Source organism: Pinus tabuliformis, chromosome 9, assembly GCF_031772625.1.
Source record: "Pinus tabuliformis cultivar Carrire ecotype Pingquan chromosome 9, CPIR1, whole genome shotgun sequence".
In the NCBI taxonomy this organism is placed as follows: Eukaryota; Viridiplantae; Streptophyta; class Pinopsida; order Pinales; family Pinaceae; genus Pinus; species Pinus tabuliformis.
Genome location: NC_142307.1, coordinates 318,626,599 through 318,698,687, shown reverse-complemented (window position 1 = coordinate 318,698,687; position 72,089 = coordinate 318,626,599). Strand labels below are relative to the sequence as shown.

General features: G+C 36.9%; 1 protein-coding gene across 1 annotated transcript; it reads left to right on the top strand.

The window, feature by feature from the left end:
- Positions 1-47,044: 47,044 nt before the first annotated feature.
- On the top strand, positions 47,045-48,177 carry LOC149148503 (early light-induced protein 2, chloroplastic-like). The gene is made up of 3 exons (XM_089437870.1): positions 47,045-47,365; positions 47,516-47,593; positions 47,683-48,177. Exons 1-3 carry the CDS (start codon positions 47,225-47,227, stop codon positions 48,028-48,030), a joined length of 567 nt encoding a protein of 188 aa, XP_089293996.1. The 5' UTR covers positions 47,045-47,224; the 3' UTR covers positions 48,031-48,177.
- The last annotated feature ends 23,912 nt before the right edge of the window (positions 48,178-72,089 follow it).

Sequence of the window (72,089 nt, the reverse complement as noted above, 5' to 3'; positions counted from 1 at the left end):
CCCATTTCTGGGTCTCGTCAGCCTTCTTCACCAAAAACGGAATGTCACTAAAGGTGGCATCGCCAAAAGTATAAGTGTTATAGTGAGATTCAAATTCCATCACCAATAATGATTTATAATGATAAATAGTGACCATCACAATGTCATATGAGCAATGGTGACAGACCATAGCCTCCGTCACAAAAAACTGAACATCACCAAAGGTGGTGTCACCAAAAGTATAGGTGTTATGGTGACATTAAAGGTCCGTCATGAATATTTATTATAATGATGGATTGTGACTGTCACCTTGTCATATGAACAACAACAATTTGTTGTGATGGATCTTTCATGGCCATCACTATTGGTGCATATATATGGTGACGCTCGTTGACCCTCACCAAAAGCCACATTGCCATAAGTATAGGTGTTGTGGTGACATTCAAGGTTTATCATGAATAATGACTATAATGAAGGACATCGACTGTCACCATTTCATATCAACAACAACGATTTATGCTTACAGACCTCTGAAGTTCGTCACTATTGATTCATATATATGGTGGCATTTGTTAACCGTCGCCATTTCATATTTTAGTGATAGTTGAAAGATGTCACCACAGCTCATTAGTGATGGTTAAAATCTCATTCCAGATGGATCATGTTAGGGCATGATGGACTCAAACCACCAACCTCCTACTTGTAAAGTAGGTGCTCTTCCATTGAGCTAGCACCCTTTAATGAATTAGACTTTTAAAATTAAACCTTAAAACTTCATAAATTGTAAATTCTACAACTTTCAATAAATAAAGTCCCGACAATATTTTACTAAACAAGCAAAGCAACATCGAAGCTGCAGGTCCTTACCTAATGGTTATGGAATTTATGAAAAGTGGGTGGAGAGAAAAATAATTATGTATAAGAGAATCAATATGTTTAGTTGAATACTCAATAAGAAGTGAAAGTCTCAAGACATTTATAATCTATAAATGACCTATAACTAGAAAATGCACCAAATATTGCAAAGGAAATGTCATAAGTCGATAACATATGGAAGAAGAACATTGATGAAGACAGATGCAATATGTTATAGGTTGAGTGAAAGAAAAATCTCAATGTTGTTGTTGTTTGGTGTTTAGATATCTGAATGGTATCTAAACTTCTGCACAAATGTAACATGGATCTCCGGAAACCATGAATGACATATGACAAAAAAAATAAATTGAATATATATATATATATATATATATATATATATATATATATATATCCCCTTTACATAAACCAACATGCAATTTGGAATTTCACAAGTCCACACTCAAAACATGACAAAAACCAACAAATAAAAGAAATTGACTTGGAAAGAAAGAAATAGCTTCACCCTCATTCTAAAGCTGCTTCTGTTTATTTGAATTTGACTCATGACATTCTTTATGTGACAAGGAATCAAAATCATCACTAGTATTAAATTCATCCAACACAGACTTTGGATATCGCACTAACATCTGCGTTTTTGTTTCCATGCCTGAAAACCATGGAGTTTCCAGTTGATAGTAGAATAAGATGTGTGCCTACTGCTCAAGAACACATTCCTTATTAACCATTGTTACCTAAAAAAAACTAAAGAGACAACATAATATCAGCATACACAAAATCCCCTACTGAAATATAATCATAACTTAGCAAACAAGTCCAAAAGATGTTCTTAATTAATAAACTTTGTATTTAGAAATATTGTTTCTTTAGATTTAAAAAAGACTATGTTGTACAACACTTCTGTCTATTTATCCAGGCAATTATATCATAGCATATGTCACATAGTAGCAATCTACAGTGCCTAAAGTAAAAACACAAATTTTCTCAAGAAAATAGATTTAGAAAAGAGATTTGAAAACTATAATTTTGTGATCAAAGCATTACTTAATTTAACATCAAACTAGTTGGAGTTTGCAAATCAAAATCATTCATAGGAAATGAATAAGGCAATGGCCAAATTCATTATTCATACAAATAAAGCTAGAGTCACTATTTCCATTGCAGATAACTAAAATTTGGGCAGTGTTCTAACAATTGGAGCTTATTTTCTGGGTAGAATTATCAATACCATCATTTTCTTCCATAGTCTGTTGTGTCTCTAGATCCAAATCAGATAGCTTGCCATTCTCAAGTTCTACCTTTGAATTACTTTTCTAGCTCACCCTTTAAGACGCAATTCTACCACTCCATTTTATTTTGTTTTGTCAAGATAATTGGCACGATCTTCCCATCCTCTATTTTACACAATCCATAACCATCCATCAATGATATAAGGAATAACAGATACACAACAAAGGCCAACATCCATGTGGAATTTAGAAAAAAAAATAACATCCATGTGGAATTTAGAAAAAAAAATCAAGCTCCAAGTAAACCAATCAAAATATGAACATCCTTTTAATCAATAAAATCAATGACTTAAAATAAAACTGGCCTAGAATTGAATGTTATATCAACCATGTTAAGTAACTAACATCGGGTGAGAAATACAATGCATGCATATTGGATTAGTGACATAATTGATCTGGTAAAGCTCAAAAACAAATGACTTAGAGCTAAGAAATGAAAATAAATCACTTAGAACTAAGACATGAGGTTTCCCTTTCAACCCTGTCGTTAATTAAATATTCTTTATGTCATTTACCATTAAAAAATATTTGATACCAGGTGGAAGTGGTATTGTAACATTAACCTATGATCGTCTATTTCCATGACTACTTCTCAAGATCTACTCCATTACCAGCGTTTGGGGCTAGATAAGATACATGCAAAAACCATCAACATGAAAATAAAATCTACATCCTTGTAAAAAAGTGGGAGGAAAAAAAATATCCACAAATTGAAACAGACTGTAGGATACTCCATTCCTACAATATGATTATCTTGTCATGAACAATAAAAAAAATAAATCAGGAGAAATGTTATTTTTTCCACATTTTGACAATGAAACCTTTTGCATATTCTATGAACAATTGATGAAAAAAGTCAGCTAAAGCTTGTCAGCATCAGGATTATAGTAGAACATAAAGGAACCGCTCCAACACATATATAATCCTAAACATAAGCATCTATACATATAAGTATCTATTGAAGACATTGTATTTTGTGAAAATATGAATTCAAATCTTTGAAATAACACAATTTATGGTACCGCTACCTAATGAAGTCCATTCATTCGAGTATTTACAAAGTCCATTCAGGAATTTATTCAAAGTTCAAACATCAAACAATTAACATGTAGCCTAAAAAAACTCAGATTTGAAAAGGAGATAACCAAAAGATGTAGAGTATATATCTCACATTTATATATCCTAATTTCTAGACATTGAAATGACACTTTTTAGCATACTATTGTGAATTCAGCCCAAAATGCTAGAAAAAAATATTGATGGTTATTTTGCTAATATAGAAATTCTATACATGCATTTATTTAAACAGTTAGCTTGGAATGTCAAACATATATAAGGATGCACACAATACGTTCCATCTTTAGCATTGGTGTGTGAACTTGAGACAATGAAGTCCAACATTAATAGTTTGCCTATAATATGCACTAGCAGAATAGGGGAACAATAGTATTGTAGGTACGCGTTATGAATATATGTATTGTGGGCCAATACGAGTATGGTTGGAATATTCATGTCCATCCCTTCCAATGTTTCCTAGAATTTTCAATGGTCTAATAGGTGAATAATAGAACTGTAGGTGTGCATTCTGTATCACTTACCTAAATCCAACACCTTTAGCATAGAAATTTCAAAGAATATGTCTGAAACTAGTAGGTAATTCGCAAAATGAAAGAGTTGGCTTAATTGTTTCTGGAGAAGACTAGATTCTTACATTGTTCAATGTAAATTCATCACACTTTCCAAGCTTAGATGGAACAAAAAGGAACCAAGATAGAAGGTTATTTAAAGAATCCTTACTTAGCTAGGGTAAACTGTTAGCCCTTTTTTGTTAAAAATCATAAATGTAAAAACTTTAAGAAATTCAGTGAAGAGACTGTAGAAATGTTCCTATCAAACCACTAATGTAAAAAAAGATAAGAAATATTGCTTTGTAGAAGAGATATTCATGGTCAAATTAACAAGAGAGTGACCTTTTAGCATAGTTAATGCACTAGTTCTCATGTCGTAGTGTCCCAGGGCATGCTAGGGACTACAGGGAGTGCTCATGTACATCTAGAGAAGAGGTGGGGAGACATCGAACTATAGTCAAGAGGACTACAAGCGATGAGGGGAAGGTACTTGAGGTACCCAACCTCTTGGATTATACCTTGCTAAGGGAGCCCTGAAGAGAGAGTAGCAGCACTGGCGGATGTGGGTAGAGACAGATGCGGATGAAGCAACAGAGAGTGCTACAGTGCAGGATTCCTCAGGAAACGTGAGGCTAGCAGGTTGCAATAGTGCGAGCCCTAGTTGTGGTCACAAAGGAGCCCTAGCTACAGTCATGAAGGGAGACCTAGATGCAATCTTGAAGGATCTCTAGCCACAGTTGAAAAGGAAGCCCTAGCTGCAGTAAAAGGTAACACTAACTACAGTCAAAAGGAGGCTTAACCACAACAAAAGAGAGGCCTAAGACACAGTCTAGAGAGAGGCCTAAGATGCAGTCAAGAGAGGCATAAAGATGCATTCAAGAGAGGCTAGATACGCAAAAAAATGAAGGCTCTTATCCATAGCAAAGGAGGCCTTAATCTGTAGCAATAGGGAGGCCCTTATTAGCCATCAAGAAGAAACATATAGCTGCAGTCAAGGAAGGTCTAAAGTAGCACTCAAAGAGGCCCTAGACACATTCAGAGGGAGGCCCTAGCCACTGCAAGAAGGATCCTTAAGACAACAAGAGAGAATCCTTAGAAGCAATGTGGAAGTCTTATGTTTTGTTATAGGTACAACGCGTGAAAGAGAGGTTTTTTTGAGTAGTGTTCTTGGGTGCTCTTGTAGGGAGAAGGGGTGAAGTTTGAAGTTTAAGATGACAACAAGAAGAGGCATTCAACGTGGGCTAAATAAGGTTCTTCTGTAGCTATTATAGGAATACTAAAGGGTTGAAAAGAGGCCAAGTATCTTGCTTGAAGCTTCAACTAAAGTATGAAACTCAACTAAAGGATGACTTGGCTTAATAAAGTTCATGATGACATTTTACAATCATATACTTATGAGTGAAACCAATGATTATTATTGGGACTTATCCTAGTGTCTGGATAGGTGGGATATAGAGGACAAATACGATCTCCCTTTATCCATTGCATTCCTCCAACCTTGAAAATCAAAAGGGGACATAATGAATTTCATATACACATACTTAATCGATCTATATTCCCAATCTCTTGCAATCTACTAGTTGCACCTGCTTGAGCTAGACTCAAGCAATTAGTCAATCTAGAGCATGCATATCCCTAATTATTCTCCACACGCTTCTGGGTGGATCTCTTTATCCCTGTAGTGCCAGTAAAAGGGTTTGGGTATGGTAAGGGCTCTAGCTAGTTTTTTGAACCTTTGTATTTACATCTATTTTCGCCTCGCCTTACCCTACTCTCATCTCTATGTATTCTCAAATTAAACCAACTACACAATCGGAAACTTTGTTCTTGTGCGGTATCTCAAAGTACTTTTCAAACATAAAATTACAACATAATGTCACAAGGAGACTAACCATGGTTTAACAGATCAAACTTGACATCTTACATTAACAATTTCCTTTTATGTGATGCTAGTCTTCTACCCAAGCCTCAGAACCTTGCCTAAAGGGGTGTACTACATGACCGGGGGTTTGCACTGCCAATAAAGTTAATTATAACTAATTATGAGAACAAGATAGCATTGTTTATATACAAAGTTGCTTAAATCAAATATTAGCTTCTTGTATGAATTATAGTGCACTGATAGAAATAGAATAGTTTCGAACAAAAATCACCCAAAAAAGCAGCAAAAGTCATAGGAGACACTTATTTTGCTTCTTCGATGCTAGTCTTTGAAGACCTCCACCACCATCATCACTTCCACATTCATCCTCCTGCATCTTAAGAGTTCCAGCTACCACTCTGCCCCTATTTCTTGAAATCTATATGATAGGAGTCTCTGCAGCCTTCTCAGAACAAGGAATCATAAGTAGATTGGTTTTGTGACATCAACTCCTCACCACTTTCAACAGCTTCCATCATCAACTTCTACTCTTTAAAATCAAACTGAAAAAAAAAAAAAATAATAAATAAATAAATAAAAAAATTGGCTATAAGAAGCTTCTCTAGATGCCATTTCTGTAGCTCTGGGAGCATTTTTGGGGACAGTAAAATGTTTTCCATTTTCATCAACATTTATTTCAACTCTACCACCCTTTACTAGAAATCATAACACAAATATGTTTTCTACTATCTGGGAAAATGATATTCTATTTAGAACCAAATTCTCTAATCTGGCTTGATTTTTTTTCGCAAAATGTTAAATATGCTTTCCATATTCTTGTATGTTTCTGAATTTTCATCTTCCAAGGACTCTTTCACTGCTTCAGGTTGAGTGCTTTCTTTCGGCTTAGTCTGTTTTCTCTGTACTATAGCTTTCCTTTGCTTGGGTTCATTATCCATTGGTCCAAGCATAGTGAAAATTCCTGCCACATGCCGGAAAACAGAAGTAGCTAAAAGCCCAATATTTCTCCATGATATTTGGGTTTAATCATCATTTCCCTCCAAAGACCTGCTTCCATATGCCTGGTCACTATAGTTTCTTAGAATATCACTACTAATAAAATAAATTGGAGTATCACCATCATTGTTTTGTGATCTATTAACAGTAGCGAGGAGTGTGGATGTGAGATCAAAGAGTGTATCAACATCTGTAACTTGCTCACAAGGTCTCTAAACAAAATTGTGCAAGCTTTCAACTTTGCTAATTATAGCCTCAAATTTGCCAGATTCTTCTTTTAAAATATTTTCTCTCTCCTCAGAAATCAAAGTCTTGAGGGGATGATAATTGTAGCTTAATAGACAATGTTGCAAAATACTCTAATTATTACCACTGCATGCAGTAGCATCTTCTTTCTCTCTCGAGGGCTTACTATGGCCTTGTTGTGATCCTTTTACCCCACGAGACGAATATTCTAGTGTCTAAATCAATGTTTCTTCCTCTTTAACTCTAGCTTTGGTATCAAGCCTTCTACCCATCCTTTCTATAACCTACTTTTGTAGTTGATAGAAATGAAAATATTCAACCAAAGTTGGAAGGAAGGGCTTAAAATTGAGATTTCTGATTGAAGAACTGTCATGAAATGGAAAGACAGCAAGAAAAGATTTTCGGGTTCATTGAAATTAGGGAGGGCATGGAGTTGTGATTTCCCCTACCCTGAGAAGTCTTCTTTGTAAAAGAAGAGGGATGAATTCCCACTACAGTGGATATAAAGTCCCAAGACATACGCATTTTTGAATGAAATGTGTAGGTGCAGTGTGCCAATTAAGCGTGAGGATTGGGAGAAGTGGCACATGTGGGAGAGTGGCGATATTATTGAAGAATTGTTTACATTGAGGAAGAAAACCACTTGAATATGGTAAGAATGTCAATTCTAACGTGGAGAGTTTCCAACACCACTTTCTCATCTACATGAGGGATTTTACAATTTGTATATATTTGTCTCAGTCCCATGGTGAATATATTAGTGTGAGGATCCACTATTTCATGATCCATATGTTGGATACTTTGCTAAACTTGAGCTTGATAAGGAAATCTCTTTAGATATCCAGAATGTCTCAGAAATTTATTTCAACAATTATTTTGTTGCAACAATGTTTATTGATGATAAATTTCTTGGTAATGTACACATGCATAGAAGAGTGTGACTGATGGCATGGATACTCGGCCTTTCGGGTCGAAATGGCCACCTCTAAAGATAATATTTGGAATATCCTTTGAACCTTTGTTTGAGATGGCATCCAAGAAGTTGGAGTGAAGACATCAGGGAACTCTATATTTTGACATATTCTAGTTGAAACACCAAACATGGAAGAGAAACTAAAACCAGGGGTTATATATGTAATAGCCCTAGTGTATGGGAAATCTAGGCTTTTAGAGGAATATTTCCACATTTAATAATTGAATGAGGATGAATATTTTTGTTACACTATGTGTTGTTATTGATATGTTTGGATGATTTGGGTGAACACTTGGCCCATCTTCAAGAACATCCAATAACGTTCAAGTCCAAGACAAATTTAAAGAGATAATTTATCAAATTAGTTGTCCAACTATGAAAGACAATCGACCTTTGGAAGAGATACATCATAGTACTATCAAAATATATTGTGGATCATGTTATAAAATGGATCAAAAAGGTTTTCATAATGTCTGCTAAAAGTTGACATTTACCATTGTCTTAGCATTTTCTTATCAACATTCGTGGAGGCAAAAAGTGACAGAAGAAACTTGCACAATAATGGTGGCCACTAGAATGAGAAACAAAATGAATTAGAAAAATGGAATCTATTGCTACGATGACACATGGGTGTTATAGACAATTTTGTGCCTTACAGCAACAAGCATGAATTGTCAATAATCCAAGGGATCCAAAGTTCCCTAAACATGATGTTCCTACCCCTAGAGGAACAAGGTCAGCAAACCAACAGCTCTCAGATCAGTTCTCCACCTGAAAACACTCAAAAACAAGAAATCCTGAAATCAAAGCAGGTGCTCCACTAGGCTTCTGCGCTGAAACACAACTGCTCCATGGTGTACCTGCGTTGCAAAGCAGGTAGAACAAAGCCCACCTGCGTTGGGCGAGTTTGGACATGTGGAACAGTGTGTCATTGCTTTGGAATCTTCCAAAAATGACACTTGGATCAGGTATTTCGCCTTGTGATGAGTCAGAGGCTTTGTTTCTCCAAGTGGAAGCAAGGTTCACCAAGTGGACTCAAGAACTGAAGATCAACTAAAGATTAACTGAAGAGAGAGAGGTACTTTTCCCTACAACAATGAGTGGGTTATAGCTAATCTGTTCAAAGTATCCGACTACTTTTAAGAACTAGAGCCGTTGTCTTTACTGGGTCTACTTCCCTGAACAGGGGGCATCTGTTATAGACAATTTTGTGCGTTACAGCAGCAAGCATGAATTGTCAATAATCCAAGGGATCCAAAGTTCCCTAAACATGATGTTCCTACCCCTAGAGGAACAAGGTCAGCAAACCAACAGCTCTCAGATCAGTTCTCCACCTGAAAACACTCAAAAACAAGAAATCCTGAAATCAAAGTAGGTGCTCCACTAGGCTTCTGCGCTGAAACACAACTGCTCCATGGTGTACCTGCGTTGCAAAGCAGGTAGAACAAAGCCCACCTGCGTTGAGCGAGTTTGGACATGTGGCACAGTGTGTCATTGCTTTGGAATCTTCCAAAAATGACACTTGGATCAGGTATTTCACCTTGTGATGAGTCAGAGGCTTTGTTTCTCCAAGTGGAAGTAAGGTTCACCAAGTGGACTCAAGAACTGAAGATCAACTAAAGATTAACTGAAGAGAGAGAGGACACAAGGCAGCTACACATCAGTTGCAAGCTGACTCATCCTTTCTCAATTCATCTATATATTGAGCTCTCTCCTATGAGCTCAGGAGGCTGGAATTTGGTGCAAAGTAATGATATGCTGTTGGTTTCATTCTTGAGCTATTGGGTGATTATTTGAGAGAGGTGAAGAAGAGCAATTCTTTCTGCTGGGAGGTGTTGCTGGGTTGGAGCCTGCAATGGTTGTAATCCTCTCAGAACCTTTATTTCTTCATTAATAAAAGCTATTGAGGTTCTTCTATGTGCTCTTGTTTCAATTATATATTGTGATGATTGCATGTTTGGTTTACACTAATCCATGAACCAGTTATGATTGCATGCCTCTTGTAGTTTCCTTCTTTGTTATTGTGCAGGATCTCATTGTAGCTGGGCGAGCAGAACAACAAAGAGCTAGGAGCAAGCGGTCAAAGAGAAGAGTTTGGATTCGACATTAAGCGCAAGGCAACGGTTAGTGCTTTCTCCATCCTCTTTTTCTTTCATAAAGAAGTAAACCTTCAGTAGTCTGTTTTACAGTTGTTGCTAAGGAACTGTCACCCTTAGAGTGGGTTAGGGTCATCCGAGTCGGATACTTTTCCCTACAACAAACTGGCGACTCCGCTGGGGAATCGTATCCAGTTGATTGTGTTTGTAGTATTTTTGCTATTCATTTCCTGAACAAAAGAGTACCAAATCGAAAAGCTTTTGACTATATCAAAAGCGAAGTAGAGGGCAGCTACTCTTGCTCATTTTCTGAGCAGATTCATGATTTGAAGAGCTGATCTACAAAGATCCTTGTAAGCTCTTAGTGATAGCTTTTCACCTTCTAAATCATCCCTTTCAGTGTGCTTGACTGAATGCTTCTGATTTGAGCAAAAACCGTGCATTTTTGAGAAAATTATGACCCGGAAACTGTGAAAACGCAATTCTCGTTTTCCAAAGCAGGTAGTACACAAGCTACCTGCTTTGCAACGCAGGTCCCGAACTAGCTACCTACGTTGAGAGCCAGTTTGACTGTGCAGAGCCTGCGTTGACCCAAATTTGCTTAGTGCATTTGGGGTTTCCTCCTTTCTCTTGCCTGTTTTCACTTAGTTTTGTTGCTAGGTGTCAGTCTTGTACCTGTTTTGAAGCCAATATTACTTGCCATCATTCCGCCTCTGTTATATAACGAAATTGTACTTGTTCTTTGTATTTCTTACTCATTTACAATTTCCCATAACGAAAAGTAAACTAGTCATGCTTTTGGCCTCTTAGATCTGAACCCATGTTAGGCATTTTGCTGGTCTAAAGAGTTAGCTTGTTTGCTGTCCATAGCTGATTAGTCATTTTACTTTCGTTAGTATGGTTTGATTTCATGTATTTCCAGTGATTAAGCAAGTGAATCTTAAGGTGTCTTTTGATTTTGGACAAGCTTGTTTACTTTCGCTTTAAATCGAAATCAAAGTTATATAACCACTTTCTTTTTGTATCCATCCACATTAAGAAAGGGAAAAGAAAATACATGCATTGTGCATTTTGCATTTGACTGTGTGCTTGACGATTTAGGAAAAATTTGCATTTTAGTGTGTGCTCTATGATCTGTGTGAAAAGATTTGCCTTTCTTTTCCCTCAGTAGTTAAGGTTTTCAAAGTTGAAAGATTGAAAAATTTGCTTCTCATCTTAGATTGCATTCAGGAATTTGTTACATACATCTCGTGGTGATCCTTAAAGGCAAACTGATAAGCAAGATCAACATTAAAATAAATCCAATTTACATAACAACGCTTTGTAACATAACGGAAACATATAGAGGTCTAGGTAGAGACGTGTTCCGGCGTCGTTAAACATAGTGACTGTCGATCTCTACGAAGGTGGGTGATTCCTCCTGAGAGTCGGTGGCACTAATACGGACTTGTTCTCCCACGTACCGTCACGTATATATTGGGAGACCCCTATAGGCAATTATCCTTTATCCATAGGAAGTCGTGTCGACCGCCCTACTGATCGCGATGCAGTGAACACAGCATTCACGAAGATCGACCACCCGTACCGTAAAACGTATTTTGTGGTTTCGTGAAACGTTTGGCACACCCTCTGCCTAGATCTCCAGAGCAGTTTCTTTTGGCCTTTTTCAAACTCTATAACTGAAAAAGTCCATCCGAGCATTTGTCACTTCGGGCTCGATAAAACATCGAAGGCGACTAGATTCATCTTTAGCTTTTTCTCGACTCTTAAAACATGAAAAAGCAAGTTTGTGTCTAAAAGCGTCGTTAATAAAATTTATTTTAAGCGGAACATAATCACCTGTTATTCCCACGTTGATCTTTCAGTTGAAAAGTATGGAGCCCACCAACCAAGGAAGCAACCTTGGCGGAAATCCAAATCCCTTCTCCTCTTGGGGAGATGTTGGTGCGCCTCATATGGCCACATTGTCACTTCCAGGATTGACAATTTGCCTACCTGTATGGCTCTTTTCAACTAATGTAGTCCAGATCGCCACTAATCCTGAGCAGTCGAATCAACAGTCAGACCAATCTAGAGCTACCCACCAGCCTTCCACTTCTTACAATTCTTCCTCTGATCCTTCATCTTCACAAGGTAGAGCCGGCAAAAGTCAGCCTCCCATGGAGAAGAAGGAAAAGAAGAAGAGAGAAAAGAAGCAGAAGGGGCCTATGGCGAAGGCAACTGGGGGCAAGCAAAAGACAGCTGACAAAAACCCACACACTGCACCGACCGGGCCTAAATCGCCATGTGTCATTTGCAAAGGGGCCCACTTCCATCGTGATTGTCCTTGTATTCCCCAGATACTAAGGGACTGGTCCCCAAGGTTGCACAATCCGGTAGCATCAACCTCTGGTTGTTATGTTGAATGCAGTCCGTCAACTAGCGAGAGTGAAGGACGAAGAGGGAGACCAAGATCACCCTGTGTATTGTGTGAAGGCGAGCACGCTATCCACAAATGTCCATTCTTAGATGAGGCAAAGAGAGTTTTGGAAGATCGTCCAGTTTCACCGTTACAACTTCCTCTTGGATACCAAAAACTCGCGCCTAATCCCTCGATAGTTGAGAATCCAGCTGACCCGCCCAAATGGTCAGCTGAAGTGTCGGTCATTGAGAATGAACCTGCTAAATCCAGACCAGACGAAAGTCTAAAAGTCGAAATGGCAGTTGACCCGGTTCTTCCTTCAGAGGTTTCATCGTCCAATGACTCCGTCATTGAAGACCCATCTTCGAATGACACCCTCACTGAGGAGGATAAGGATGACACCGTCCATATTCTTTTCATCAACACAGACTCTGATGAGCATCAGGGCAATGCGCCCATTCCTTTATCGCAGGAAGGAACATCGTGAGGGTCGTATCCGGCCTTATATTCGGTCCCATCACCAAGCAACCTAGTTGTATCCTTTGATTGGAATCAACTAGGCAGACCCCGGTTACCAGCCAGTATCCCATTCAGAATCATAGTCCAAATCTACCGAATGGTAATGGCTGGAACTATCATTGATGAAGGGGCATCTGTGAGTATCCTTTCCTCTGTTGCTTGGAAAGCACTGGGTTGCCCGGCGCTTTTACCTGAGATGAGAAATCTATCAGGTTTTGATAAAGGAATCAGTCACCCGTTAGGGATTCTCCCCAATGTTCCAGTTACATTGAAAGGGAAGACAGTTCGCATGAACATCATGGTCGTCTAGGGACCCTTGGCATATAACTTACTCCTTGGACGAGACTATATATATTGCATGGAGGCAATAGTGTCCTCGCTCTTTAGAGTCATGTGTTTTCCGCACGAAGGAAGAATGGTCCAGCTAGTAGACCAACTTTCATTTCCAGGATCATGCATTGCAAATAGTCAAATACCATCCCTTAATGGTTTATTCACTCAAGGAATGCCACCGCCCCCGGTTCTACTTCCCGATGAATGCGAGTAATTCGGAAAGAAAGAACTGGGACCCAGGGGGCATGCACCCTGGCCTGCCTCGGGCAGAGAAAACCTTAGGTATAAAGTTAATTTCCGCAGAAGGATGGACTAGTCCGTACCCCGTCCGGCAGAGGAAGAGAGGGTTGTTCTAGGATAAAATTCTTTTGTCAAAGTTATGTGAGCGAAGTAATCGCTCCCTTTGTCTAAAGAAGTGGGCTCTCCTAAGGAGGGGGTCTATTTGTGGCAGCAAGAAGCCACCATCTTTGAATGTCAAGCCTCACCCATTAAAACAAGCTGTTTTGAAGGATAAGTAGGGGCAGTCTCCAAAGAAAGAGATGAAATTGCTGCAACAAGTAGTCACCATCCTTAGCAACCTAATGATAGACATCGCCGAAAAAAGAGTTTAGTTTGTAGCAGCAAACAAAACCATTTTTCGGATAATAAGTAAGAGATGGCAGTATCTCGAAACTATACTTTATACTTGGGGGAATGCAAACCTTTTGGAGTGCAAGCGCGGGACGACTATTTATTTTTTTAAATTTTTAGGTCCTCTAACCCGTTAAACTCGTAGGATTAGCCGTTTCCAGCTTGCATAAAGAAAGGATGAAGGGAAAAAGTTAAAACCTGCCAAATTGGAGTAATTAGTGAGGTATCGCTCCTTAAATAAGATTACCTCACCTAAAAGCATTCCTTGTATTAAGACTGGTAAGATTCGAGCAGTTTTAGCAATGTTCATGCTCGTTAAAAAATAAACGCAAGAATCGAGCAGTTTTTGTGCAAAGTTCATGCTCGTTAAAAAATAAACATAAATTGTGAGCAATCTTTCCCTAGCAGTTCAAGCTCATCCAGAAAAAATGAACCGGTAAACAACCTCGAGAAATGTAACCTTTGAAAGCCATATTAAAAGCCCTTGGTCGTGTTTATATGCCATCACCTCCATCCGTTCATTTGGCCAATCGTTCACCTCCATATGTTTGTTTACCCATTTTGAGGAACAGCTACGAAGAGTGATTTCACTTAGCCATCTTTGTGACACTGCCGTGATTGGGGAATTCCAACCTGTACCTGGAATCTGCTGCTATCCCTGTTCATCACTCGTTCCTCAAAAGACGAGTCTTCTTTGAGCTCTTTTCACTGACTCGTAAAATATGAAAAGTTTGCCGAGTTTTGGCCTTCCAGCTCGTTAAAGCGACCGGAAAGCTATCCCTCCTCTAGATTTTAATCTTTTTGGACCTGAGGGATTATTGCACAAAAAGATCGAGCGCTTGTTTTGTTCGGCTCGTTAAAGCAACCGAAAATTCATCCCTTCTATATTGTTTTAAACTTTTTCAGACTTAAGGGATTAGATGACGAAAAAGGAATTTTGGAGTTAACTTTTCGTACCTTTTCAGACTCTCTAAAAATGAAAAGGACCGAGTTTTCTTTTTCGTTAGACTCGTTAAAATGATTAAATAGCGACAAACTTGTCTTTAGACGAGAACGAGTTTCCCTATCGCTAGGCTCGTTAAAACATAGCGATGGGCTTGCCCGAAGGGCAGGTTATAGAACAAGCATATGTTATCCTCCTCAAGCTTGACAAAAATAAAGAGGTATTGGTCAGCAATGACTGGGGAAAAATTGGGAGAACCTCACAGCATTAATGGTAGCAAGTCGCTCTTGAACATGACACTTTGTCCTCCGTACCGCTTCGGGTTGGGTTGTTTCATTCACCGGTCGCAAAATCATGGTCCTCGCCACACCATCCACAATTGGGGTAATGCTACCAATCCATCACATCAGTGTCGTTATATGTTCAAGAGATGTGGTTCTGTAAAGAGTCAACCGTGTTCCACCCACTGCCATACATTATCCTTCATCCACTTCATGACCGCCACCCTGAATCATACATCACAGTTGTTTTCACCTCATCATAATCACTAGCTCCGTTCCGTGTCACTGATGTGGGATTCATTAAGGCCCTCCTTTGATGGATCGCTCCTTGTCGACATCAGCTCATTATCCAAGGAGTTGATCTAGGAACACCCCCCTCAGTACTTTGAAGCTTGCATGCCTCAATGGCAAGTTTCTCACTTCCGGCGACAGGTATACATCAATGACCTTCGACCAGAAGATTTTGCATGGTGGTCGACGCCAAGTCCTTTATTCCCACCATGTGGATTGTACTGCCGTACCTTGAGGGTCATCATCCTTATCGGTGATTCCTCTCGCGCTTGTTAACGGTTTACATCATTGACCGGTAATCAAGCGATGTCTTTCCATGTTCGACTTCAAGAAATTCTCACATGGATCGACTTGTACATCGAGTGAAGATCGGAAGAGTTTGAAGACCCCGGATCTAGTTTCATCCATCCGGGCTGCGATATATATTCAGGACATAAAGACATTTGATATGTACATCATTACAGCAGATGATCATCCTTCTCAAAGGATGATAATTTCGGCAGAGGAATATCAGTCTATATCAGACGATCGTCTGTTCTATGTACCAAAATGTATTTATAAAGCTGGGCATGGGAATGCCCGCCTCAGCTAGATCATGAAAAATGTATGAAAAATAATTTATTGTATTGTATCTTATGACAGGACACTTCTCAGCAGATTGAACGAACTTCGGATCCTCTCAATAAAGCATTTCACCTGATAAACGACCTCATACTTTAGGGGGCACCTGTTATAGACAATTTTGTGCCTTACAGCAACAAGCATGAATTGTCAATAATCCAAGGGATCCAAAGTTCCCTAAACATGATGTTCCTACCCCTAGAGGAACAAGGTCAGCAAACCAACAGCTCTCAGATTAGTTCTCCACCTGAAAACACTCAAAAACAAGCTATCCTGAAATCAAAGCAGGTGCTCCACTAGGCTTCTACGCTGAAACACAACTGCTCCATGGTGTACCTGCGTTGCAAAGCAGGTAGAACAAAGCCCACCTGCGTTGGGCAAGTTTGGACATGTGGCACAGTGTGTCATTGCTTTGGAATCTTCCAAAAATGACACTTGGATCAGGTATTTCGCCTTGTGATGAGTTAGAGGCTTTGTTTCTCCAAGTGGAAGCAAGGTTCACCAAGTGGACTCAAGAACTGAAGATCAACTAAAGATTAACTGAAGAGAGAGAGGACACAAGGTAGCTACACATCAGTTGCAAGCTGACTCATCCTTTCTCAATTCATCTATATATTGAGCTCTCTCCTATGAGCTCGGGAGGCTGGAATTTGGTGCAAAGTAATGATATGCTGTTGGTTTCATTCTTGAGCTATTGGGTGATTGTTTGAGAGAGGTGAAGAATAGCAATTCTTTCTGCTGGGAGGTGTTGCTGGGTTGGAGCCTGCAATGGTTGTAATCCTCTCAGAACCTTTATTTCTTCATTAATAAAAGCTATTGAGGTTCTTCTATGTGCTCTTGTTTCAATTATATATTGTGATGATTGCATGTTTGGTTTACACTAATCCATGAACCAGTTATGATTGCATGCCTCTTGTAGTTTCCTTCTTTGTTATTGTGCAGGATCTCATTGTAGCTGGGCGAGCAGAACAACAAAGAGCTAGGAGCAAGCGGTCAAAGAGAAGAGTTTGGATTCGACATTAAGCGCAAGGCAACGGTTAGTGCTTTCTCCATCCTCTTTTGCTTTCATAAAGAAGTAAACCTTCAGTAGTCTGTTTTACAGTTGTTGCTAAGGAACTGTCACCCTTAGAGTGGGTTAGGGTCATCCGAGTCGGATACTTTTCCCTACAACAATGGGAATATACTTATTACTCTCAATGTGGTTGTACATGAAAAATAGTTTTTTCTTTTGAGTATAGTTGATGTATCGTAATGTAGCGGTTGTTTCCCTGCTACAATAAAACAAATAGATATCCATCTCAAGGTGAAAGAATAACACCAATATATCTTCGAATGATATGGGCTATGTTTTTTGCTCAACAGCTAAGAACGTTTCTATCCATCATAGTGGGATGAAGCGATGGGTTTGGGTTTTCATGCATGTGCTGTCAAAGTATATCGATACAAGTGATGAAAAAACATATGTTCAATTCCCTGGAACATATCTTATTTTCATTACTTGTCCAGGATATATCCATGGCCATAGTTGACAAATGTAATCAAAAGAAAATAAATATGTAGTTTATTTAAAAAAATGTGGCATGAGCGGAAAACATATGCACCAAATTACAAAATGTGAAAGTCAAAGTTCTGTATAAAAGTTTTAAATTAAAAAAAAATTCAAACAGTTTCCAGGAAGTTTAACGAATGGAACTGCCCAGCACTCATCCAATGGCCATTTGAGGAGGGTCCAAGCCATCCATCAATATGAAGAGATCTATAAAAGCAAACAAGGACTTTGAAGAAGGGATCCCTGATTTTTCAGACCCAAATGTTGCTCAATTATTGAGCAAGGGCCTAACAAGTTAGTGAGTGTTTCCCTTTTGTTTTTGTTTCAATCTATTTTCATGCTTAGTTTTTTGCTAATATGATGTCATTGGTGGACCTTAATAAATGGCACTGCACCATACTTTGATTGTTACCGCTGCATGCGGTAGCATCTTTGTTCTCTCTCGGGGGCTTACTATGGCCTCGTTGTGATCGTTTTACCCCACGAGAGGAATCTTGCATTGTCTGACTCAATGTTTCTTCCTCTTTAACTCTATCTTGGTGTTGAGGGCCCCGAAATTGGGTCGACAACAAGGGGGATACCCACCCAGACAGGAACCTGGTTGGCGGCTCCTTGCCCGTTTGGTGTAGCGGGTCCGACTGGGGATGATGGGACCAACTTCCCAATCTAAAAGATGTGTGTGTGTGTGTAGATTTTGAAGATACTAATCAAAAGGTAATTTTAAACTAATTTAATTATAGACTCTAAACTGACTCTATGCTACTGTAATCTAACAAAAACAGCACATCTAATCTATACTAACCCGGGGTAAAATTCTTTCATTATGCGATCTAAAAAGATTTCATACAACAACTGGTAATAAAGATCATTCAGCTATCATAAGAATATAAATCAATTTAAGATGAACCGTTCTGCATAAGAAGCTAGGCAAAACAATTGTGAAAAGCATATCGCATAATCAGTTATTCATATGTTAAGCACAAACAAATGATTCCACCGTACAAAAGTGCCAAATGGTAATCCAGACATTCATACATTAACATATAAACAAATCAGTTGTATATCACTCTAAGAATATGAGCAAAAATTAATCAAGAGATAAAAGTACCATTTATGACTGATTTCACTCACAAACTTCAAGCAATAACGATTTATCTCTACTTATTTCTAACATATACTAAGAGTACATAAGTGCAACATCAGTAGTAGACATTAAAATGCAAACATAAATAAATCTCGATCCATCCATTCATCAAAAACCCCCTCCGAGGGTGCAAAAGTGCATGTTTTGAGGACAAGTTTTTTGACAAATTTCCGGACCCTTCTCCAAATGCCATGAGAAGGGTTAAATACCACTAACTAACTAATCTTAATTACACAAATTTAGGGAACGGCTTCAAATGACCGCCCTTTTACTAAAGCAAATTTATTTCTAAAAATTGAATCTAATTTCTAACCGTTTCTGTATCTGCTCCTTAGTGTTATAAGCAATGTGAGGTTCGCCTGGAAAGAGTCGGCCAGTTGTCTTTTCCTTTTGCTCGGGCGATGAAAGTAGAAATAACAAAAGCTGGCACCTCTTTCTGACAACTTAGAAGATATTTTTGAAAATATCCCTCTGACTGGGTGTTTTTTGCTGTGTATACTTAGTATAACCCAGATTTCTTTCAAACTGAATGTGTTGTTGCTATTTCGGTTTCTGGCCGTGTGAATGACTCAATGAGTTAGGGATTTTGTTGCCTGAAAAATCTTACGTATTGAAAATTGCTTCCATTCTTTGTTCCAGGCTTTTCTGAAGCATCATCCCCTTTCAGTGTTTTTCTTTTTGCTTTACCCAATCTGAGCTTCAGGATCTTTTGCAAACATGCTGCTTTTGTGCGCCTTTGACTCTGAGTCTTGGATAGTCTATTTTCATCAGTGTCTATGGAGTTATACTCTGGACTCCGCGGCTCTGCTGCATGCGGCATTCATTTGCGAAGGCATCTCCTCTCTGTTCTTCAAGTATTGGCGCTTTCCCCTTTTCCTTGGATGTTTCCTGCATATAGATTTATATTAGTTGCTTCCTTATAGTTTACGCAAGGAAAAAGAGACATGACGAAAAGATTGACATGAAAGTTTTGAACTCTAATGAATGCATAATCATGACACTCATAAGGACTTGACTCTTCGAAAAACGCAACATGATCATCTTTGGATACTCAGGCGTGCAATCATTAATTTCCCTTAAGGTGAGCACTCGATTTTGGGTTTACAGATCATGCCGAAGAAACTTTGCGATGAGTGGTTTCTGCGATTCGTATTGCAGCAATTAATAGTTTCATTCGTCGCAGATCGCAAATCGCAAGATCGCAAATTGTAGGATCGCAGATCACAAATCGCAATATCGCAATTTTCATTTGCTCGTTGTGTGCTGCTTTTGTGACGTTTGCGATATGCGACATCGCATATCGGTCGTCGGCGATTCCTTCTCATTTTCTTTTAAGGGCGCTTTCAAAATATGCGATGCGATGAATTTCGCATCGCTTCTTTCCAGCTTATTTATGCGCATAGGAAAACTCTTCACTCTCTCTCTGCAATGTGATATAGCTTTTAGGGAGTTAAAATACAAAAATCTGGATAAAAATGTTATTGGGATTTTTTGTTAAGGGTCCCCCTTTGCTTGATATTATTGATAATACTAAACAAAGAGGGTGGTTGTTGTTTACCACAACACTTGGGTACCAAGCTTTCTACCCATCCCTTCAATCACCTACTTTGGAGTTGAGAGCAATGCAGAAATTCAACCAAAGCTAGAAGGAAGGGTTTGAAATCTATGTATCTAGAAAGCAGAAAGGGGAAATGAAACGAGAAATGAAAACAAGACGAGAAATGGAGTTTGGATATTTCACATTCAAGAAACGAGGAGAGAGAAAAACAAGACAAATATGAAACATACAACCAAGCATTTTTTTCACATTCAAGAAACGAGGAGAGAGAAAAAATAAGAAAAATATGAAACATAAAAACAAGCATTCATCATTAACATTCTCAAATAATATGGTTCATAGGTAGTTTCTCATAGGCTTTAGTTGCTCACATTGGCCATTCCTTGATACTTATAGTGATCAACAAAGCTTCCATTTCTCGCATAAGCCATTCTTGAATACCCATGTTTGATCCTCTAGGCTAGCAAATACAATAGTGAAGAAACACTTAGCACCAAATTCAAGTTTGATTTAGCCTTTGCATTTTCCGGATGAGTACATGATCCCACATATATTATATATATTCTTGGATGTGACATCAATGGACCTCAAATTTGGGATCTATTGTATCATTTTCCACATAGTTATTGGGTTACTGTTTTCATGGTTGGGTAACAAGTTGGTGGAAATTGAGTTGATCTCCATTGGATATAGAGCCATAAAAAGAGGGTTGTCTCAAACTATTGCCACTTGCAGAACCATAAATACTACAACATGTATTTGAAAACAAAATCTAAAGAGAAAACTTTCAAAAATTTATCTTTAATCCATTATAATAGAAAACTAATCTTTATAGTACTAAAAATAATATATTTTAAAAGTATAGTTGAACTAGATATTAAATTGCTAGTTTGTGAGAAAAATAATTAACTAAATTATTTAACTACTAATTTATAAAAATATATATAAAATATCTATACACATTACTAATTTATAAAAGAGATCTGATCCCTTTAGGGTGTTGGTATATCCCAAATTAAGATGGATCTAGGCTAGTATATATTATTTACCATAATTATTGTTAAAGTGTATAAATACTATCTCTTATTTGTATTTGCATTGATTAAATGATTATTATATGTAGTCATGTTTTATATTAATTATTTTCCTGCATCATATATATGGTTTTGTATAGTAAATTTATTTTTATGTTAAATTTTAATAGTTAAATTTAGATATTATTTCTTGATATTATATATTATTTATTAATTTTCATTTTATTCTCTTGGATCCATTGAAATTTGTTTTCTAGGTCAATGTTTCCAATTAACAAGTGTGGTTGATCAATATAAATAAGTGAAATAAATTATTAAAATGTGATTTTTTTAATTACGCCGTAAGGTGTTCCCTTTGAAATCAACTCCCTTTCTTGCCCTTTTTCCATTCTTAGGCACCGTCAGACTATATGTTAGATGATTGAGAGAAGCTAAACCATTCGATCACAAAAAATAGTTATGAATTCGTTGCAAGTAGCTAATTTCAACGTGGTTGTCGAAAAGGGAAACTGAAGGAAGCATACGTTTAGCCAGAGGTGATTACCAAGAATGGATATGATAGAGCCAAGGCTGACATCTGGTCCTGTAGAGTCATATTGTTCGTGCTCCTGGCGGGCTACTTGCCTTTCCACGATGCGAATAAGGGCATTTCAAATGCTCGCCCTGGTTTTCCTTTGGCTTTCCTCTGAAGTCCAGTGTCTGGTTGTCCTACTACTAGACTCTAACCCTCTGATGAGGATCATTGTTCCGTAGGTCATGGAGGTTTCTTGGTTTCGCCGGGGCTTCAAGCACCCATAGGCTGACAACGATGTCAATGTCAGATATCTCGAAGATTTTGGCTCGACCTTCCCCTCCCCCGAGCCGACCTACCGGAATGCCGACCTTCCCGAACACCTTCGACATAATTTCCCTCTTGCTAGGTTTCAGTCCCTCTCAGGGCTGTTCAAGGATGATATGGATCAACGACTTACTAGAAAAAGGGAGAACGATCCAGATACAAAAATCCAACTCTCAAGAAAATTTCGCATCAATCAAAGTAAGGTACTTTCGTAACTCTTCTCAAGATTAGATAAAATTGTGCTTTGGGGATAAATCTTGCTTCCTGCTTGTAGAGTCCAAGGTGATGTAAAACATGGGAAGCATATAAAAAAATTCATTCTTGCTTTGGTGCCACATGATGGACCAACATGTTTTCTACTTTAAAATGCATATGTTGTGGCTGTAAAATGGAATTATGCAACAAAAATAAGGAGAACAACGAAAAACACATCCCTGAAGAAGGAACCCACATGCAATTGGATCGAAGTTAAGGACCGGGAGGAGTGTTGCAAATCAATTATATTCAGTAAATTCACTGAAATCTAAATATTTATTATATTATTACATTGCAAATAAACATTTATTTCTTGCAAGGGAGTGTTGTTTTAAAAGTTGTTGAGATGGAAACTAATCACTGACTAGTAGGCATCAAACTTCTATTGAATATGCAGGCAACAGTATATTCTACAAAGAATTATGATGTATGTGTTTCCTTTCTCAGCAACGTTCACATGAGTGTTTGATTTCATCTATGAGGAGATTAGTGAATGTGGTTTTTGTTGATGCATCCAATTGGGCATGGATGATATAGTTTTCTATGAGAAGCCTGTGCTACTATCTGAAGCATAGCATATTTCAAATTCAAATAGTCATTCAAAGTATTGTAAATTTGATGAGAGATTCTTGCATAAACTTTCACTTAAAAAGGCTTGGATTTCTGCTCTGAAACTATGTGGGTGCTATTTTTTTTGGGGCGGGGGTAAGGAGGGGGATTATATGCACCATGATTGTATAGCACTGAAAAATTAGTCTGGTTCAATTATCCTTTCACAATGAGAAAAGCTAGGAACCATTGTGAGTCCATATTTGGAAATTTTGGTACTCTGTTCCATATTTGCTTAATTTTTTGTACTCTATGCCTACCGGATTGTGGTCTAGCCCAAGTAGTAAAGTGATTGATCTTCTATTAAGTTAGATGATGCTGAGTGTAAATTCTGAGTGACTTTTACTGTAGATGTGCCCCTCACAGCCTTGGAGGAGGCGCCTTCAAGGCATTCTTCTCCCTCAATCATGTAAATATTCCTTCTGCAAGAGAGTTCAGTGATGTCTGTGGCTTAGTGGATTTTGTTTGTTGTTAGGTTCCTTATTACCTACAACCTCGATTGATATTTTTTAGAAAATTATCTCAATAATAATTTCCATTTGAGAACTGAACTAGCGACATAATGCCTATTTTTAATGTTGTTATAGATGCATGATAATAGCTTTTGAGTTCTGATGTTTCTCATGAGCATTTGGATTCTTGAATTCTAAGTCTGGCAAGCCTTTTATGGGAGAAAATAAATTGACAACTATTTCATACCTTTGCTTGTGCATTACAATTCCTTGTGACTAATATTTTTTAAAAGGTTATAATATTTGTCAAACCATGTAATTCTCCATTCTGCACTTGATGCCGATTTCTGTTATTGAGTCCTTCCCAAAGGAAATATAAATTTAAGCTTCAAAGGGCATTTTCCAGAGGCCAATCATGATTCCGACTGCAAACTTAGTTACATTGCAAGGATCATAGGATGACGCATTTGTTATTTGTTTGTCTCAACTTGCTTAATTTTGAGAAGCTTGACAACATGTTATAGAAAGGATCAAGAGCATTTGCAGGCCTGCTAAAGTTTTTCTGTTACCAAGTCGCAACAAAAGGGAGCACATTTTTAGGTGGTAAGGCACCCATCAAATCATTGTATTGACGGGCCACGAAATGTCATTGACAGAGGCACGATTTCACTGGGGAAGCAGCAACCAAAACATAGTAAATTTTAGCACGAATTAGCCATGGAAATTGGTATGATTTCACTTGGTAAAAGGTTCATCGAATCTACTATTTGAGGGGCCATTAAATCGAAATCATTTTTTCAATGATTTGTAGAGAAAACTGGAGGAGACACAAATAAAAACTAAGTTCGAAAATAGACAAGAAAATGGCTAATCTAAGAGGATCAGAAATGTGCCAGAAATATGAAATTTTGTTCAAGTCAATTTGGCGTATGGTTTATTTGGGTTTCAAGTCTACTAGGTGTATATTGTGCATTGGTGAAGCTCACCGCCAGGGAACCACCCCCACACAATTCCACTTTTGGTCTTTGTCATTCCACTTTTCGAATCTCAACCAGCAGACCGAGAGAGCCAACAAGCAAATATCCAGGTGTTGAAAAATCCAAGCATGTCACCAAGAATCAAACATTAAGTGCGTGCCAAGAAAGAAGAAGTGTACCCATGAAGAGAACTCATGAATAGCAAATGCATAGCACATCTAATAAAGAGATGAACACGATTCCATATATACGTTTTAAGAAATATTTTAGTGTTGGAACTTGGCAGGTTCATGCTTCCTCATGAGACCAATATAAATGTATTGTTTCAATGTCGTTGGTGGCAGATTTATGCAACATATTTAATCATTTAAGTTTAACAGATTTGCCTTTTCTTTTCCTACAAAGAATTTTCTCTTTATATGTGCTCGAGTTATTGGGATATACTTTAGGAACTAGCAGGCATGAAAAATTATATTTTTAAATCCCTAATTCTCCTCGTCATATGCAAATTGTTCCTATGCATCTATGCTCAGAGAAGACAACTTAGGTTCAGAACATTTGTAATATAGAAAAAGAAAATTTTAGCAAATATGGAGGTAATAATAAACACCCTGTGGTGTCAGAACAATGTTTTCTTGGGTTTCTTTTGAGCAATAGCATTAGAGAGCCGTATATTGGTGATGGACCTTTAACCCAACACATTAGTGGCTTCATATAGGTGTGATTGGGGGTGCTCATGTTTGTAGGTAGAAGAAAAGAATGTCATTGATAGGTTTGTGTTTATTGCTTTCAACAAAGCTCTCTAGAGTGTTATTGATCCCAGGTCTCGCATTTGCAAAATGTGACTCATCTCTTAAAAATGAGGTAACATTCTCTGCATTTTTAGAAAATAAAGAAAAATTGAACACTTGTTTCTGCAATGGGAGAGTATGAATATGTTGTTTGCATGATATCAAGGGAAATATCTTATTCAGCTGATGCATTCCTTACCTTCCTATGTTATTTGTAATCGTGTTGTTAAGATACTTAATAGTTTTCTTATGCACAACACTCATGTGTGAAATTTTCTAATAGTGATTTCTGGTCAAGTTTCCCAGCAGATCTATTTGTACCCCGAATGGCAGTCACTATTTTATCATAGAAATTTATACCTGAAAAGAGTTGATCTTACATTCATAATAAGGCCTCATGCTAATTGGAAATTAGTCTTAAATCCCTACAAATTTCACAATTTAATTTATGTCATAATGGAACCATTTTTACACCCAGTTTGATGATTTAATGCACTTGTTCGAGATATTCAAATCTGTTTCTTCAGATTGAATGCGGTTGTGGGAAGTCATGAAGTCGTTGTCGATGATGGTCAGTGTAATAATTCTGTTGTATTTCGCAACAATGTAGAAGATCCAGTCGCTCCTCTTAATGTACAAGGCTGGAACAACTCTTGATTTCATTTTTGGGAGGTATCATCTTTTCTTCTCCCCATAAAGGTATAAGCTATGGAGGATGAGTGGATGGCTATAATGACTTTGAATGTGTAGTAATCCTCTGGATGGTATTTATTGTGAGAATGTCATGCACTTGAAAAGGTTTCCAAATCAAAAGACAACGCAACTTGGACGTACAAATTCTTAAGGAGAAGGCCATAATGAAGGGTTCATCTTCCTCATTATCTATACTAAAGATCCTCTGCATACATGCCAATGAAGAGTTTGTTGCTATTTTTTTGAACACATATCTAGCCTGTTCTTTGGTTGAAATTAGTGTTGGAACTTGGCAGGTTCATGCTTCTTCGCGAGACCAATACAAATGTATTGTTTCAATGTCGTTGGTGGCAGATTTATGAAACATATTTGATCATTTAAGTTTAACAGATTTGTCTTTTCTTTTACTACAAATAATTTTCTCTTTATATGTGCTGGAGTTATTAGGATATTCTTTAGGAACTAGCAGGCATGCAAATTTATATTTTTAAATCCCTAATTCTCCTCATCATTTGCAAATTGTTCATCTGCATCTATGCTCAGAGAAGACAAGTTAACTTTAGAACATTTGTAGGATGGAAAATGCAAATTTTAGGAAATATGGAGGTAATAATAAACACCCTGTGGTGTTAGACCAATGTTTTCTTACGTTTCATTGAGCAATAGCATTAGAGAGCCATATATTGGTGAGGGACCTTTAACCCAACGCATCAGTGGCTTCAGAGAGGTGTGATTGGTGGTGCTCATCTTTGTAGGCAGAAGAAAGGAATGACATTGATGTATTTGTGATTATTGCTTTCAATAGAGCTCTCTGGAGTGTTATCGATCCCAGGTCTGGTATTTACAAAATGTGACTCAGCTCTTAAAAATGAGGTAACATTCTCTGCATTTTTAGGAAAGAAAGAAAAATTGAACACTTGTTTCTGCAATGGCAGAGTATGGATATGTTGTTTGCATGATATCAAGGGAAATATCTTATTCAACTAATGTATTCCTTACCTTTCCGTGCTATTTGTAATCATGTTGTTAAGATACTTAATAGTTTTCTTATTCACAACACTCATGTGTGAAATTTTCTAATAGTGATTTCTGGTCAAGTTTCCCAGTAGATCTATTTCTACCCTGAATGGCAGTCACAATTTATCATAGAACTTTATACTTGAAAAGGGTTGATCTTACATTCATAATAAGGCCTCATGCTAATTGGAAATTAGTCTTGAATCCCTACAAACTACACAATTTAATTTATGTCATAATGGAACCATTTTTACACCCAGTTTGATGATTTAATGCACCTGTTCGAGATATTCAACTCTCTTTCTTCAGATTGAATGCGGTTGTGGGAAGTCATGAAGTCGTTGTCTATGATGGTTAGTGTAATAATTCTGTTGCATTTGGAAAAAATGTTGAAGATCCAATAGCTGCTCTTAAGGTACAAGGCTGGAACAAATCTTGATTCCATTTTTGGGAGGTATCATCTTTTCTTCTCCCCATAAAGATATAAGTTATGGAGGATGAGTGGATGGCTATAAAAACTTTGAATGTGCAGTAATCCTCTGGATGGTATTTATTATGAGAATGTCATGCACTTGAAAAGGTTTCCAAATCAAAAGACAACGCAGCTTGGACGTACACATTCTTAAGGAGAAGGCCATAATGAAGGGTTCGTCTTCCTCATTATCTGTACTAAAGATCCTTTGCATACATGCCAATGAAGAATTTGTTGCTATTTTATTGAACACATATCTAGCTTGTCCTTTGGTAGCAATTATGCATGCACCATTGAAAGAAGCTTCTGGATGTAGGGAATTGGTGATGCAACATATATTCATTATGTGAGTAATAAGGAGCATAACATAGAGTTTCCCCAAAGAAGTTGAGGAAGATGAAGCCCTAGAAGAAATGCTTATCAAGGCATTCATAGATTGGAGAAGCAGGTCAAAGATGGAAGATTCTAGCTACTTAGGGTGTTTAAACTCCCATGAATGATTTATTGGATTGGGGATGTTGTAACATTTTCTTGGCAAATTGATACAGTTAAAATTTTTGAGCATTTCCAAAATCCACCAGCTTTATTGGCTGTTCTTTTTCTCATAACAATTGGTACATGGCCCAAATTTTTTTTCACTATATTCTTTGCATCATAGTCGAGCTGTATTCAAGATATTATGGGGTTGTATTACTCAGTGATTATCAATGGCATACCTTAGTGTTAGTACCATGACAGGGGAATTATCACCTTTTGTTGCATCTATCACACAATGTTTTTAATTGCACCAACAAAAGTCATTGAATTGTAGTCATAACAATGCCAGGGTTCTGTAATGAATGTGAGGCATATATGTTCATAGAAATGAGACGAAACAATGAATGGATGGGCAAGCAATATTCTATTTGCACTTCGTTTTATGATTGTGATATTGTCAATGGAAACTAGATTAAACTTCCTCATTGGTCATATCAAAGATCTCCTCGGAATATTTTTTATTGCCAAATAGAAGTAGATATTATATACTTATAATTAATTAGTCATTCACCAGTGGAGAGAACTCAAGGATGGATCTTCTTAAAATCCTTAGTTTTGGTATTGAATTCACTGGTAGAAAGGGCATTCTCTAGAGGCCAATCATGATTCTGATTGCCAACTTAGTTACATTGCAACGATAAAACGATGACACATTTCTTCTTTGTTTATCTCAATTTTCTTAATTTTGAGAAGCTTGACAACATGTTATAGAAAGGATCAAGAGATCTGCAGACCCACGTACCTTAGTAACTATATATATGTTAATGCTGAATTGAGATATTGGGGCTGTGAAATTCAAGCTGGAGCTCATGTATATGGTACATTCTACCCAGCTTCCCCTTCCTATAGAATCTAGATCAATCAATATATCAAATGATGATACGTTTTTCCTATAGTGACTACAAGTGTCTCTTTTTTGTCAATGGATTCTACAATAAGCTAGGACATTGCCTTGAAATATTTGAACATAGATGCCAAAAATCTGCTTACAATGAACAATGACAATGGGAGAAACACATCACTGGTGATATTTGATCAAACCAATAATGAAAATATGGCTAAGTTGTGAGCAGAGGCAGATGTGTGGACAACCAGGGTCCGGTAAGACGAAATTAGTGAAGGTTGAAAAAAATGTAATATGCAAAGTCAGAGAGGTAATATCACAAATTTACAATTGCAAACACGGTTGACAGAGCCAAGAGGTTCATTTTTGATGGGTGTTTTGGTGACCAAAATGTAGTATAAAAAGAGGACGAATTCAATAGGATTAGATCCATGATTTTTCTGAGAATTTACCAACCAAGTCGCAACAAAAGGGAGCACATTTTTAGTTGGCAAGGCACACATCAAATTGTTGTATTGGAGGGCCACAAAATGCCATTGATAGAGGCACAATTTCGCTAGGGAAGCAGCAACCAAAACACAGTAAATTTTAGAACGAATTAGCCGTGGAAATTGGTATGATTTCGCTTTGTAAAAGGTTCATCAAATCTGATGTTTGAGGGGCATTAAATGGTAGTGGTTTGTGCAATGGTTTGCAGATAAAACTGGAAGAGACACAAGTAAAAACTAAGTTTGAAAATAGCCAAGAAAATGGCTAACCTAAGAGGATCATAAATGTGCCAGAAATATGAAATTTTGTTCAAGTCAATTTGGAGTATGGTTTATTTGGGTTTCAAGTCAATTCCACCCCCACACAATTCCACTTCTGGTTTTTGTCATTCCACTTTTCAAATCTCAGCAGCAGACTGAGAGTGCCAACAAGAAAATATCCATGTGTTGAAAAAAACAGGCATGTCACCAAGAATCAAACACAAGTGCACACCAAGAAAGAGTAAGTGTGCCCAGTAAGAGAACTTATGAATATCAAATGCATAACACATCCAATAAAGAGATGAACATTTCATATATATGTTTTAAAAAATATTTTATTGTTGGAACTTGACAAGTTCATCCTTCTTAATGAGACTAATATAAATGTACTATTTCAACGTCGTTGGTGGCATATTTATGCAACATATTTGATCATTTAAGTTTACAGATTTGCCTTTTCTTTTCCTACAAAGAATTTGGTCTTTATATGTGCTAGAGTTATTGGGATATTCTTTAGGAACTAGCAAACATGCAAATTTATTTTTTTAAATACCTAATTATCCTCATCATTTACAAATTGTTCATCTGCATCTATACAAGAAGACAACTTAGGATGCAGACAACTTAGCTTTAGAACGTTTGTAAGACAGAAAATGCAGGTTTTAGCAAATATGGGGCTAATAATAAACACCCTGTGGTGTCGGAACATTATTTTCTTGGTTTCCTTTGAGCAATATCATTAGAGAACCATATATTCTTCAAATTGGTGAGGGACCTTCAGCCCAACGCATCAGTGGCTTCATGGGATTAAATGTTCCTCTTCCAATGGTGGCAGATTTATTCAACATATTTGATCATTGAAGTTTAACATATTTACCTTAACATCACATTCATCTCCTCCAAATTCAACTGAATTTCTTAATGCTGTCTCATTTTCTTCCTGTAATCTTTCAGGAAAGCTTCCTATTTCCACCACAATCTAAGTGAAAATGGAATGGTAGCATTAAGAATTTCTGAAGTGAGTTTGCCCTTATTTTCTTATCATTTTGGGAAATAAATTGGGGTTTATTAACATATTCCTAATTATTCACTGGATATCTCTATACACAAAGCAAGTTCGTTTGGAAGGGCATCAGTCTGAATACAAAGAGCAGTTTGCCTTTATTTATTAACTCTTCGGTTAGTTTGGATAAAGAATTATCTAGAATATTGAAGCAGAATATTGAAGAAACTAGTTCTGTTTGTATATTTTGGGAAATCCTCTAAAGACCCAGGATTTGGCATGATATGGTTTATAAAAAAATATATGCTTCTGCTAGCGTGAGAAGAGCAAGTGGAGGAGCCATGCTTTGGCAGCTAATGGCAGAAGAAATGAGCTCATATAGAGATGGTATGATATCATCTTGGCTCAGATTCCTTCCACAACATCTAACACCAATATGATGCATGTTCACTCAGGAGGATGCACAAAGACTTTATTTGTACAAATTAGTCCTCATGAAAATGCCATGGGAGAAACTCTATGCTCACTGAACTTTTCCAATAGAGTTCAAGGATTAGAGCTTGGTCCTACTCGGAGGTAGCAAGATGTAAGTTTTCACTGTAGCATGGTCCTTGCCTTTTCTTGATATTTTTCTACCTTTTAAAAAATGTCAAAAAAACATTAATTAAGTTATATGCTATTGCCTTACAGCGTTTCCATTGCAACCTCTGGTGCAATTGCTAGTTTCTACTTAGTTAAATATTATATATAAATATCGCTTGTGGTTATAACATACCAAACCATTCATTTTTAGTTGTTAAATATGATTATGCTAAAATAACTTTAAAAAAAATGTTATCACACATGCTTAGAACTTACCAAACCATTCTTTTTTAGTCCCTAGATTCGTTTATGTTAAAATAAATTTTGAAAAAATGTTATGGTCAATAGTTTTGTTATATTCCATGATTTTGTACTTTATATTCATTTAATTGCTAGCTTTTGCACATGGTTTTGTTAGATTCCATGGTTATGTATTTAATATTTATTTAATTTATTAGTTTTTTCTCATCCCTGAAAAGAAATGTCATAATCTAGGTATTTTATTCTAGGCCCCTCTTAATATACTTTTGGTTGTTATATTTTTGTGCCAAGAGACCCTTTCCACCTGGGGAATATGTTACAATATTTGGCATTTTAACTCAGTCAAAATAAAACAAAATCAAATCAAATAAAAAAAACAAAAAACGTAAAATTCTCTAGTGCATAGTTTTTTCTTGCCCATGGTTTTTTCCCATGATACTCCTAACTCATGGTTTTTGTCCATGGTACTTTCTACAATGTAGTCTATTCAAAGGCTAATAACTAAAGCAACCTAGATCCATTTTAACTGTGGATCAAGCGTTGACAGGATCAAATATCTTCACTTAAAGAGGTTTGTAGCTTGAGAGAGAGAGAGAGAGAGAGAGAGAGATTTGATCTCTCTATGCTCGAGAGGTATAGATCTACGTTGGTTATTTATAAATGAAGAGGAGTATTTTCTTGTAGTAATACTCCTATTTGTTTTGTATTTAAAATTTATTAAATGACGGATTTCTATTTTGTATTTTGATTTTTGAGACTTGTTTATTTTTATAAATTTACAATTATTTCTATCACTATTTTTATGTAATTATGAAACTTTCCATGTTTATCATAGTTGAAATTATGTTTGTATTATAGACATATTAATCAATAGATTGTTGCTCTTAAGCTTTATTATTGCAAATTACCTAACATTATCACTCTCATCACTGATGAAAAGGTATTTATGGGATAAAACTATTAATGGGATGGATAATAGATAATTATTATTTTTTATATATTAAATTAATGTCTTTGGTTGATGATATTTAATATTATAGATAGTCTAATAGTTGATAAATGTTTCTATAGGATGGTTTTATCAAAATCCTTTTCCAATCATTTGAGAGGTTATAAACTACACCAAGGAGCAAAAAAAAAATAGTGTCCAAATTTTTATATAAAATAATTAATTAACTAGAAAAATGAACTAAATTATTTAACTACTAATTTATATATATATATATATATATATATATATATATATATATATATATATATATATATATATATATATATATATATATATATATATATATATATATATATATATATATATATAGATATAGATATAAATATAATATCTATATACATTACTAATTTAGAAACATATATATAAAAAACCCTATACATTTAAATTTGTAGTTTTATATAAAAATACACATTTTAAATATTAGATACAATTACTAAATCCACTTTTAAATAAAAGAAGCACAAAGATAACAAAAAAAAAATTGTAAAAACTTAACCATACACTCCTACACATCAATAGCTACAATTAAAAAAATAATATAACTTTAAATAATAAAATCCCTAAATAGTCAACCTTGTTAAAGATATATTAAGCACTATTGCAAGGTGTTGTCACTAGGGAGAACACTCAACCTTTTCGCAACAAACCTGTTCCGTTAGCACGTAAGCTATATATGGTTGACTTCTAACCATAGACTATGAAAATGCCTTCAAGAACTATCCAGAGAACCAATGATTTTTATGATTCATGACGACGTCCAATCAGAAAGAGATCCATATTGCAAATGAACTAGATTAAAGTTCTCCATAAAACAATTTTAAGAAACGAACTGTTTTTGGAAAACCCAGTTTCTTGCATTAAAAAAAGAAAACTACCATATAAAACAACATTTTCCATACCGTTCCATTTTTTATATGGTTTTTTTCAAAAATGAAGACTTCCGTTTCGTTTCTAGTAACAGATCTTGAAATTGTGATTTTTTATTAAGAACGGCCCTAAAATGGAAAGAGAGCAAGAATTTTTTTTCGTGTTGCATTGAAATGAGGGAGGGCAAGGAGATACCCTGAGAAGTCTATGTTGTTGTTTTTTCTACTGTTTCCTCATGTGGTATACTACCAAACTATTATTTTTGTAATTTTTGGTGTGATATACTACCAAACTACTATAAGAGTTCAGTGTAGGTTTAATATAAATTTCATTTCCAATATAGTAATTGTGGGGCCAGTTCATTTGATGCTAAAGTCTTAAAAAAAAATGCAAATAACCTAATTTCAAGTGAAAAAGTTGGTAGATTGTTTGAAGAAATTGAAATCAAGGAAGGAATTAAAGGAGAGAAAGGGTACCTATGCAAGTATTTTCTTGGGCTCTTGAAAGAAGACCAAGGCTTCTGATCCTTTCATTGTGGTCCAAATTTGCCTAGCGAAAATAGATCCATGTTTTGTGAGCAAGTCATTGAAGAGAACCTCCTCAATCTTATTTCTCAGCACATCCAAATTCAACCATGAAACAATAACTGTCAGTGAATTAATGCAACATTTCATGTGAAAATATAAAACAAATTTGCGAATCAATTCTAAGAATGGTCATCGATCTAGAAACCCTAAAAATTGATCCAACGACCTGTACCTGTTTCCATATAGCCACATATCAGATTGCACTGTGCCCATGGTCTTTCCTTTTTTTTCAACTACTCAAAATACATTTCATGTGAAAATATAAAACAAATTTGCAAATCAATTCTAAGAATGTCCATCGATCTAGAAACCCTAAATATTGATCCAGCGACCTGTACTTGTTTCCATATAGCCACATGGTCTTTCCTTTTTTTTTCAACTACTCAACATTCATTGGAATACAATAAGGCAGGGAAGAAAACTTGCTCTGGTCTTTCCTTTTTTCTTCAACTACTCAATATTCATTCGAATAGGGAGGAAAATGTGACATAATGGTCTTTCCTCTTTTCTCAACTACTCAACATTCATTCGAATACACTAAGGCTCGAGGAAGAAAACGCGGCAAAATGGTATTTCCTTTTTTCTTAACTACTCAACATTCATTAGAATACACTAAGGCGGGAAAGAAAAGGCTACAGAAATTAAATTTTTAATTTGGATGATTATTAAATTTTTTAATTATAATTATTTATTTTTTTATAAATTTTAAAAAAATTATATTTTATGAATATATCAAAATGTATGGAATGTATATTTTCTTATCTTATTGTATACTCATTTCAAAAAATTATATTTTTTTTTTATTTTTCAAAATTACAAAATAATTAACCATATTTTAAGTTGTAATTTTAAACAAATTCAAATATGGATTTTATATAATTAAACAAAAAAGCTATAAATATTTTTTATTAATGTTTAATTATCTAATACTAATATTATGGGTTTCCATGTTATTGAAACAAATGAGATTTGGTTTTATAGTTATTATGTCAAACTTTAAAACTAAAAATTAACTTTTAACAATGCAATCTTTTATAACCAATTTGGATGTAGTTCATTGTTATGGTAGTAGAAAATGAATCTCATGAGTCAATTTGGTTGTAGTTCATTGTGATGGTAGTAAAAAATGAATCTCATGAGCTTGGTCCCACCCACACATTGGTATAGTTCTACCCAAGGAACCATTGATCTTTCTCCCTGAAACTGTAATATTGTACCAAGAAGCACCATAATCTATGGCATTTTAGCCCCAAGGGATAGCTCAAATGGTCGAGTTCCCGTTGCTAAGTACTTTCCCAGTTGGGAGGTCACGGGGTCAAATCTCCTCGACGCCCTCGGGGTTAGGTCTGTAAAGGCCGACGGGCAGATCCCTTCGGGTGGAACTGCCCCACTTCTCTACTGTGGATGTAGCGGCCACTTAGTGCCCGTGAACCACAATTGAAAAAAAATAATGTATGGCATTTCTATTTCCCACAATTAAAAAAGCACAATAAATTCTTCTACATGAGCATTTTGCTTCTGTATTGTTGAACTAAACATGGCAAGACTTTCCTGTGGCAACAAGAATTTCTGAAACCCTCATCCCCCCTATCACAATATATCTTAGAATCTGTCATGTTGGAGTGTAATATCCCTAGTAAGCATATAGGAGTGTAGGGTAACAAAACCTCAAAGTCAATGGGAAGCCAAGGGGAAAATTTTGTGCATCTAAGAGGGATACCTCAATTACACAGATGTGGTTTTCTAAGCCTTTTCATTAATCAAATGTATATTTGAGGGGGAATTCAGCCATAAAAAAATGCTTGATTGAATTTTCATACACAAGGGTTGACTCTCCTTTGAATTTTGATACTTTTTGTTTACTCACTTTAATGTCATTACATATAACTAATAATTTGCAAGTCCTTGTCTCATTTGATCTCATTTTATTTCAATTGTAAAGTGACTAAGCCTTGAACCCCAAATCCTCATAGCTAAGATTTACAAAGTATGCATTGCCTCATTTCCTCTCATTTTACTTCAGTTAAATGGAGCAACTATGCCTTAGCCCTAAACCCACACAACTAAGTTTTACACACAACAGAATCCTCTCTCACCCTGGTATTGCACTTGGTTAGATATACTTTTCTTAGAAGAGAAGCAATGTCTCACTAAATACCTTACCTGTTAACTTATCATCTAATCCCATTACATTTTCCAAGCATTGAGGACATTAATAAAATTTCAAAATTAAATTTCACACTCATTTGATGTAATCACCATGTTCCATCAATTTCTGGTAAACTCTACAAATAAATGTAAGTAATTATTTTGATTTTTTTCATTGATTCTAAATTAGAAAGTGAGAAAACTACAGATGCATCTTTATTTTTAAAGTACAATCATCCAAAAAACTCATCAAAGACTAAAGATATGTTAAAACCTTAATGGAGTGAAAAGTATTGTTGGTATCCTCAAGAATAACACTACTTTCAGATGTTGGGCTCAGATTTTACCACAAATGCGAGAAACAAAGTGAGAAGCTTATTTTAAAGTTTTTATAACATGATATATTATAAAAAAAAATTGAATAAGCACACAATAAAAAAAAGATTTGTATCTAATGTCATTCTAGATAGAGAAAAGTACTCGTTAGGCTATCTATGACATGAGTAAGAATTGCTACCCACCTACTTTCAAAATCATCATGGACATTTAAATATTAAAAAAAGAAATTGATTAGGCTATGTACGACTAAATAAGAGTTATTCCCCACCTTTCCAAACTATCATGTACATTTAAGCTATCATATTTTATCAACATCCTTTCTATGATGTAACAAGTTACAACTTTCCATTATATTTATGCATTATATGAGTTGATGTACTTGTAAGGTGTATAAATTCCAAAATAATTGTCCAAATACCCATGTTTCCACTAAATTAATTGTTTAAGTAAGAGACACATTCTATTGTAGGATGCATGCATCAATCACACGCTGCTCTACTCATAGTTTACAAACCCAACAAATTTTTCATACACAAACACATTCAAGACTAATCCACAATAACAAACAACGCTCAAACTAATATTCTTCATCAAACATCTACCAATGCATAAACAATGAGGAGACAAGAGACTCATAGAATATTCGATCAACTAGGGCCAAAACCTCTCCAACGGGAGAGGAAAACCTAAATGAGATCTTCCTCCTATATAGACTTCGATTGATGAATACCAAGACCATGGCCTAGACCCTTAACTCAATGACCTCTCGAAGACCAAGTCACAAGCCTACTTGATTCAACTTCCTTATTTTTCCTTTTGTCAACAATGATTAGGCTTCTTCCTTCAATAAATCGACTATCCTTCAAATTCCAGTTCCATGGATCAGATCTGTAGTTCTTGGCCCTCTTGCATAAACCATAGAATGTGTGGTTGACAAACCTTTTGAACCTTGATATTATTCGCTTGGATGGTATGAACTCTTATTATAATTCGGTGTGTAACCTTTCTTATCTTCTTCCTTGTTTCGAATTCTTGGAAAACAACAAGATCTTTAACCTTTTCTGTAGTAGATAGTTCTTCCTTCCTTCACACGTGTCGATCTATTAGCCCTAAAACAGACCAATAAACAACACCAAAATCTTCTCTCTTTGTTTCCTTCTCTTGGTTGGTTATCTTTACACTTCTTATTATAGACGGTCCATAAAATGGAGAATGAGTTGCCATATATATAGTGTTTTTTCCATCAAAAACATGTGCTAGGAAGAATTAAGGAGCGTTAGGGGAACACAAGGGAGCAATGGATGAAAATAATGAATGCAAATGAACTATTAACATTTTGTGACATGAAGTGTTAGTGAGTTCCAGGTGTGTTAAGGAGGGAGTGATAAGGTATGCTAGGTAGTGTTAAGGCATATTAGAAGCCAGGGAAACATGCCAAGCTGTGTCAGGTGCTATGGTGTGCCAATGCATGCCACAGATTGTTATGGAGTGCTAGGGAAACATAAGGGAGCACTAGTTTCAAATGCATGGAAATCATTGACTAAGAGTGTGTGACAAGGAGTGTCAGCGAGTTCTAGGTGTGCTAAGGAGGGGACGAAAAGGTATGTTAGGTGGTGCCAAGAAATTCTAGAGAGTTAGGGTGACATGCCAGGGTATGCTAATGTGTGTCAGGGTGTGTCAATTCATCTCAGGGTATGCCAATGCGTGTCAGGGAGTGTTAGGGAGTGCGACATAAAAACAAAGGAAAACTAGTTCAAAATTCATGGAAATGAATGAATAAGAGTGTATGATAGGGAGTGTCAATGAATTCCAAGTGTGCTCAGGAGGTAGTGACAAAGTTATATTCTAGGTAGTTTGAAGGCATGCAAGAGTGCCATGACATGTCAAGGAGTGGTATGGTATAATAGGGAGTACTAAAGCATGTGATGGCATGTAGAGAATGCCAACATGTGCCACATAGTTCCAAGGGATTGTTAGACATTCCAGGTGCTATGCCATGTCAAGATGTAAACTATGTTGCTTAGTTGTTTTATGGCCATGGTTAGACATGAGGCTTGACTTGGTAACTTCATAAGTGATATGAGCTAAGATTGGGCATGAGTAGCCTAAGATGAGTTATAAGCCATTCTTAGGTGAACAAGGCATAGTATAGTTGTAGTAATTGTAACTTGGTCAAGATGTTGTAGTCGAGGTAGGACTTGGCTGGTTCCCAAGTCTTAAAACCGATAAGGGTAGTTATGAGGGAATGATAGCTAAGGAATGCCAAGGCATGCCAAGGAATGAAAAGGCGTGATAACACATGCCAGACAATGTCAATGCATGTCAAGGAGTGTTGAGGAGTGTGAGGGCATCACAAGGGAGAATTAGGTCAAAGTGCATGGAAACAAACGAATAAGAGTGTCTTACAGGTGTCCCAAGTACAAAGTATATTAGGATAATTTAATAATAGGACTTGCAATAAGTAAGCCTACGATTACAATAAGGGGATGGAAAAAGAAATTTTAGACAAAAGGAGACTTTTGTCTAGGGAAAACACTATTTTTTCAATGACTTGGTTGGGTTCCAAAGTCACAAAAAAAGTAAGGCTATCTATGAGGGCATGACAACTAGGGAGTGCCAAGGTGTGCAAGGAATGACAGGAAGTGATATCACATGCTAGAAAGTTCCAAGGCATGTTAGTCATTCCAAGACATGCCATGTGCTAAGGCATGCCAAGAGGTGTGAGGTGCTAGGGTGTGGCGCCAACACATGCTAGGGAGTGCCAGGGAAACATAAGGGAGGACTAGTTTCAATTTAATGTAAATGAATGAATAAGAGTGTGTGATAGGGAGTGTTAGCAAGTTCTAGGTGTGCTAAGGAGGCATTGACAAGGTATGTTAGGTAGTGTAAGGGAAACACAAGGAACGACTAGCTTCAATTGCATTGAAATGAATGAATAATAGTGTATGATATGGAGTGTTAGCAAGTTTTGGGTGTGCTAAGGAGGCATCTCTTGAAAAATTTTGGGAGGGTTTGGAGAAAATTTTGTGTTTTGGTGTAGACTTGCAATTTTTTGGAAATTTTTTGTCTCGCACGTTAGCGATCTCACGCTTTTCTTCTTCCTCAAGGCTAAAAATGATGTAAAATCAGCATTTTTGGAAAGCTTATGACCCCATCTCAAATCCCATTTGCCTACTTTCCTGCTTCGGGGCTCAAGTTTTGAGAAATTTGCAAAAAGGAGGCCAAAAATCACCTTTCTTCCCCTCTCTTTCCATTTTGTTGTCCACCTAGAGACACCTTGGGAGAATGGCCATATCTCAGCCAAAAATTGGTAATTTTGAGTGAAACAATACTCTAAAGACATCTACACTCTCCCATATTTCCAGAAAAGGCTTCCGATATTGATTTGGACTTCAAAAAGGCACTCAAAAATGGCCTCCAACAGCTCAGTGTACACCTAGAAATTTATGAGATTTTTGTAAAATTTTCACTGTGTAATTTTTGGTAATTCCCAGTTTGACTCTGGTAAAAGTCAAAAGGGTGAAGTAGAGGAATGTGAGGGGTAAAATTAGATTTAAATAATGGGTGGTTAGTATTTATAAGTTGGTTTGATGTTAATTTCACCTCATTTATGAGAGAGGTTGGAATCAAAGTTAATTGTAGAAGTCGTTTTTAACTTCCCTAGAAATTAGGGTTTGGTTAGAACACCTCATGGAACAGTTCCTCAAGTCATTGATTCAACCCCTAATAGTGGGGAGATGTTGTTTTGGTCTTTATGTATCAACTTCTCAGTGATAGAACGGGTTGGATTTCATAGGAGAGAACTATTGTAGCTTGTACTTGGACAGTTTCTGGAAATAAAAGGACACAATTTCCAACTATTATCTAGGAATTCATGTGCAGTAAGTTTGTGATGTTATTTTTTCTCTGTTATAGCTTTATATAAAATATATTAATATTCTCTTTCTATTCATCAATTATTCAATGGTTTTCCTTACATTATAAACAAAATTCTTTTCATAAAGCTCTATTTTGATGGAAAAATCATTATGTGTTACTTTATTTCTTGCTTAATGAATTCATGTTTCATGCTCATTAATACCTTTCGCTTCTTCTAAACACTACACTACATAGAAAAACCCTAAGATCATTCAGAAAAGTAATGCTACCTTTCTCCTTTTTGTATTTTTTGTTGTAACCCTTTGATGCTTTGACCTAGCTACATTGTTTTTCTCCCTTATCCAACAACAAAACCCTAAATTTTCCAAAACCCACTTGAACCTAGCTATCTAGCCTAAAATCCTTTACATTCCAGCCATCTCTTTGTTGATATTTCATAGAGAGAGCCCTCTCTGGTTTGGTAGGACTAGCTACCAAACTAAAATCTTGGTCTGTGATTACCTCCATCGATCTCCTCATCAGCTTGGGACATTGTGGAGGATAACAAAGGGCATGAAAAGTACGGAGTTCCAAGGTGTTCTAGTGAATGTAATGTTCTGGAGTCATGGAAAAATGTAATGTTATTTGTAAGGTCATGACTGCGAAGGTGTGTTAGGGAATGCTAGGGCATGCTAACATGTGCCATATAGTATGAGGACATGTCAAACAAGATAAGACGTGCCAAGTGCGAAGGCATGCCAAGATGTACAAGGGTGTGACAATGCATGCCAAGGACTATCAAGGGAGAAAAATGGAGGAAAAAATTAAACTACAAGTAAATGAGCATATAATAAGGTTAATAAGTCATCAATTTACCTTTTCCATGAGGGTCATTACTAGGAAAACCCACAATAGGTGACAATAGGTGCCAAGTGCCAAGTGTCAATGCATTCTAAGTGCCAAATCTTCCTCTATTTCTTCTCATCTAGTTTCTAATAATTGATCTCAAATAAATTTAATATTAAACCATGCAAAATCATACTAAGTCATCTCAATGCATGCCAAACATGTTAATACTGTCCAAGTGCCAACACATGCCAAGTGAAAATGTGTGTTAGGGAGTGTGATGCATGATCTGAAGTGGATGAGCATATCTAAGAGTGCTAAGGAGTGTAAGGGAGTACTAGGACAACATAAGGGAGCACTAGGTCAAAATGCATGGAAGTGAATGAATCTAAGGGTGTGTCGGGAGTGTTAATGAGTGATAGCTATCATGCTAAGGAGGGAGTGACAAGGTATGCTAAGCACGTGTTAGGCATGCCAGGTAGTATCAGGGAATGTTAACAGGTGCTAGAGTGTGCTAGGTATTTTTTGGGTGTGCTAGCATGTGCCAAATAGTGCCAAGGCATTCCAGGTGCTAAGACATGCTAGGATGTGTATGGTGCCATAGTATGCCAATATGCGTCAAGGAGTTTCAAGGAAACAAAAGGAATAAACAAGCTAAAATGCAAGGAAATGAACACATAAGAGGGTTAATAAGTTGGGACTTTATCTTTTTCAAAAGAGGCATGCTAGGCACTTTTAATATGTTCCAATACATGTGAAGTGCCAATGTGTTCCAAGTTCTAATGTTTTTCAATGCAATATTTTTCCAAGGTGTTCTAGGGCATGCAAGCACATGATAGGGGAGTGCTATGTTGTGCTAGGGCATGCCAACATGTGCTTGGGCATTCTATTCATGGCAAGATGTTCTAGATACAAAGATGTTCCAAGACATGCGAGGTGCCAAGGAATGTTAGTGTACTATTCCAAAGCATGTTAAGGTGTGCCATGAGTGTTGACGTGTGCTATATCTCTTTCATTAATAGAATTGATAGAGATTGATTATGTATTAAATAATATAGTTCCTACACACACTAGTGGAACTTTATTTAAAGGAAATTTGCTAAATAATAAACCTAATAGAGATTAATCACTTGTTGACTCATAGGAAATCTATATTCTTATGACTTGAGGGAAATGATACACACTAATTAATTCTTAACAAATTGACTCACTATTATAACCATTATGACCTTAGACACACAATCAAAAAGACTCCACAAAAATGGTCTTAAATCATTATCTTTTGACAAAAAATATAGTAACAAGTACATAGCTTCATCAAAAACTCATTGGAATGATCAATGATGACAAACAGTTTTTGACCATCACCAAAAGTAACAAAAAAGAGCATTGGTGAGGGTCAATAAAATATCATCACTAAGAGTGTCACCAAAAAGAGAATTAGTGATGGGAATTTAACGACCCTTACCAAAAGTGTCACCAAAGAGAAAACTAATGATGGGCCTTTAATGACCCTCACCAAAAGTGTCATTGAAAATGGATTTGGTGACAAACCTTAAAGGACTATCACTATATACACTTACGGCAACGATTTTTTTAAAGATCGTCACCATATGCAACATTTAAGGTCCATCACAAGCATGAAGCGTCATAAAAAACTCATTGGAATGATCAATGATAGTGAACATTTATGGACCATCACCAAAAGTAACCAAAAAGACCATTGGTGATGGTCAATAAAATATCGTCGCTAGAAGTGTCACAAAAGAGAGAATTAGTGATGGGCATTTAACGACCCTCACCAAAAGTGTCATTGAAAATGGCTTTGGTGACAAACCTTAAAGGACCATCACTATATAGAATTACAACAAATCTTTTTTAAAGACCATCACCATATGTCACATTGGTGACAGACCTTAAAGGTCCATCACAGGCGTGACCCTCACCAATGACCATTTTTCTTGTAGCAAAAAGAGAAAGAAAAAGGATATTTGCAAGGTCAGATGCTATAAGTGTGGGGAACTTGGACATTATGCCACTCAGTGCCCCCAAAAGAAGGGCAAGGAGGACGCTTCTAACTCGAAGGCTACTCTAGCGAAATATGACAAGGAAGGTGAGGATGACGATTATGCCATGAGTTCTCATGCTTCTATGGAGAAAAGGTGGGGCGACATGGAATTATAGTCGAGAGGACTACATGAACAGGAAGGATCCTTGAGGTGCACAAACTCTTGGATCACATATGGCTATGGGAACCCTTAACGACAATAGAAAAATGATGAGTGTCAATTGGAGTGAGGTGTGATTGAGTGACAGTGGCAGAGATAGAGTGTCAAAGCCTGAGGCAATGCAGTAGATGTTGTAGCAGTGAGAGAGGCAAAGAGTAGTTTGCAACTGCACAGTTGTGGGACAGGGTCAGCACATATTAGTAGCAGAGGTAACTTCAGCATCATGAGACATCCAGAATGACCAACATGCCAGTGTTTGGGTGAAGTTTCAGTTACTTACTTCTCAGTAACTTAGTTGCATCACAGCAGTTAGCAGTGGTAGTGATATGGGTAGCATGAGGAAATATTTTGACAGGGAGTTGTAGTACGGATGTAGCAGTGGCATTGGCAAATTTGTGGGTAGCAGTACATGAAGCAACAGTGTAGTGGATGAAGGGCGACAGGCTACGCATCAACAACATAGAGGACCGATGAATTGGATCAATGTAATTCCTCTATGAGGAAGTATTGCTAGAGCACAATCCTCACTAAGACATAGTGTTGGTTTCGCATACCATAAGATGTGCTCTAGCTTTGAAATTTTGTGGAGGGGCCACAACACATGGGATCTCGAGAACTTAGAAATCGTTTGGAGAAATTCCACCTGGATAGGGAGTTATTAAATTAATTAATATTTGTCATGGGTTCCTAAGTCTAACCTTAACAAAATAAAATATTAATGGGTATTAATAAGAATATGGCTAAGAAACTTCTAAGTGACGAGGATCAAGTCTGTTTTAATCTTATCCATTGATTAGGGACTTAGTCTCAGTCATTGATTCATCAACAGGAAAAGTATAAGAGGAGGATTAAGGGTGAGTTGGAGATACACATGAGAGATCTATGAGTTCAATTTTTTTAGGGCGTAGTTTGCTGAGAAAATCGAATAGGTGATCCAAGTTGGAGTAGGAGGGGAATTTCAGTAGAGGCACTTTAGTCCAAGGCCGAGAATACATGCCAAAGAGGCAGAGTAGCATGAGGAGAGACAACATAGAGGGAGAGCTCTGACGCGATGTTGTAGTGACGCTGTGATGCCATGACGAATGACACAATGATGTTGGCTAATGGGTCTTAGTGATGCAGTGAGCAACTGTTAGAGGAGGTGACACAGTTCTAGCACAGAGCTTAGAGCTGCCATCGCTGCCCAACACTTGGAACATCGCAATCACTTGTGCAGTTTGTTCATCCAGGTGTTGCGAAGGTTTATTCTTTGTTGGGTGAGCCAGATTTGGCACCCTAGTTTTCACACTCTATATGTTTCATCGATTTTCCCGCATTGGGTTTTTCTAGGGATGATTGTCCAAAAATAATGGCATCCCTTTTGTATTTCTCTCATTCTATTTTCAATTCTTGATCTGTATGTATGTGTAGTCTGCAATAGTTTTTTCATCATTGTTTAAATAATTAAACAACTTGTTGAATGTAAAAACAAGGAGGAGATGGTAAATCAATTATTGTAGTATGATTTTTGAGGTGTAGATTCAGAAATTTTCACATGTTTATCACTGATGTTTAGGAAGTACTTAGGATTAACATGTGACCATATAAGTTCTCCACTATATTATATGTTTATGAATTGAAAATACCATTACTATACTCTTGATTTCAATCCATCCTACATGTTATGAGTTTTAAAATTTCTATGATGTGCACGGTACAAGCTTTTGAGTGTTTATGACCATGTTTAATGCTAGAGGTATAAGGTTTGTTGTTATACTCATGACTGTAAGGATATACTATATAGTATTGAAGTTGGTTGACTTGGTAGAAGGAGTCATGCCTTTCTCTTGGTTGGGTTCGGTAATCCAAGATTTGGGGATGGAAAAGAGTGCGCACCCTAGTGGTGGCTTGGATGGGAATCAAGCTATACCTCCCTCAAATAGACATGTCGATATTTAGATTTTGTGGTTTGAGAGGGTAAAAACGTAATGCAATGTTATAGCACCAGATTAGCCACAAAATAAACCTAACATGGAAGTATTTCCAAACAAGAGAAGGGACAAAGAGAGGAAACTTGAGTATTGAAACTTTGTCCATTACCCACATTTCATTTATGAGAGATAAGATGTTGTCAGACTATGTTGATGAGCATGCCAGTGGAGTTAGCTGACTTGAAAGTATTTCTCACTGTGAAACCATGAGAGGGTGAGAGAGGGAGGTATACTGGGGGCAAGAGGGGGGGAGTGGGAAAGAATTAGTTGTTGAGTGAGGTCAGAAAGTGAGAGAGATAATGAAAGAGGGTGGGGAAGGGAGAGGAAGGGAGATATTTGTGTTTGACACTAGGAGGAAGAAAGAGACAAAATTGGAGGGGGTGTTTTGAATGTGTGTGTCTATGAGAGAGAGAGGGAGACTATGCCAACGATTAAGAGTTGGGGGGGTAGAGAAAGAAAGAGAGTGATAGAGGCGAAGAGAGTGAAGGGGGAAAAAGAGAAAGAGTCAGTGATAGTGAGACGAGATGAGGGGGAAGAAAATTAGAGAGGTAGGATGGAGTGAGTGAGAGAGAGAGTGGGGGATGGATATGTAGAGAAGGATAAAGGGATCGATCTATATGTGTGTGTGTGTGTGTGTACAAAGAGAGAGAGAGAGAGAGAGAGAGAGAGAGAGAGAGAGAGAGAGAGAAATATTATTTCTAACAAACAAATTTCATCCCATAAATGAGCTAGCCTAGCTGGTGCTCAATTTCAAACCAAACATAGTGAGTAGAAGAGTAATACAAGAATAAATATTAATTTGACTATTCAGAACATTTAGAAAAATATCATAGGCTTAGCCCCTACTTACTACTAAGCTACATCTTGTCACAACTCAACAAGGCTTGGTAACCATATTTTTCCTAAAAGAGTCCCCATGACTTGTTGAAATACAAAACTAACACTTTCCATCCTTTACTCAAGTGGACATGTGGCTTTCTCAACATTATTGAGAATCGGGACTAGTATTGATGCTAATTGGCATGCCAACCCTCAAAACACAGAGTTATGCTATCATAATCAACTATTTGAGTGAGTGTATAGAGACCAATTTCTTGGAGGTAGGACACAAGACTATTAGGGAGGAAGGTACTTTCACCATAACTATTAATTACATCTATCTAAACTCACACTTTGTGAACTTGAGCCAACATTCCAAGCCAAGAGCAAGCCTATTATAATACATGAATGTATAATAGCACTCCATTAATTGGAGACGTTATGATAGACTTCTTTCATTTAATAATCCAATCCATATTAAATAGATGAATATCTATATGTTTAAAACAACTCCAAAGATTATCATTTTTCAATAAACTCTCAAGGATTTTGTAATCAGAGCCTATTAAAAAAAAAATTCCTCGTTTCTTTTTATAATAGAGCTTTTTTTAGTTACATATATATTAAATACATATATGTATATATATTGAGAAAGAAATTAAAATTAAAAATTAATTTTAAATTACCCCTTAATAATTTGTGTAATAGAAAAAAATTATAACAATTATCATTTCCTCTTCTCATTTTAGGACATTAATATTCCGTTTGAAACTAGTGAATAAAATTGATCCCATTTGTTGCTCGATTCTGGAAGGTCGTAGAACGCAAATTCAAGTATCACCCAATTATCATCCTCCCAATGCGGTCATTCGAGGATCTACGTCTCTATACTTGTATCCAACCACGTGGAAACATATTCTGACGAACAGAAACCTCGACTTGGTTCGAGGGTTGCCGTTAAATTAATTCGCCCAGAATTTCCATGATAGCCTCACTCCATTATATATAGGTATCACAACAAACAGCCCTGCAGCCTCAACACGGATCAATAGTGGCTATTCTTCTATATTAATTACTTACTTCATCCAATCATGGTCTTGCTGTTGCCGGAGTTCATATAAATTGGGTTTATTCTCATACTTAGTATTCATTTAAATTGGATTTGTTCTCATACATAACATTCATTTATTATTATATTGCAATGGCCGCTGTGAATGCATCATTAATGGCCATGAAGGGAACATCCCTCCAACAATGGAGGCAAGCGGAGAGGTCAACAGGTTTTGGTGAAACGAGAAATACTGTTATGCAGGGGGGCCTTCGAGTGAAGTGTATGGCAGAGGTAACTGTCAGTATACCTTTTTGCTTACTGTCAGTATACCCAATATCGTTGTTCTTTCTGTATATAGATGAATTTAATTACATGCTGAACAATAGTACCGTATGTCATGGAATTGACAATATCGTCTGGGTTCTTCAATTAAATTTGCAGGCAGATCCGCAGCCAAAGGAATCTGTCACGCCCTCCACTCAGTCTACAATCCCAATTTCTCCTCGTTCTCCTAAAAAGGTAAGCGAGTTGGAGCTCACTTTTACATACAATAAGCGAATTAGTATTCATGTGATCATGCGCTGAAATAAATAGCTGCATTAATGCAGGTTAGCACCAAGTTTGGAGACGTTTTTGCTTTCGGTGGGCCTGCACCAGAGACCATAAATGGGAGACTAGCCATGCTCGGATTCGTCTCAGCTCTCGGGGTGGAGATTGCTAGTGGCAGGGACGTCTTCTCTCAGCTCGCCAGTGGAGGAGTTCCACTGTTTCTTGGAAGTGCGGTTCTCCTAACGCTCGCTTCGGTGATACCCATGTTCAAGGGAGTCTCCACAGAGAGCAAATCACAAGCAATAATGTCTTCTGGAGCAGAGATGTGGAATGGGCGTTTTGCCATGATTGGCCTCATAGCCTTGGCCTTAACTGAATACTTGAAAGGAGGTCCTCTCATCTCTTGATCATCATAACCTCAGACTTCCTTCAGTGTATGATGTAGTCATACCCAAGTTGTATTTGCTCTTCTTCCAAGCCAAGCACTGTAACAACTTTTTGGGTAAATACTATCATATTTGAGAGTTATCTCTCTCTTTGATTCAAATGTTTACACAATGAATATCATTTAAAATATAAGATTGTTTCCATCTTTGCATTATTAACAATACTCCTAGGAGTACTATACTCTTTTGTAATGCATTTCTTGAATATTCTTGCAAGAGGATGCCTGTGAAAAATCAGCAATTCCGTTATTGACAAATTTTGCGAGAAAAAAAATTAATCGCCGAACAAAAATTCCACCCCAACCTCGTGGACAAGACAAATTAACATCTACTGCCCTCCTCTTAGATAGGCACTTCTAATGATTCCACAGGGATCGTTGCGAGGTTAAATCATTCCTTACTAGATGACAAGAGCTAACCAGCCTGCCATAGGGCATTTAATGGCTCTATGGTTGCTGGTTCACATGGATGATCGTTGCGAGGTTAAATCATTCCTTACTAGATGACAAGAGCTAACCAGCCTGCCATAGGGCATTTAATGGCTCTATGGTTGCTGGTTCACATGGATGATGGTCATACATAGTAAGGCAAAGATCAGGGAGTGGTGGTTGTTTTCAGACTGATGTGTTGGTCGACTACTCCGTTTGTCTAACGGCGTTCGTCTCCCTCCCGTCCAATACTGTTCCTTTTACATTTATCGATAGAAAGTGCAGGTTGTCCTGATCCGTGTGACAGGAGATGAGGATCACAAGGTCAGCCGTCGATTAGAAGTAGACTTTCGACGGTATAGATCTAAACGTGTGGGCGTGCAATTGAAATTTGAATTAAATGATAAATTAAAAAAAGAACGACGATTGTAAATAAAAAGGAACTCGATTCTACGACAATGACAAAATCCTTGTTATGTTTTGAATCTGCAGAGCGGATGAAAAGTAAAAGAGATGGCGAGTACGAAGAAGACAAAGAGCTCAGGTCTGGGAGGACCTTAAATTCTCTGTTACTGTGCTTTTTTTTATTATGAAGAAACTTTTTCTTAGGTTTTTCATCCCTCCGCCCAATTCAAGTCAATTTTTAGGCTCAGGTGCCTCACTCAAGTCAAGTCAATACACTCAAAGCTCTGTAATTGTCTTCCAATTTCCCAAATCGATTTCTGCATTTTTCATTTTCCTTGTTTTGTATCTCCAACTCAGCGTTTGACGAAGGATGGAGTTTGCCAAAACTACAACGTTGTGATTTTCTCACTTTATATCTAGTTATCACAATCACCTAGAATACGCATCCAAGTTTATGCCAATCAAAACTGCTATTTCCGAAGAAAGACCAAGTTTCAACGTGAACGCAACTTTTCACGACTCTAGAGATCATTGGAGATACATTTTGTTAGAGTTATAATTGAATAACCAAGTTAAATAGGCATTAATATTATTTTAAAATATTTTCAACAAGACCATCGCATATATAACAAATGGCATGTATTACATTCTATAATTCAATATTATGCCAGTGTTTTAAAGAATGAAAGTTAGTGGTAAAATATATATTTTATTTGAAATAAAAGCTATCATAATTTTTTCTTAAATATTAAATAAATTTTTTTATGTTATTTATATAAAATATATGTGTATTTTAAAGATTAATATACTAAAGAAAAGAAAAAGTGGTACTTAATTAGAGATTTTAAATATGAAATTTCAAATAAGATGATATTATTTTCTGTTGACAAATTTAGTATAGAGAAAAGAAAAAGGTTGTAAGGTTAAATAATTTTATATTAAAAATAATAAAATAATAATTATATTAAAAAGATAAAATAAATATAATTTATTTAAAATAAAATTACATATATATATATATATATATTAATTTCAAAGTAAATTAAAATTTATATTAAATTTAATTGAGTTTAATTAACATATTTTGAAATCATATTAATAAAATTGTTTAAAATAATTGTTAAAATATATTTTATATTTTTTATAAAGTATAAAAGATTATATTAAATTCGTATTAAAAGGAAAATGAGAAGAAGTTGTGCTAATAAAATATTGATAATGAGGAAGGCATAAACTTGAAATCCTTAATATTAACAAATTAATGAAGAAATAGAAGGGTGAGTCATTTTTTTTTTAAATTAATTTTTTCAATCTATAAAAGACAGTTTATTTTGATAATTAATATTATTTTTTATTAATCTTACAGTTATATAATAAATTTTATATTATTTTAATGAAATGATACGTTATCTAATTTTAAGATTATAAACAAGATAGGCACCAAATTAGTGTATAAGACCTCTTATTTTTGGGACAAAGGATGCACCTTTGCACAAAGATTTGATTGCTAAAGTCTATGAGGCATCCCCTCTTGCTTTGAACCTTTGACCTCTTACTAGGAAACACATGCCCTTAACCATTAATAAACAAATTCATAAATTATAGATTAATTATTTTCTTTGGTGTTTTTTTCTCTAACAAGTTTTAGGGTTGACAATAGCACCACCTTCTAAGAATTAAACTATCAAAAAGGGTCCAAACTTCATATAATCCATTTTATCATTAACTGAAATAAATAACATATGTAATATAAAAATTAAAATATTAAAAATATATATAAATATACACCTTCCCTTTTATTATTATTATTAAAATATTTTTAAGTAGATATTGTAATGTAAATACATATATCTACATAGTTATTTGTATTTTTGTTATCATAAATATATATACAATTATTCAATTTTCACGATCATATTATAATTTAAAGTGATTTTTTTGTTACTATTATTATGTATTTAAATTTATTGCAAAACCTAATTTTTTTATTTGTATTTTTCACTAATTTTATTTTGAAATTCAAAGTTAGACCACATCATCATGAGCTTATAATATTTTTGTAAATCTTTATTATAAAGAATGAAAATTATCGTTGTTAAAAAAAAATTATACCATTTTTTAAATTACACATATAAAATATTAAAATAAATTAAATAATTTTATTTTTTTAATAGATTTTCAGATATCGAATTTATTTTTCTAATAATTTTAGTAAATATTAGTAATAAATAAAATTTAAATCTCCACTAATAATGATGAGTTCCAATATTGATTTGACAAATTTTTTTAGTATTTAAAAGAACACTAAAACATTACCAAAATAAAAATATTGAGATCAAAATTTGTAAACTTTTGTAATTGATTTAAATGTATATTTCATTGATAATGAAGTTGCCATAAAAAGGACAATTAAAAATGGAGAAATTGTTAGGAAATTTTATTAAAACTTAACCAATAATAGGTTGTTGATGAGCCAAAATAAAACGTTTGAAAAAATCACTATTGGTGGCCTTTTAACCCCATCCAAAAATCAGAAAGAAGAATATGACATCTCTACAAGAATTTAGAAAGAAAAATAATTCATAGATTTGGAGGACCTTAGACTCTCTTGATAACGTCAAGTTCTATTAATATTGCAATTTATTTTCCTTATTAACCTTCTTTGCTCCTCCTCTACCTCACTCAAGTCAAGTCAATAAACTAGATTTTCAATTTTCCAAACCAACGAGCAATAATACCGTGTTATTGGTTATTTAATACACCAATAGGTATCCCAGCAATACCATGATAGTACTTGATGGCATGCCCACCATACATACATGACCATGGTCATGTCTGACAACTCCAGGGTCCCTCGATTTACCGGCCACTCTGCTCTAGCTTTTTTGGTAGCTTGCTTTACAACTTTGACTCCAGATGTGATCACAAGTGTTGGACGATAAGACAAATCCATTATAACATTCAATGCTAGCTCTGTGCAAAAATTTCAAATGCTATCAGCCTGCCCAAGATTTCAAACTAAAGGGTTTCCCGCAAGATTTTTGAAATGAAATTTCAAACTAAATAGTTGCCCAAAATATTTTTGAAATGAAATGAACCCATGGCAGAATTGTCGTTGAGTTCCTGAATACAAGTTTATCCACGATGTCATTTATGTCATTAATTGGTAGAATCTTGGGGCTAAATACAAGAGATCCAAAATGGTGTGATATTGAATGGGATGCAACAACCGGACCATTGCAGATGAACTATTATCCTCCTTGTCCACAACCATTTCATACAATGGGAATGACTCCTCAGGCAGAATCTACACTCCTCAACCTCCTTTACCAGGGCTGAGTAAAAGGTCTTCATTTTTAGTTGTAGGATGAAAGATGGATTATCGTGCCTTCTATAACCAATTAATTAGTAGTCAATATGGGAGACTTACTACAAGTAATTGTATGATAATGATTTAAGTTGTTGTTTGATGGATTAAATGCTTAGATAAATTATGGTGATTGTTGCTACTTGCAGGTGTTGAGTAATGTAAGATGCATAAGTGTTGTTCTTAGGGTTGTACCGAATAGAAGAAGCAACATGCTCTTTATTACATATCTATGGGGTCCCCCTTCTATGAAAGTCATAAGGCATGCACCAGTGCTGGTAGATTTAGAGCATCCACTATTGTACAAACCACTTATGTGAGGCACAAGAGAAAAGAAGGCTAATAAGGAAATAAAAAACACAATATTAACATAAATTGACGTTATTAAGAGAGTCTAAGGTCCTCCAAACCCGTGAATTATTTTTCTTTCTAAATTCTTGTAGAGATGCCATATTCTTCTTTCCGATTTTTGGATGGGGTTAAAAGACCACCAACAGTGAATCTTTCAAATGTTTTACTTTTTCTCATTAACAAATTATTATTGTAGAATTGAGGCTTCTGTGATCCATAACAAGTATATGATAGGGGTTTCGGCGTAAATCACATTATTTGACAAATGATTGATAATGTGATTTACACCAAAACCCCTATCATATAAATTATTATCGGTTAAGCTTTAATAAAACTTACTAAAAATTTCCCCAATTTTACTTGTCTTCTTTATGGCAACTTCATTATCAATGAAATATACATTTAAATCAATTACAAAAGTTTACAAATTTTGAAATCAATATTTTGATTATGGTAATGTTTTAGTAATTTTTTAAAATACTGGAAAAAATAGTCAAATCAATATTGTAATTCGTTGACGATGGTCAATACTAACAAAATTCACAAACCATTGTGATGCCTAAAATAATCCTCCCCTTAAATAATACGTCTTGTTAAAAGGCCTAATAGGTGGGACCTCTCTTAAAGATATACCTCTCAAATAATATTATTCAAGAAATAACTGATTATGATTAATTGTATGGCATCAGAGCTATGTATTATGGCTTGGATATATATGTGATCATATGGCTTATGGTATGATTGAAGGGTGGTTGAAGTTGTTGTTTAAGAGCATGAGAACAAACATTTTATATAAGATTATAAATTTATGCATTGTGAACATTATGGTAATTGGTATGTGAGTATGTTGTAAAGTTGTGTGTAAATTATATGTGCCATACAACAATTGGATTTCCGATGTTATATATCTTGCACGCCAACTATCAAATATTTCAACCTCTGATTGACATATGTTTGAGTGACATTTTAGCGATTTGTTTTCCGGAATCAATATATCAGAAATCCATAGATTAGTATTGCAACTATTTGTTTTCTGACAACAAACTTTCAATTTAATTAAATGTTACACATTCCAATACAATGCCCATCCCATCGTGCCTTAATGCAGTGTTTTGATTTACGTTGATAGAGTGATGGGGCAAGTGATATGGCTCATTCTAATTGGTTTGATTGATCAGTTCATTGGTTGGCAGCTCTTCTGTGGCATGTTGTAGACCCAAGTCAGTTCCTCAACACGTAAATGTTATACTTTGGAAACTCAATACTTACCTCGCTCTTCTCCGGCATTTACTCTGCCACCCTTCAGTTCTTTTCTCGATGCTTGGAATTTTGAAAACCTTCCAATGCCTTGACTCATTATGCTACAAATATCGTTACCCCACGAGGTTGGTTTCATGAGATGTTGGTAGAAAAGTTCATTGCTTCAATGGTTCAATAACGCGATGTGGAATTGAGTGTATAAACGTAGTTTCTTTTTTACACATTGCACCAGGTATGTATCTACACACCACCATTGTTTTCATGTGAAGCACACAGATTTTTCTTCCTTCCTCTTTCAACCTCTTCCCCTTGAATGTTTGCGAACTATGTATGCATGTTGGTATTTCTTGGGCGATTATAGAATTCATTTGCTAGGTTGTGTGTCTCTTAGGGATCTGTTAGAAAATATTTGCATGGTTTCATAAGCTTAGTCCCTGTACATTAGATACTTGGAGCCTTTGAGGCCTTCGAGCCTTAGGCTAATTGGTTTGGCATTTACTTAGGTGTTACCATAATGGTCATGGTAGTTTATGTGAATGTAGTTGTTAGTTAACAAGTACGAATTAACCCCTACTTACAATATACCAACCCTAACAAAAATGATATTATTTTCTCTCCTCAAGAAATGTCAACACATACTGCTATATTTTGTGTCGGTACGATTTGTGTTTATGGCTAAAAATGGGTTTATTGTTATTATTCCTCATCAAGTGTATTGTTCTTTGTTTACTCTAATTAACTGCATGCAGGAACTCTAGGGCCTCAGGGTCCTGAGCACAAAACCCATGTGAAGGGAATGCATAGGGAATTGCTCAGATTTTCATTTGGTGTGGTCATTGGAAAATCTGAATGCACATTCCAGTTGAATAAACAAACCCACAACTCTGAGGGTTTATATGTTTCTTGAGCCATTATGGTATGGTTTTGTTAAACATTCTTTGAGTCTATTTTAGCCCCTGTCATATTACAATTACCTATGAGGCAACCTGTAAGTGTTTTACTGTCAAATCGTAATGGACCATTACATTAGGGTTCTTGATTCAACCTTATGTTAAAAATTGTATAATTTTGTTGTTGGGATCTTTCAATTATGATGTGTCACTTCGTTTTCATGTCCTCCATTACAGGTTTGTTCTAAAAATCGTAAAATAAAAAAGGTATGGACCCTTCATGTTGTTTCTCTTACTTTTATTTTTTATTACGAAGACTCATGATTTCGTATATATGTTGGCATTTGTTTTTTTGTAAAATAAAAAAGGAGAAAAGCATCTACTTCGAATTGACCATCAAATTTGTTTAAAAGTTCATGTTGTTGCCTGGATTCATCTTTCTGCATACAAAGTTTTTCCCTATCCTTATTTGATTACTTTTTCCCTCTATTTTTTCTTCAAGCTCAGTGTTTCATTCTTGAAATAACAAATGACATTGAATCATTAGTTGCATGTGTGTAATTAGTCATTCATTTCTGCAGAATGAGTTTTTTTAATATGAACAAAGGGAGAGGCAGGCGAAGAAGGACCAAAAATAGAGATCAACATTTTGGTGTAAGAAGGGATAGGAGACCAAGGGTCTCTATCCACTTTGATGCAGATCCCCAAGAACTAAGACAATTACTTAACAATGGTGTTATTAATTTGCTGGGCTAGATAGAACCTCTGTCTATGGTACAATCACAAACAAAACAACCTCCTTTGGTACAACAACCTTTTATAGGCGTTCTTGTTCCCCCACATGTTTCTTCCCTTGTTGTTAACCCAAATAATGACGATTGGGGACCAACGATTTCTGCACAACCTGTGCAATCTATACATGGTTGGCCCACTGTTTTACCACCTAATCCCCCTCACCACTCCCACATATCACACTTACAATATGATGCCTCACGAATAGCTCACACTCCTCCTACAACACCCCTACTACTCATCATACTCCTTTTACACATCAGAATTCTAAGCAGCTTGTAATAATGGTTGGTCCTATTGCTCAACCATCAAAATGCCTAGTCATTCCCATGCCAGTTACCTGTGAACAAGAACAAAACACATAAGCCTCACCCTATGGTTCTTCTCACACACCATCTCACTCAGTCACTTCACACCCACAACAAGAGGAGCAATAAGCAGAATCATCTCCTTCTCATGGGCAAAGGAAATGATCAGGGTTCTTTTTTATGCACTTCAGTTATGCTACAGTACAAGTTACCTTACTTAGCTTGCAGTTGTGTTAATATGTTTATGAGGTGAGGTTATCCGTCTAAACTGATCACTAGATACTATGCTTATCATTTTGACAACTTATCAATTTGAGGAGAATGGTTATATTTATGTGCATATTACGCTTTGTATTTTGTGGTACCACTTGGATATGAGTTTTATGGAGTAGCAAGGAGCATGGAGGTACAAGGAGTCATTTTTGTTTTTAGTTTATGTGATGATTACTTTAATGATGCATTATATGCAGTGGTTGTTTATTTGTGATGGTTAATTCTTATTTGTGTTATATGTTACAACCAACAATTTGATTTGAAATGAAAAAGTTCAACAGATAAATGACACATAATGACTATTTATGATAAAATAAAGAGGAAACTTGATCGAATGGATTATAGAGGGTCCCACCTATTAGAGTCTAGTCTTAATTTAATTATTTTAACAACCTTTAAAATTTTCTCCTCTTATTTATCTAATCAACTTTGATTAGAAAAACTAAAGAAACTAATCATTTTAAGACTAAAGAAAAAATACCAAAACTGCTTGAAGCCTTCTTAAAAGAGGATAAATCTATGAAGGCAAAAGGAGAACTGTTGAGGGAGAGGTATGCTATAACTTCTGGCCACTATTTTTTATAGTTTCTCACAAACTCTGAAGCTAATCCTGATGGTGACAACAAATCTATATCATCTATGGGCAACAAGCTAGGTGAATCCTTTGAAATTAGTAATTATTATTTAGGTATATTGTGTCTTTCTGATTATTTTTGTTATTGTTTGAAGGTCAAGCTAATCTACTGCCAGTGCTAACTACTAGTTAACTACTAGTTATTTGCGGAAAAACAAGTTGGCCACATCTTACTTGCTTGAAGGATTTCATTTTTCTGCTACTCTTGTTTCTTGCTCGAATTATTATATATGATAGCTTTACATTGCAATAGTCTATGATTGGGTTAGTCAAAAGTCTTCACAAAGGATTGAATTTTAGAATTTTGGTTGTCTTTGTCTCATTTCAATAAAAATCGGCCATTGATTCATCAAATACCTGTTTATATACCTCTCTACGTCTGATTTGTTTTATACTATTTCTCAACAATTTACTTAATTTTTTTAGTAGTTTATGCTCTACATGATACAAGGTTGTTGCCCCAATCCTGATTAGCTTACTACCTTGTTTGTAATTATAACAACTTATGTTGTACAAAACCTTGGGCTCTGATTAGTTTGCTACTTTTGTCTAATCTTTCATTTTGAATTTTCTATTTATATGTTGCATATTTCTTTATTTCAATTGTAATTATTGTAGTTAATGTATATACAACTATTTTAATTGCTACTCTGTTTTTCTACACTTGATAAAAATCCAAAAAATTCATAAAATACATAAAATAATCCCACACCCCTTCATATACGAGCTAGCATGTCTCATTATCTCGTTGTGAGAAGATATTCGAGGTAGTTGATTTGTTAATCTTATAATAACATCAACATCTTTTTTGGCGACCATACTAGTGAACGATTCGTTCCCTCAATCTTTTGAAATCTCATTACTTCCATGACAATTCAGTCTCCAGAACAACCTAACCTTGGCTTTTGGATCCATGATCAAACTAACATTGTTCATTCTCTGCTTGATTTTATTTTGAAAAATTCACTTTCCAATGAATAATGTGCTAGGAATTGGGCCATTATTTCCTGAGACATTGAGTTAGAGGAAAGAAGATTAGCTCTACAAAGACGAGTAAGACAATATCCCAATCATTTTTAATCTGATATGTTTAATTCATGACAATACAATCAAATATACAACCTAGTCTTATCCCTCGATTAAATGATTAAAGGAACATTGCCAGTTCCTTGATCGATTATATCTTTAATAACGCACTTACTATCCGGGAACTAAATCATGATTTTGCTTGGAAAACAAATTTTCGCCAGAATCCAACCATTTTTTCTTTCAAAAAAATCCAACCCTTAGGTTGTTTAAATACTTTTTTGATGGTGGAAGTTGATTCAGCACCATCAAAAACCCTCAGGGCACCCAAAAGCATGAAGCTTGACAACTTTAACCTAGATTTCCCCAAAATTTTGCTGGATTTTAATCAAAATCTTGCTGAAATTTGCACTATTTTTCGAGTAAAATTGTGGCCTAGTTAGACTACTCTATTTGTTATTATTAAGGATTTCAAGTTTGTGGCTTCTTCACTATTAATATTTTATTGGGGCAACTTCATCTTAACTTTTTTTTCCTTTAATATGATTTTAATATCTTTTAAATTTTTTAAGAAAATATGATAATATATTTTAACAATTTTATTAATATGATTTCAAAATATGTTAATTAAATTCAAATAATTTTAATATAAATTTAAATTCAAATAATTTAAATATAAATTCAAACTCACTTTGAAAAATAAATAGATAATATATATATATATATATATATATATATAATCAATCAATTATATTTATTTTATTTTTTAATATAATTATTTATTTTATTATTTTTAATAGGGTTTTCTATTATTATTATATCATATTAAATATCACTTTTCCCTTCTTTACTATATTAATCTTTAAAAAACACATATTTTATATAAATAATATAATTTTTTTATTTAATATTTAAAATAAAATTATTATAACCTTTATTCCTAATAAAATATATTTTTGGAGTTGTCTATAATGCGACTTTTTGGAGATTCCGGTGATGGAATCCGGCGAAAAAAATTGAGGTTAAATCTTGATTTGTATTATTTAAAATGGTTTTTTAACTATATATTTGGATTCAGCACCCTAAGAAACCCCTGGGACTCTTTGATTGTGCAGAAACTAGCTATCAAACTTGCGATTCCAATAAATTGCTGCAAGATTTTGACCGGAAAAACCCACCGGAAAAACTTCCAAAAAGTCTCATTATAGACAACTGCTTATTTAAAATGGTTTTTTCCAAAAAGTCTCATTATAGACAACTGCTATATTTTTTACCATTTACGTTTATTCTTTAAAATATTGGGATATAATATAATATTGAATTACATAATGTAATACATGCGAAATGTTGTATATGGGATAGTTATGTTGACAAAGACATTGAATTAAAAGCGAGGTTGATGTTAATTAATCATATAATCACTCAACAACTCAAATCAACATCACCAACGAAAAATGAGCAGAAGTATCGTATCCGTGTATATGATTATGATTATTCCATAGAGTTTAGATTCAGTGAGTAATTTAATTTAATATTCTACGTTAAATTTAAATATTTAAAAATAATATTAATGTTTATTTAACTTTGTTATTCAATTATAAATCCTGAAAAATTGTTGTCGTCGAAACTCAATCTTTGTTAGGAAATAAGTTTTAAAAATGTGAATAACAATGAGACTTGATGTGTTTCTTTTGATTCGTATGAAGATTTAACAACAATATATACTATATTCGATTTGGATTTTGACAAATTTCCAGTAAATTGATATGAAGTGGCAACTTCCACCACAATAGTGAATTTTTTAAATTTTAATGTAAGGTAAAGTCTTTCAAAGAAGGAATTAAAGGGAGGAGGGTGTGTCGAGTGTGGAGATGCGAACGAAGCTCAACGAACTAGACTTTCATAACTCTGGCGGCCATGGCCATGACCAATCACTGAAAGGTAGGTAATTTTGACGGACCAATGCATGTTCCCTTTCGCCATCTGCAAAGTCGTTGTTTCATCAATGCACATTTACCTATCATCGTGACGACTCTTGCTGGGTTTCGACATCAACCATTCATGCTATCTCATGGGTAGACACGTATCCTAATCCTTTTGTGCCATTTAACCAGTTCCAAGGTAAGGGAGTAATTTTTTGGCTGGACAGAGCCAAAGCTCCCGATCTTTCGTCCAGCCTTGTTTTTTGAGATGAGAAATCTCTGAATGTCGTCCTCGCCCAGTCTTCTGGTTTTTTCTGTTCTGGGTTCCTATTTATTGGTCTTCGACCTTCTGGTCTTCGTTTCTGCTGGCGGATATCACGCGCTCCCCTGGGCACGCGCCTGGTAAGAGGTCAATTATCCTTTTTATCCTATACAGTTTGTTGCGTTTCTATGCATCTGTTAAGGAATAAAGTATTGCTTCTGAAGTATAGAGATGGTTTAGTCTGGGGGTGTTGGTATTGTTTAGCTAAATAGCTCTCGCTACGTCGCGTTAATTCTATAGCTCTGGGCCTCTACAAGATAATCCATGGTTTGAATTTCTCCCAACTTGGATTTTGACAAATTTCCAGTAAATTGATATGAAGTGGCAACTTCCACCACAATAGTGAATTTTTTAAATTTTAATGTAAGGTAAAGTCTTTGAAAGAAGGAATTAAAGGGAGGAGGGCGTGTCAAGTGTGGAGATGCGATCGAAGCTCAACGAAGCAAACTTTCACAACTCTGGCGGCCATGGCCATGACCAATCACTGACAGGTAGGTAATTTCGATGTACCAATGCATGTTCCCTTTCGCCATCTGCAAAGCCGTTGTTTCATCAATGCACATTTACCTATCGTCGTGACGACTCTTGCTGGGTTTCGACATCAACCATTCATGCTAGCTCATGGGTAGACACGTATCATAATCCTTTTGTGCCATTTAACCAGTTCCAAGGTAAGGGAGTAATTTTTCGGCTAGACAGAGCCGAAGCTCTCGATCTTTCGTCCAGCCTTGTTTTTTGAGATGAGAACTCTCTGAATGTCGTCCTCGCCCAGTCTTCTATTTTTTCCTGTTCTGGCTTCCTATTTATTGGTCTCCGACCTTCTGGTTTTCGGTTCTGCTGGCGGATATCACGCGCTCCCCTGGGCACGCACCTGGTAAGAGGTCAGTTATCTTTTTTATCCTATACAGTTTGTTGCGTTTCTATGCATCTGTTAAGGAATAAAGTATTGCTTCTGAAGTATAGAGACGGTTTAGTCTAGGGGTGTTGGTATTGTTTTGCTAAATAGCTCTCGCTACGTCACGTTAATTCTATAGCTCTGGGCCTTTACAAGATAATCCATGGTTTGAATTTCTCCCAACTTGGATTTTGACAAATTTCCAGTAAATTGATATGAAGTGGCAACTTCCACCACAATAGTGAATTTTTTTAATTTTAATGTAAGGTAAAGTCTTTGAAAGAAGGAATTAAAGGGAGGAGGGCGTGTCGAGTGTGGAGATGCGATTGAAGCTAAACGAACCAGACTTTCACAACTCTGGCGCCCATGGCCATGACCAATCACTGACATGTAGGTAATTTCGACGGCCAATGCATGTTCCCTTTCGCCATCTGCAAAGCTGCTGTTTCATCAATGCACATTTACCTATCGTCGTGACGACTCTTGCTGGGTTTTGACATCAACCATTCATGCTAGCTCATGGGTAGAGACGTATACTAATCCTTTTGTGCCATTTAACCAGTTCCAAGGTAAGGGAGTAATGTTTTGGCTGGACAGAGCTGAAGCTCCCGATCTTTCGTCCAACCTTGTTTTTTGAGATGAGAACTCTCTAAATGTCGTCCTCGCCCAGTCTTCTGGTTTTTCCTGTTCTGGCTTCCTATTTATTGGTCTCCGACCTTCTGGTTTTCGTTTCTGCTGGCGGATATCACGCGCTCCCCTGGGCACGCGCCTGGTAAGAGGTCAGTTATCTTTTTTATCCTATACAGTTTGTTGCATTTCTATGCATCTGTTAAGGAATAAAGTATTGCTTCTGAAGTATAGAGATGGTTTAGTCTAGGGGTGTTGGTATTGTTTAGCTAAATAGCTCTCGCTACATCGCATTAATTTTATAGCTCTGGGCCTTTACAAGATAATCCATGGTTTGAATTTCTCCCAACTTGGATTTTGACAAATTTCCAGTAAATTGATATGAAGTGGCAACTTCCACCACAATAGTCACTTTTTAAAATTTTAATGTAAGGTAAAGTCTTTGAAAGAAGGAATTAAAGGGAGGAGGGTGTGTCGAGTGTGGAGATGTGATTGAAGCTCAACGAACCAGACTTTCACAACTCTGGCGGCCATGGCCATGACCAATCACTGATAGGTAGGTAATTTCGACGGACCAATGCATGTTCCCTTTTGCCATCTGCAAAGTTGTTGTTTCATCAATGCACATTTACCTATCGTCGTGACGACTCTTGCTGGGTTTCGACATCAACCATTCATGCTAGCTCATGGGTAGACACGTATCCTAATCCTTTTGTGCCATTTAATCAGTTCCAAGGTAAGGGAGTAATTTTTTGGCTGGACAGAGCCGAACCTCCCGATCTTTCGTCTAGCCTTGTTTTTTGAGATGAGAACTCTCTGAATGTCGTCCTCGCCCAGTTTTCTAGTTTTTCCTGTTCTGGCTTCCTATTTATTGGTCTCCGACCTTCTGGTTTTCGTTTCTGCTGGCGGATATCACGCGCTCCCCTGGGAACGCACCTGGTAAGAGGTTAGTTATCTTTTTTATCCTATACAGTTTGTTGCGTTTCTATGCATCTGTTAAGGAATAAAGTAGTGCTTCTGAAGTATATAGATGGTTTAGCCTAGGGGTGTTGGTATTGTTTAGCTAAATAGCTCTCGCTACGTCGCGTTAATTCTATAGCTCTGGGCCTTTACAAGATAATCCATGGTTTGAATTTCTCCCAACTTGGATTTTGACAAATTTCCAGTAAATTGATATGAAGTGGCAACTTCCACCACAATAGTGATTTTTTTTAATTTTAATGTAAGGTAAAGTCTTTGAAAGAAGGAATTAAAGGGAGGAGGGCGTGTCGAGTGTGGAGATGCGATCGAAGCTCAACAAACCAGACTTTCACAACTCTGGCGGCCATGGCCATGACCAATCACTGACAGGTAGGTAATTTTGACGGACCAATGCATGTTCCCTTTCGCCATCTGCAAAGCCGCTGTTTCATCAATGCACATTTTCCTATCGTCGTGACGACTCTTGCTGGGTTTCGACATCAACCATTCATTCTAGCTCATGGGTAGAGACGTATACTAATCCTTTTGTGCCATTTAACTAGTTCCAAGGTAAGGGAGTAATGTTTTGGCTGGACAGAGCCGACGCTCCCGATCTTTCATCCAACCTTGTTTTTTGAGATGAGAACTCTCTGAATGTCGTCCTCGCCTAGTCTTCTGGTTTTTCCTGTTCTGGCTTCCTATTTATTGGTCTCCGACCTTCTGGTTTTCATTTCTGCTGGCGGATATCACGCGCTCCCCTCGGCACGCGCCTGGTAAGAGGTCAGTTATCTTTTTTATCCTATACAGTTTGTTGCATTTCTGTGCATCTGTTAAGGAATAAAGTATTGCTTCTGAAGTATAGAGATGGCTTAGTCTGGGGGTGTTGGTATTATTTAGCTAAATAGCTCTCACTATGTCGCGTTAAGTCTATAGCTCTAGGCCTTTACAAGATAATCCATGGTTTGAATTTCTCCCAACTTGGATTTTGACAAATTTCCAATAAATTGATATGAAGTGGCAACTTCCACCACAATAGTCACTTTTTAAAATTTTAATGTAAGGTAAAGTCTTTGAAAGAAGGAATTAAAGGGAGGAGGGCGTGTCGAGTGTGGAGATGCGATTGAAGCTCAACGAACCAGACTTTCACAACTCTGGCGGCCATGGCCATGACCAATCACTGACAAGTAGGTAATTTCAACGGACCAATGCATGTTCCCTTTTGCCATCTGCAAAACCGTTGTTTCATCAATGCACATTTACCTATCGCCGTGACGACTCTTGCTGGGTTTCGACATCAACCATTCATGCTAGCTCATGGGTAGACACGTATCCTAATCCTTTTGTGCCATTTAACCAGTTCCAAGGTAAGGGAGTAATTTTTTGGCTGGACAGAGCCGAAGCTCCCGATCTTTCGTCCAGCCTTGTTTTTTGAGATGAGAACTCTCTGAATGTCGTCCTCGCCCAGTCTTCTGGTTTTTCCTGTTCTGGCTTCCTATTTATTGGTCACCGACCTTTTGGTTTTCGTTTCTGCTGGCGGATATCACGCTCTCCCCTGGGCACGCACCTGGTAAGAGGTCAATTATCTTTTTTATCCTATACTGTTTGTTGCGTTTCTATGCATCTGTTAAGGAATAAAGTATTGCTTCTGAAGTATAGAGATGGTTTAGTCTGGGGTTGTTGGTATTGTTTAGCTAAATAGCTCTCGCTACGTCGCGTTAATTCTATAGCTCTGGGTCTTTACAAGATAATCCATGGTTTGAATTTCTCCCAACTTTGATTTTGACAAATTTCCAGTAATTTGATATGAAGTGGCAACCTCCACCACAATAGTGAATTTTTTAAAATTTAATGTAAGGTAAAGTCTTTGAAAGAAGGAATTAAAGGGAGGAGGGCATGTCGAGTGTGGAGATGCGATCAAAGCTCAACGAACCAGAATTTCACAACTCTGGCAGCCATGGCCATGACCAATCACTGACAGGTAGGTAATTTCGACGGACCAATGCATGTTCCCTTTTGCCATCTGCAAAGTCGTTGTTTCATAAATGCACATTTACCTATCGTCGTGACGAATCTTGCTAGGTTTCGACATCAACCATTCATGCTAGCTCATGGGTAGACATGTATCCTAATCCTTTTGTGCCATTTAACCAGTTCCAAGTTGAGGGAGTATTTTTTTGGCTGGAGAGAGCCGAAGCTCCCGATCTTTCGGCCAGCCTTGTTTTTTGAGATGAGAACTCTCTGAATGTCGTCCTCGCCCAGTCTTCTAGTTTTTCCTGTTCTGGCTTCCTATTTATTGGTCTACGACCTTATGGTTTTCGTTTCTGCTGGCGGATATCACGCGTTCCCCTGGGCACGCACCTGGTAAGAGGACAATTATCTTTTTTATCCTATACAGTTTGTTGCATTTCTATGCATCTGTTAAGGAATAAAGTATTGCTTCTGAAGTATAGAGATGGTTTAGTCTACGGGTGTTCATATTGTTTAGCTAAATAGCTCTCGCTACGTCACGTTAATTCTATAGCTCTAGGCCTTTACAAGATAATCCATGGTTTGAATTTCTCCCAACTTGGATTTTGACAAATTATCAGTAAATTGATATGAAGTGGCAACTTCCACCACAATAGTGAATTTTTTTAATTTTAATGTAAGGTAAAGTCTTTGAAAGAAGGAATTAAAGGGAGGAGGGCGTGTCGAGTGTGGAGATGCGATCGAAGCTCAACGAACCAGACTTTCACAACTCTGGCGGCCATGGCCATGACCAATCACTGACAGGTAGGTAATTTCGACGGACCAATGCATCTTCCCTTTTGCCATCTGCAAAGCCGCTGTTTCATCAATGCACATTTACCTATCGTCGTGACGAATCTTGCTGGGTTTCGACATCAACCATTCATGCTAGCTCATGGGTAGACATGTATCCTAATCCTTTTGTGCCATTTAACCAGTTCCAAGGTAAGGTAGTAATTTTTTGGCTGGAGAGAGCCGAAGCTCCCGATATTTCGTCCAGCCTTGTTTTTTGAGATGAGAACTCTCTGAATGTCGTCCTCGCCCAGTCTTCTAGTTTTTCCTATTCTGGCTTCCTATTTATTGGTCTTCGACCTTCTAGTTTTCGTTTCTGCTGGCGGATATCACGCGTTCCCCTGGGCACGCACCTGGTAAGAGGTCAGTTATCTTTTTTATCCGATACAGTTTGTTGCGTTTCTATGCATCTGTTAAGGAATAAAGTATTGCTTCTGAAGTATAGAGATGGTTTAGTCTGGGGGTGTTCGTATTGTTTAGCTAAATAGCTCTCGCTACGTCATGTTAATTCTATAGCTCTGGGCCTTTACAAGATAATCCATGGTTTGAATTTCTCCCAACTTGGATTTTGATAAATTATCAGTAAATTGATATGAAGTGGCAACTTCCACCACAATAGTGAATTTTTTTAATTTTAATGTAAGGTAAAGTCTTTGAAAGAAGGAATTAAAGGGAGGAGGGCGTGTCGAGTGTGGAGATGCGATCGAAGCTCAACAAACCAGACTTTCACAACTCTGGCAGCCATGGCCATGACCAATCACTAACAGGTAGGTAACTTCCACAGACCAATGCGTGTTCCCTTTCGCCATCTACAAAGCCGTTGTTTCATCAATGCACATTTACCTATCCTCGTGATGACTCTTGCTGGGTTTCAACATCAACCATTCATGCTAGCTCATGGGTAGACACGTATCCTAATCCTTTTGTGCCATTTAACCAGTTCCAAGGTATGGGAGTAATTTTTTGGCTGGACAGAGCCGAAGCTCCCGATCTTTCGTCCAGCCTTGTTTTTTGAGATGAGAACTCTCTGAATGTCGTCCTCGCCCAGTATTGTGGTTTTTCTTGTTCTGGCTTCCTATTTATTGGTCTCCGACCTTCTAGTTTTCGTTCCTGCTGGCGGATATCACGTGCTCCCCTGGGCACGCGCCTGGCAAGAGGTCAATTATCTTTTTTATCCTATACAGTTTGTTGCGTTTCTATGCATCTGTTAAGGAATAAAGTATTGCTTCTGAAGTATAGAGATGGTTTAGTCTGGGGGTGTTCGTATTGTTTAGCTAAATAGCTCTCGCTACGTCGCGTTAATTCTATAGCTCTGGGCCTTTACAAGATAATCCATGGTTTGAATTTCTCCCAACTTGGATTGTGACAAATTTCCAGTAAATTGATATGAAGTGGCAACTTCCACCACAATAGTGACTTTTTTTAATTTTAATGTAAGGTAAAGTCTTTGAAAGAAGGAATTAAAGGGAGGAGCGTGTGTTGAGTGTGGAGATGCGATCGAAGCTCAACGAACCAGACTTCCACAACTGTGGCGGCCATGGCCATGACCAATCACTGACAGGTAGGTAATTTTGATGGACCAATGGATGTTCCCTTTCGCCATCTGCAAAGCCGTTGTTTCATCAATGGACATTTACCTATCATCGTGACAACTCTTGCTGGGTTTCGACATCAACCATTCATGCTAGCTCATGGGTAGACACGTATCCTAATCCTTTTGTGCCATTTAACCAGTTCCAAGGTAAGGGAGTAATTTTTTGGCTGGACAGAGCCGAAGCTCCCGATCTTTCGTCCAGCCTTGTTTTTTGAGGTGAGAACTCTCTGAATGTCGTCCTCGCCCAGTCTTCTGGTTTTTCCTGTTTTGGCTTCCTATTTATTGGTCTCCGACCTTCTGGTTTTCGTTTCTGCTGGCGGATATCACACGCTCCCCTAGGCACGCACCTGGTAAGAGGTCAGTTATCTTTTTTTATCCTATACAGTTTGTTGTGTGTCTATGCATATGTTAAGGAATAAAGTATTGCTTCTGAAGTATAGATATGGTTTAGTCTCGGGGTGTTGGTATTGTTTAGCTAAATAGCTCTCGCTACATCGCGCTAATTCTATAGCTTTGGGCCTTTACAAGATAATCCGTGGTTTGATTTTCTCCCAACTTGGATTTTGACAAATTTCCAGTAAATTGATATGAAATGGCAACTTCCACCACAATAGTGAATTTTTTAAATTTTAATGTAAGGTAAAGTCTTTGAAGGAAGGAATTAAAGGGAGGAGGTTGTGTCGAATGTGGAGATGCGATCGAAGCTCAACGAACCAGACTTTCACAACTCCGGCGGCCATGGCTATGACCAATCACTGACAGCTAGGTAATTTCGACGGACCAATGCATGTTCCCTTTCGCCATCTGCAAAGCCGTTGTTTCATCAATGCACATTTACCTATCGTCGTGATGACTCTTGCTGGGTTTCAACATCAACCATTCATGCTAGCTCATGGGTAGACATGTATCCTAATCCTTTTGTGCCATTTAACCAGTTCCAAGGTAAGGGAGTAATTTTTTGGCTGGACAGAGCCAAAGCTCCCAATCTTTCGTCCAGCCTTGTTTTTTGAGATGAGAACTGTCTGAATGTCATCCTCGCACAGTCTTCTGGTTTTTCCTGATCTGGCTTCCTATTTATTGGTCTCCGACCTTCTGGTTTTCGTTTCTGCTGGAGGATATCACGCGCTGACCTGGGCACGCGCCTTGTAAGAGGTCAGTTATCTTTTTTATCCTATACAGTTTGTTGCATTTCTATGCATCTGTTAAGGAATAAAGTATTGCTTCTGAAGTATAGAGATGGTTTAGTCTGGGGGCGTTGGTAGTCTTTAGCTAAATAGCTCTCGCTACATCGTGTCAATTCTATAGCTCTGGGCCTTTACAAGATAATCCATGGTTTGAATTTCTCCCAACTTGGATTTTGACAAATTTCCAGTAAATTGATCTGAAGTGGCAACTTCCACCACAATAGTGAATTTTTTAAATTTTAATGTAAGGTAAAGTCTTTGAAAGAAGGAATTAAAGGGAGGAGGGCGTGTCAAGTGTGGAGATGCGATCAAAGCTCAACGAACCAGACTTTCACAACTCTGGCGGCCATGGCCATGACCAATCACTGACAGGTAGGTAATTTCGACGGACCAATGCATGTTCCCTTTCGCCATCTGCAAAGTCATTGTTTCATCAATGCACATTTACCTATCGCCGTGACGACTCTTGCTGTGTTTCGACATCAACCATTCATGCTAGCTCATGGGTAGACACGTATCCTAATCCTTTTGTGCCATTTAACCAGTTCCAAGGTAAGGGAGTAATTTTTTGGCTGGACAGAGCCGAAGCTCCCGATCTTTCGTCCAGCCTTGTTTTTTGAGATGAGAACTCTCTGAATGTCGTCCTTGGCCAGTCTTCTGGTTTTTCCTATTCTGGCTTCCTATTTATTGGTCTCCACCCTTCTGGTTTTCGTTTCTGCTAGCGGATATCACGCGCTGCCCTTGGCACGCGCCTGGTAAGAGGTCAGTTATCGTTTTTATCCTATACAATTTGTTGGGTTTCTATGCATCTGTTAAGGAATAAAGTATTGCTTCTGAAGTATAGAGATGGTTTAGTCTGGGGGTGTTGGTATTGTTTAGCTAAATAGCTCTCGCTACGTCCTGTTAATTCTATAGCTCTGGGCCTTTACAAGATAATCCATGGTTTGAATTTCTCCCAACTTGGATTTTGACAAATTTTCAGTAAATTGATATGAAATGGCAACTTCCACCACAATAGTGAATTTTTTAAATTTTAGTGTAAGGTAAAGTCTTTGAAATAAGGAATTAAAGGTAGGAGGGCGTGTCGAGTGTGGAGATGCGATCGAAGCTCAACGAACCATACTTTCACAACTGTGGCGGCCATGGCCATGACCAATCACTGACAGGTAGGTAATTTCGACGGACCAGTGCATGTACCCTTTCGCCATCCGCAAAGCCACTGTTTCATCAATGCACATTAACCTATCGTCGTGACGAATCTTGCTGGGTTTCGACATCAACCATTCATAATAGCTCATGGGTAGACACGTATCCTAATCCTTTTGTGCCTTTTAACCAGTTCCAAGGTAAGGGAGTAAGTTTTTGGCTGGACAGAGCCGAAGCTCCTGATCTTTCGTCCAACCTTGTTTTTTGAGATCAGAACTCTCTAAATCTCGTCCTCGCCCAGTCTAATGGTTTTTCCTGTTTTGGCTTCCTATTTATTGGTCTCCGACCTTCTTGTTTTCGTTTCTGCTGGCGGATATCACGCGCTCCCGTGGGCACGCACCTGGTAAGAGGTCAGTTATCTTTTTTATCCTATATAGTTTGTTGTGTTGCTATGAATATGTTAAGGAATAAAGTATTGCTTCTGAAGTATAGATATGGTTTAGTCTGGGGGTTTTGGTATTGTTTAGCTAAATAGCTCTCGCTACGTCGCGTTAATTCTATAGCTTTGGGCCTTTACAAGATAATCCATGGTTTGAATTTCTTCCAACTTGGATTTTGACAAATTTCCTTTAAATTGATATGAAGTTGCAACTTCCACCACAATAGTGAATTTTTTAAATTTTAATGTAAGGTAAAGTCTTTGAAAGAAGGAATTAAAGGGAGGAGGACGTGTCGAGTGTGTAGATGCAATCGAAGCTCAACGAACTAGACTTTCACAACTCTGGCGGCCATGGCCATGACCAATCACTGACAGGTAGGTAATTTCGACGGACCAATGCATGTTCCCTTTCGCCATCTGCAAAGTCGTTGTTTCATCAATGCACATTTACCTATCGTCGTGACGACTCTTGCTGGGTTTCGACATCAGCCATTCATGCTAGCTCATGGGTAGACACGTATCCTAATCCTTTTGTGCCATTTAACCAGTTCCAAGGTAAGGGAGTAATTTTTTCGCTGGACAGAGCCGAAGCTCCCGATCTTTCATCCAGCCTTGTTTTTTGAGATGAGAACTCTCTGAATGTCGTCCTCGCCCAGTCTTCTGGTTTTTCCTGTTCTGGCTTCCTATTTATTGGTCTCCGACCTTCTGGTTTTCGTTTCTGCTGGCGGATATCACGCGCTCCCCTGTGCATGTGCCTGGTAAGAGGTCAGTTATCTTTTTTATCCTATACAGTTTGTTGCGTTTCTATGCATCTGTTAAGGAATAAAGTATTGCTTCTGAAGTATGGAGATGGTTTAGTCTGGGGGTGTTGGTATTGTTTAGCTAAATAGCTCTCGCTACATCGCGTTAATTCTATAGCTCTGGGCCTTTACAAGATAATCCATGGTTTGAATTTCTCCCACCTTGGATTTTGACAAATTTCCAGTAAATTGATATGAAGTGGCAACTTCCACCACAATAGTGAATTTTTTAAATTTTAATGTAAGGTAAAGTCTTTGAAAGAAGGAATTAAAGGGAGGAGGGCGTGTCGAGTGTGGAGATGCGATCGAAGCTCAACGAACCAGACTTTCACAACTCTGGCGGCCATGGCCATGACCAATCACTGACAGGTTGGTAATTTCGACGGACCAATGCATGTTCCCTTTCGCCATCTGCAAAGCCGCTATTTCATCAATGCACATTTACCTATCGTCGTGACAACTCTTGCTGGGTTTCGACATCAACCATTCATGCTAGCTCATGGGTAGACACGTATCCTAATCCTTTTGTGCCATTTAACCAGTTCCAAGGTAGGGAGTAATTTTTTGGCTGGATAAAGCCGAAGCTCTCGATCTTTCGTCCAGCCTTGTTTTTTGAGATGAGAACTCTCTGAATGTCGTCCTCGCCCAGTCTTCTAGTTTTTCCTGTTCTGGCTTCCTATTTATTGGTCTCCGACCTTCTGGTTTTCGTTTCTGCTGGTGGATATCACGCGCTCCCCTGGGCATGCACCTGGTAAGAGGTCAGTTATCTTTTTTATCCTATACAGTTTGTTGCGTTTCTATGCATCTGTTAAGGAATAAAGTATTGCTTCTGAAGTATAGAGATGGTTTAGTCTAGGGGTGTTGGTATTGTTTAGCTAAATAGCTCTCGCTACGTCGCGTTAATTCTATAGCTCTGGGCCTTTACAAGATAATCCATTGTTTGAATTTCTCCCAACTTGGATTTTGACAAATTTCCAGTAAATTGATATGAAGTGGCGACTTCCACCACAATAGTGAATTTTTTTAATTTTAATATAAGGTAAAGTCTTTGAAAGTAGGAATTAAAGGGAGGAGGGCGTGTCGAGTGATCCAGGTGGATGTTGGTGGCCACCCAGCTATCCCATTTGGACCCCCACAACTGTCTCTTTCAGCTTTTTCAGTTTCCTAAATTGTAGCACAGTTTACTATTTTTAGCAGTTTTTCGGGTCCTGAACTTCCGGAGCCGTTTTGAGGCCCTAAACGACGTTTTTTTGGGAATCTGGGCAACGTGGGTCAATGGACCCATGTTGCCTCCCAAAGTGGTAGTACTCGGATAGATCTTTCTAACGAGCTATCGTACGCGTGAAACGAAGATCGTATGCCAAAGTTACGACCTCGGGAAATTGATGTACCAATTTACCCAAACGGGGCCCACAATTTGTCGTTTCATCTTCTAGGGTTAGGTTTCGGGATGTGAAGGGTTTTCCTTTGTTTCTCAACAATAAATAGGCCTTCGAGCCTCATTGTAACACAGTTTGGAACAGTTCAGAGGCATGTAGCCACCACATCTCTTCTCAGAGATAAGCTACCATCGCCCCAGCTGGTTTCTTTCCATTTCT

Excerpts from the sequence above, each read along its gene's own strand:
- LOC149148503 (XM_089437870.1), top strand. The coding sequence starts at position 47,225 with ATGGCCGCTGTGAATGCATCATTAATGGCCATGAAGGGAACATCCCTC. Across the intron at positions 47,366-47,515 it reads GAGTGAAGTGTATGGCAGAG|GCAGATCCGCAGCCAAAGGA; the intron begins GTAACTGTCAGT and ends TTAAATTTGCAG. Across the intron at positions 47,594-47,682 it reads CTCCTCGTTCTCCTAAAAAG|GTTAGCACCAAGTTTGGAGA; the intron begins GTAAGCGAGTTG and ends GCATTAATGCAG.